The sequence below is a fragment of the Myotis myotis genome, unplaced genomic scaffold (genome assembly GCF_014108235.1).
Source record: "Myotis myotis isolate mMyoMyo1 unplaced genomic scaffold, mMyoMyo1.p scaffold_m19_p_20, whole genome shotgun sequence".
Lineage (NCBI taxonomy): Eukaryota > Metazoa > Chordata > Mammalia > Chiroptera > Vespertilionidae > Myotis > Myotis myotis.
Window position 1 is genome coordinate 7,934,393 of NW_023416325.1, and position 63,028 is coordinate 7,997,420.

The 63,028-nt window shown below is 41.8% G+C and overlaps 1 protein-coding gene across 5 annotated transcripts; it reads left to right on the forward strand.

Annotated features, from left to right (window-relative positions):
- Positions 1-364: 364 nt before the first annotated feature.
- On the forward strand, positions 365-39,986 carry ZBTB44 (zinc finger and BTB domain containing 44). Of its 5 annotated transcripts, none has more exons than XM_036353523.1 (6): positions 365-866; positions 22,127-23,200; positions 32,433-32,517; positions 33,679-33,791; positions 35,244-35,544; positions 38,027-39,986. In XM_036353523.1, exons 2-6 carry the CDS (start codon positions 22,183-22,185, stop codon positions 38,307-38,309), a joined length of 1,800 nt encoding a protein of 599 aa, XP_036209416.1. In that variant the 5' UTR covers positions 365-866; positions 22,127-22,182; the 3' UTR covers positions 38,310-39,986. The 5 variants fall into 5 exon arrangements, with proteins under 5 accessions (XP_036209416.1, XP_036209417.1, XP_036209413.1 ...); XM_036353524.1 differs by having other exon boundaries at positions 366-866; positions 33,682-33,791; XM_036353520.1 differs by having other exon boundaries at positions 368-866; positions 33,628-33,791.
- Positions 39,987-63,028: the final 23,042 nt, after the last annotated feature.

Below are 63,028 nucleotides of genomic sequence, written 5' to 3' on the forward strand. Positions count from 1 at the left end.
AGAAATGCTTCTGTCAGTGCACGCGGGGAGCGGGCTGAGAGGGCAGCTGGAGGAAGACAAACTGGGCAGCCAGGGCGCATGCAGCAGGTCATGTAAACTGCACGTGTGCACACACGCCACGGTGAGCAACGTCGATGTCGAAACTCCAAGTGTGTAAGCAGCCGAGTCACCCACAGTTCAGGTCTCGGCAACCGCGAGCCGCTCCTTCTGCGCTTGCGCCAAAACTGTGCCCCGCCCTGGCCCCGCCCCCGCAGCGCCCCGCCCCGCCCCCGCGCCCGTTCGCCCCGCCCACTTCCCCCTCCCCTTTCCAGCCCTGCCGCCCGCGCAGAGCATTGTGGGACACAAACAAAGTGCCCCCAAACAGGCTGGAGTGAGCGGAGCGGCAACGGCGGCGGCGCCGTCCCGCACGCGCGCGCGGCGGCGGCTCCCTCCCAACCTCCCTTCCCCTCCCCTCGTTCCCCTTCCCCTTCCCTCCCCCCACGCCCGGAAAACGCGAGCCGTCGCCGCGCTGCCTCCACCGCCGCCTGCCTTCGGCCAACCGCCCCCAACGGCCGTCCCCTCGCTCCTCCCCTTGGGGCTCCTCCGAGCGCCACGGGCGCCTGCCTCCCGCCGCTCCGCACGCTCCCCGCTCGCGGGCACGTTGCTGCTGCGAGGCGCCATGCCCCGGCCGCGGGCTGCTCGCGGGCCTAGCCGCGGCGGCCCGAGATAGGGGCCCCTCGTCTCCCGGGGGAGGAGAGAGGCTCGAGCCGCGCGCTCCGCCCCCTCCCCCCGGGCTGTCGCCGCCGCCGCCGCCGCCACCGCCTCGCCGCCCCAGCTGGCGGGTAGGAGGAGCACCAGGCCTCGGGGCCCCGCACCGCCGCCCGCAGGTAATGGGGAGGGGAGGGGAGGCGAGGGCGAACCTCGGCCCGCCGCCGCTGCTCGTCGCCTGCGCCCTCGAGGGCTCCTGCTCAGGGGCTGACAACTGCGCGTCCCCCATCTGGGCGCTGGACGGAAAGGAAAGCCTGGGTCTGGTCACCCCCATCTGCGCGGGAGACACCCCACAGGGTCCCCCCCACCCACCCACCCAATGGCATTTAATCCTTCGGGGAGGAGACGGGCCGATCTTCCCGGGCGCTGCACGCCCATTGCCCGGCACCCTAACCCCGGAGGAGGCTGGGGTGTGACCTCCTCTCACCTGGGGGAGCCGGGGAGCCCCACACCTGACGGCCTTTTCCCTCTAACTCCCCTGCTGCGTTTTCTCTAGAGCTGGAGAGGGGAGGGATGGCCCGTCTTAAGATGAAAAAATGCAATCACCTCTTTTTCTTCTCTACCTGAGGCTCGCTCGGCAGCTGATCATTTTTGCTGGTCTAACGAGGACAGGGGGTTACCTAGAGGGAAATGATAAGTCCCTGAGAAGAGAGGCAATTACGTCTGAGTTATAGGCATCTTAACCAGACCACAGCCCACTCACTCATTGTGCCCCTTATTGGAACTTATAAAAACGAAGGCAAAAATTTAAAGTTTTTTTTTTTCCAACATAAAGGTAAGATCAATAGATCTGTTGCGGTTAGGGGGGACAAAAATTAATCTCTTAAATTACACTTATTTTCTGACCAGGCTGATACCAAAAGCAAACTTCGACAGGTGGATGACAAATGGTTTGCATAGGTAGAGATTTTTATGGTTTTCCTACGGCTGTTGACGGTTTCCGTTGGAATGATTGGATTAAACGCACATATTTTTTTAAATCTTCATCTCCCCCATTACTTCACATCAGCTGCCAATGGATAGTTAGTGTTACTTAGTGTAGTTTCTTACGGAATGTGAAAATAATGAATGCTTTCCTATAGTCTTGTAATTTAGGATGATTGCATTCATTCATTATGAAAACCAGATTAACTTATTTCATGCAGCGCTGGGAGGCATTTTGCATATGGGATCTTATTTGATTCTCAGAACGACCTAACAATTTAGGTATTGTTACTTGAGTTTTATAGATGAGACAAACGTAAGTGATATTAAGTAACTTTGCTTTAGGCCACACAGCTAGTTAAGTAACAGAGGTGAGATTTGTGGCCAGATATAATTCCAGTGTCGGTGTATTTTCTACTGTATTTCTCAGATAAGTACACTTCTTAAAAACTTGATAATGAAAAATTTCAGTCTTAAGGAAAAAATACAATGAACACTCAACTACCTGGATTGATATTGTATCAATATCAATTGATACAATTGATTCTCCCTTTTTGTATGTCTCTGTGTGTGCTACCATTTGAGAACAAGTTGCAAACATCATGACATGCAAATATTTCAGTATGCATGTCCTAAAAATAGACACCTTCTCCTACTAACCCCAATTATCAACATATATAAATTTCCTTATTATGCCACAGTCCCTTGAGTAACCCCCTTTACCCCATAGCTATATTCAGTCAAGATTCACGCATTGCATTTGGTGATTATGCCTTTTATTTTCATTTATCTTTATTTTGGAGAGTATTACAGATGTCCTCCATTTCACCCCGTTGCTCCTCTCCTCCCCACTCCCACTCGATTATGCCTTTTTTTAAAAGGCGGTACCCATCGCCTTTTTTCTCCTGACAGTTGACCAAACTGTTTTAGAGAATGCTCCCACATTCAGACTCAGCCGTGGGCAAACTACGGCCTGCAGGCCGGATCCGGCCTGTTTGAAATGAATAAAACTAAAAAAAAAAAAAAGACCGTACCCTTTTATGTAATAATGTTTACTTTGAATTTATGCTACTTCACACAAACACTCCATCCATGCTTTTGTTCTGGCCCTCCGGTCCAGTTTAAGAACCCATTGTGGCCCTCGAGTCAAAAAGTTTGCCCTCCCCTGTTCAGACTTGTCTGTTGCCTCATACTATCATTTCATTTATTCCTCTAGCCCCCTGAATTTTCTGTTACTGGAAGTTAGGTCTAAAGAAAAGCTTGATTAGCTTAAAGTTAAGCTTCCTCTGGCAGCAGTATTTAATAGGTGATGCTGTGCACTTTCTATTGCATCTAGAGGAGGTACATCGTATCAGTTTGCCATGCTTATCAGTGATGCTAAATGCGACCACTTGATTAAAGTGGCGACTACAGATCTGTTACAAAGGTGTAGTTTGCCTGTTTGTGATTTGTATGTAATCCTGAGGTAGTACTTAGCACTGCTTTTGGTAAGAGTGAGGGTATCTATTTCCTTTAGGAAGTCCACTGGGAAAATGGACAGCGCTTGTGCTTTGGACCCATTCACTTTCCTTCTGTCTTTAATCTTAGTAAAAAATAGACTGCGAAGACACAAGTAATGAAAAAAAAAAAGGCCACAAATAAGAGCATAGGTCTGTATGCAGCTATACCCTTTGTGGTAGGTTGAATGGATTAAATATGATGATGATGATGATGATGATGATGGATGGACTACTAGTAAATAGGATGATGATGATGATTACTAACTTTTGTTGAACCCGTACAAAAAGCCAGCACTGTGCTAAATAAACATTTTTTATACATCATCTCATTTAAATTTCACATTGAAAAATAAATAAGTAAATCTCATATTGACCCGTTAATATGCTGCTAGTATCTTTGTTAGCATGTAAGGAGCATGCTCAATATCCAGGTTTCAATCTCAAGCCTGTTGGTCTTCAGGGTTGGAGCTTAACTACTTTGCTATAGCTGACAACTAAGTATAACACGTGATAAAAGTGAATATAAATCTCATTCACCATGACTGGTTTTTGTCCTGTAGCAACACTGAAGATTGCCTGCCCGAGAGCCCCACGTGCTTGTCATGTCTATTTTATCAGACCTTGCTTCAAAAACTGCATTTAGATAGCACTTTAATAGGCATTTAAAGAGTAGATAAAACATCAGAAATCGAGATGGATTGATGGATGGATAGATATATGATAAAGTTTAGGCATTAACTTGTAAAATTATTTAAATTTGCTGTATCTGAAAGTTTGCATAATAAAATGTTAGAGTGATTAAAAATATATTCTTCATTGACAGTTGTATAAAAACCAATAACATGTTATATCCTCTATGTTTACAGTGGTCTTCTTAAACTTTTAGTAAGTGTTCCTGGACTTGAAAAGATACAACTGTTTTGTCACTGAAAATGGTCAAGCATCAAAGACTATTGTAAAGGGGTTTTCTTTATTAGTTAGAGGGTTCTTAATTAGTTAGGTTCCTTCCAACTATAATTTTAAAATATTTTTATAAATATTACATATATTGTGTTTCCCTGTCATTTTATGGTATTTTGTAGACTGCTATTGAGCATGCTCTTTATATAAGTTTAATTGGCTGTTTTTACTTTAAATCTACCACATTCATGACTGAAATAGTTTTTCATGTACTTCAGAATGATTGCTTGAAATTTATCTCCTGTTAAGCCAAAGATACATTAGTTTTTCTTTGTTTTTTTTATTTTTAAATTTGTTGGGGTGACATTGGTTTTCTTTGTTCTTTATATTAGAAGTACTTCACCCCATTTTAGGGAGTGAGATGGAAATCTCTATTTTCTTAGTCACCAGATCTAAAATAATGATTATATATGTGCCTTTAAAAATACAAAGATACATTATATTTATATTACACTCCTGCTTGAAGGGCACATTGAGTATTGCATTAATTTCTTCACTAACATTATTATTAGTGCCAAGGGTGACCTTAGCCAGCACATTTTTACATAACTGATCCAGGAATAAATCACTGACATATCATAATCATATTTCACATTGATAATTCTGTCTGATAAGAGTGAAAATTGGTGGATGAAACTTAATAATAACTTACTCTTCTTGAAGAACATCTTCCTTGTCTCCACATTGAATGTTTTTCCATTTTAATAATTTTCTTGTATAGCTTTTAAAAATACCTTAAGCCCTGACCAGTTTGGCTCAGTGGATAGAGCGTCGGCCTGCAGACTCAAGGGTCCCAGGTTCGATTCCAGTCAAGGGCATGTACCTTGGTTGCGGGCACATCCCCATTAGTGGGTGTGCAGGAGGCAGCTGATAGATGTTTCTCTCTCATCGATATTTCTCTCTCTCTATCCCTCTCCCTTCCTCTCTGTAAAAAAATCAATAACATATATATATTTTTAAAAATGCCTTAAAATTACAAGTGTTGGATACCCGGTCAGTTTGTAATTTTGATAGTCTAAATTGCTGTCTTTCTACAGGCTTTAAATGGTCTATTTATTTTGACGTGATTTGCTGTTCATTTGGTTTTGACAGGTTTGATGCATTCAGCATAACTATAAGCATCTTGGGTTTAACATATAACCAAGACCATGAATCTCTGGATTTTGTAGAACTTCTGAAAGTAACTTTAGATAATTTATTTTTAAAATGGTTTTCTCTTTAATTCAGTTCTTACCCTGCTAAGTATTTGATCCTAGCCTACTCTTAGTAAGCAAACATATTCAATACTACCCATTATTCTGTATTTTATTTGTGCTCTTTGATAAAATTAGGAAATTCTTTGGTCACAACAAAAAAAACAAAAGGGTTTTCAGAGACACAGACATGCTTTACTTCTGTTTTATTTTTCTCTTTTACTGGTGGTTACTGGTTGTGTGTGTATTTTCATCCACTTTTACCTTTTTCTCATTTTTAACGTGTTGACTCTGGGTTTTACTTTTTCCTTGGCTCTTTGCTTTGGATTTTCCAACACTGCTCATTTTCTTTTTGTGGCTTTCCATTACTGTATGAGGACAGTTTCTTTTGTCTTTGGTGTATTTTATGTGCAATATAAAACTATACAAACATACTTCTATGAGAATTATTTCTGTTTATAGGAATCACTGCCTCTCTCTGATTTTAATATGTAAAAAGTAATTTTTAAAAAATGCCTGGTACATATAAAGTACTATGTAAGTACTATACTTTTTTGGAAATTGGTTCAAAGTCACTGACAGTTTATTGAGATAGAACTTAAAAACCATAGATTATTGCCACTACCAATTTGTGGTCTTCAGTTTCAATTGGGTTTTCAGTGCCTCCATCCTTCATTTCCTTTTCTCCACACATATTTCTCATGTTTCATTTCTCAAAATTCTACTTTATTTTCAACCATCTACCTCTGCCTATAATTTCAAAGAGCAATAAAAGGCAACACTATCAGACAAGAACTCGTATTGCTTCTTACCACCCATCTTTAAACCTAACTGTAACTATACCCTTCCTTTTCTCTTTTCCCTGTCATGGATCTCCTGTTTAAGGCCAGGTCATTCACTGTGCACTGAATCCAATTCCTTTCTGCCTGCCCAGAGAGCTATGCTGTTATCACCTGTTGTGTCTTTTACATTTTCTTCTTCTCTGAATCTTTCCAACAACAAAACGTTCTCTGTAACTTTACCCCAATTTAAAAAGCACTTATGGTTGAGGGGAATTGTCTATTTTCTCCCCATTTTATAAAAATACCAGCATCCTCCCTTAAGCCCTTATTTCCCTCCAGCTAACCTCTTGCTCTATCTTTAGAACCAAACTTTAAGATTGAGTTGTCTATACTCACAATTTTCACTTCCTCATTTCTGCAGACTCTTTGTCTATTGCAATCACAATCTAGCATCAAATTCAGCTACCTCTTCCTTTGTGCTATTATAAGGTCATCAGTGACTCCTGTGGCTAAATTAAATAGATTTTGGTCTATATCTCATTTGACCTTTCAGCAGCATTTGACACTGTCAACCACTCCTCTTTGGTTTTGAAACATTCTACTGGGTCATTCTGTATATCTTTCCCAGGTTTCCCTTATGTTGCCCCACTCCTCTGCCCCTTTTTTCCTTGATCAGTCTAGCTGAAGGTTTATCAATTTTGCTTATCTCTCAAGAGAAACAAGTTTTGGCTTTACTTTTTTTTCTGTGGCTTGTCTATTTTCTATTTCATTTATGTTTGTACTTAATCTCCTTCTGTTTATTTTATTTTATTTTTTTTAACTATATTTTATTGATTTTTTCACAGAGAGAAAGGGAGAGAGACAGAGAGTTAGAAACATCGATGAGAGAGAAACATCGATCAGCTGCCTCCTGCACACCCCCCACCGGGGATGTGCCCGCAACCCAGGTACATGCCCTTGACCGGAATCGAACCTGGGACCTTTCAGTCCGCAGGCCGACGCTCTATCCACTGAGCCAGACCGGTTTCGGCTATTTTAGGTTTCTCTTGCTTTTTTCTAGTTTTGTTTTTTTTTTTAAGATAAAAGAGTAGACCACTACTTGTTGTTGTTCTAATAAAATTTGATTTGTGAAAACAGGAGGTAGATTGGGCCATTGCTATTTTCTTATTGTGAAATAAAAATTTACCACCTTAACCATTTTTTAAACGTGTTTTTATTGTTTTCAGAGAGGAAGAAAGAGGGAGAGATAGAAACATCAGTGATGAGAGAGAATCATTGATTGGCTGCCTCCTGAATGTCCCCTACTGGGGATCGAGCCGCAACCTGGGCATGTGCCCTTGGCCTGAATCGAACCTGGGACCCTTTAGTCTGCAGGCTGATGCTCTAGCAACTGAGCCAGACTGGCTAGGACTTAACCATTCTCAAGTGTACAGTTCAGTGGCATAAAGTACGTTCCCTTTGTTAAGTAATTATCACCACCATCCATCTTTAGAACTCTTTTCATCTTGCAAAACTGAACTCTTTTCATCTTGCAAAAGTATACTTTACCCATTAAGCAATAATCAGTCTCCCTTTCCCCAAGCCCCTGACAACCACCTTCCTACTTTCTGTCTATGAGTTTGAGTACCCTAGAGGTGTCATATAATTAGAATCAGACAATATTTATCTTTTCATGTCTGGCTTATTTCAACATGTTCTCAAGATTCATGCCTATCACAGTGCATATCAAAATTTACTTTTAAGGCTAAACAATATTCCATTGTATGTATATATCACATTTTGTTTATCCATTTACCAGTGGCTATTGTGAGTAATGTTCCTGTGTACATTTGTGTAGAAGTAGACATTCATGTGCCTACTTTCAATTCTTTGGTATTTATACCCAGAAATAGAATTGCTGGATCATGTTATTGGTTTCATTGAGTAATTGTTTAACTGATTTTTCTTAACCTCGAGGTAAATCTCAGTCTCTCTTCTCAAAGCTCTAAACTAGAAAGAACTTTATGTAGTAAAATGGGTGAAATCTTTATTTGATTAGAAAATAGCTAGTTATAAAAGTAAATTTTTTTTATAACTCAGATATAGTAACCCATTTGGAAATTCTTCCTGAAAACTTAATAAACTCTTAAGGCGAACCCTTGGGAAATAAACCACCATCAAATAAAGATCGCATACACTTTTGTTAGTGTTCAGAGTATGTAAAACATGTTCTCAAAAATGAATACTCAAGTGAATCCATTCTAAAAACTTGAGAGATATTTGTTCTTTTTTAGATTGACAGCAGTGAACAAATTTTAAAATATTTGGCACTATAATATTTGATTGCTGCAGCTGGGATTTCCTGTACTATGTTGAATAAGAATGGTGAAAGTGGACATCCCTGACTTCCTGTTTTTAAGGGAAAAAACTTTTAGTTATTCCCATTGAGTATGATGTTTAGTGAGGGTTTGTCATATATGGTTTTTACTATGTTGAGGTATGTCCCCTCTACTCCCACTTTGCTGAGAGTTTTTTATCATAAACTAGAGGTCCAGTGCACAAAATTCATGCACTGGAAGGGTCCCTGGCAGCTCCTGGCAGGGGCCTCCCTCCCTTCCCCTACTGGCCCCGCCCCCTGGTCTAACTCCCAGACAACTCTCAGTCAACGGGACATTTGCATGCTGTGCTTTTATTATATAGGATGGGTGCTGGATTTTGTTAATTGTTTTTTCTGCATCTATTGGTATCATATGATTTTTATCTTTCATTTTGTTTATGTGTTGTATCACGTTAGAAAATGTAGTGTTTTTAAAAAATATGTTAACATGTAATGGGCTTATTTTCTAATAAAATCAGTTTTTACAGTTTTAAATTTTAATTCATAATATGGTAACTCTTAGTAGATATAGGCGACATAAACAAACGCTGCTTGAGATTCTCAGTATAAAGGGGTCCTGAGACTAAAGGGTTTGAAATCTTGCCATCTAGTGTTGAAGCATCTCAAACCACATACTCAAAAGTTTTTCCATTTCACCAGTCATGTTTCCTTGACACTTGCTGATTACCTTCATATGTTGCAGGATTTGTTGTGGGTATTTCAGAATCATGTGTACTATTCAATGATTTTTTAAAATATATTTTTATTGATTTCAGAGAGGAAGGAAGAGGTAGAGAGAGATAGAAACATCAATGATGAGAATCATTGATTGCTGCCTCCTGCACGCCCCCCCCACCCCCCTCCACTGGGAATCGAGCCCACAACCCGGGCATGTGCCCTTGACCAGAATCGAACCTGGAACCTTTCAGTTCACAAGCCTTCCACTGAGCCAAATCAGCTAGGGCCTATTCAATGATTTATTCCATTCATGGGAGCAACATGCTTTCTCAGTCTTTATTAATATATTTAGCTCTGCATTTTATTTTAACTATAATTACATATGGTTTTACACTTGCAGCGTTCTTACGGTTTTTGTGCTTATTGATTATGCTGAATTTAGTAATATCTATAACCACCTCATAACTAAGCACAGAGAGAGCAAACTCTAGTGAAGATTGGAGAGCAAAGACTAAATGACCTCGGAAAACCATTGTCATCTCTTGAAAGTGGACCAGTCTCTTGTCTGGAGAAGGACTTTGATTTGTCAGTAAACATTCATATGTAGGGAAGTATCAAATTTTTCTAAATTTGGCTGGGAAGGGAGAGTAGCTGAGGGAAGATTTCCAGGCTTTGAAAGGAGGTGGAAGGTGGGGAATCAAAAATGAGTACCAAATTTTAAGCTCTGGGGCGCTGGGTAGTTGAAAGCCATTAATAGAATTAGAAATTTTGCAGTGGAGTATCAGTTGAGGAGAAGGTATTTGAGTTAATTTTCAGATGTTTAATTTGAAAGATAGCAAACATTCAGATGGAATTGTCTAGCACTCCAGCTAGTCATTAGAGGCCCAGAATTACAGTTCAGGAAGGATGATGGGGTTAGAGATTCTAGATGAATGTAGCCAGAGGTGATGATAGAGTCAGAGATCTGTCAATAAGAATACTTCATCTATTCCTCATTACTGTATCATGTTCTTCTGTATATACCATATGCTAGGCATTGGGCACGTTCCATATACAGACTCTTCTTCCTGGCTTATATGGCTGACTTAAATTTTTTTGATTTTATGATGGTGTGAATGTAATACGCATTCAGTAGAAATCGTACTTTGAATTTTGATTGTGCTAGTGATAGGCAGTATGATACTCATGGTTTGTTTTCCTAGGTTTTCTGGCCTAATAGTAATTTCTTTTTTTCAAACATCATTTTGTTGTAAAATTTTCCTGACTTTCTGTCAGTTTGACAATTTAGAAATGTGTTTACTATAGCAAGTCATAACTTTCCCAACCCAAATCTGTTTATTTTTATTTGAATAAAAGCAACTTGTCATTTTCAGGATAGTTTATTACTAGTTTGAATAGACATTCTAGAAATAATACAACTTTTATTGTAATAAGAGGAATTGTTCCTATATGGAAACAAAATTGTATTCACACTATTATCAAATCAGTGGAAAGACTGTTTGTTGCAATTTAGTAAGAGTACTGGCTCCAGATCCTATTTTTAACTAATTCTTGAACAAAAGCGGTGGACTCCAAGAATCAAATAACCTGGGCTCTCCTCCCATCTTCCATGAAGTTATTGACTTGGTTAGCTTTTCTTGGCTCTTTATAGTACAGTATCTAGTACCTGATAAATGATGCACTAAACATCTCTTAAACTATAAAATTCAAGTCCTTTCATTCTGTTTCTGAGGGATTTTTCCAATTGCAGAAAACATTGCCTCTTTATAGTCTTTTCTTCTATCCTTTATCTCTTTAACCTCCAAGAGAGTGTTCAAGCTATGAATAGTAATATCTATTGTATACGAGAATGAACACTCAGTCCCAGAGGCATACCTCACAGTCTGACATACAGTTCCTCTGGAGATACTTAATACAGTATTGGCTATCGACACAATGTTTTCCCATAGTTGTCTGTATCTTCACAGACTGGTAATTCCCAGAGTTCTGTAGGAGGAAGTCCTGGTCTTGAGCAGCTTTAGTCAGGGCCCTCAAAGGAGCATATCTTTCCAGGGGTTTTGTGATTGGTGTCTTTTATCAGTTGTGAGTTAAAGCTAGAGCTTAAAAAGTGGGGCTTCCATAGCTTAATTGCCGCAACTTATTTTAAAGAACCATTACTAATGTACAGGACCATTAATAGTTGTGGCAATTATGAATCATTGAAGTATTTGTCATTGTTAGTTACTTCAGTTTCATTTTATTCATGAGTACATTTATAATGAGAAGGATGAGTAAGCAAAGTGTGAATTGTACATTCATATTGTCTATGAGCAAGAATGATAGGATGAAAAAATTTACAGTAACAATATACAATGTAATTCTGTAAAATTACATATTTGCTGCCTTTTAAATATTATCTGTGGAGTAGAGAATCGGAAGAAAAAATAATCAAGATTCCTTTTCAGTATCAAAGCCTAATTTTTTTTAAGTGAAATTGGATGCATTTGTTTTCTTTATATAAAAACTAGAGGCCTGGTGCATGAAATTTGTGCGGGGGCGTGGGGGGGGGGCGGGGGGCTCAGCCCGGCCTGCACCCTCTCCAATCCAGGACATCCCTCTCACAATCTGGGACCGCTGGCTCCTAACCACTTGCCTGCCTCTCTGATCACCCCTAACCACCTCTGCCTGCCGGCCTGATTGCCTCCTAACTGTTCCCCTGCTGGCCTGATCGCCCCCTAACTGCTCCCCTGCCCACTTGATTACCCCTAACTGGCTCAGCCTCTGTCATCACAGAACGTCCAGAAGGTTGTTCGGTCTAATTAGCATATTATGCTTTTATTTGTATAGATAGATGAAAATTTTTGATATGTTTAAATGGATTAATTTATTTCTTATACACTTTGTAAAATCCTTTAGGGAACATCGTGCCTAAATTAAGTCTGTGGTGATGTTTGCATTTGTTCCTTGTAGTTCTTTTGAGTGTTGTCAAAATCTGGCCGTGCCAGTGAAAAAGTTTTGGAAATAGGTAATGGTGCTGGCTGCACAACAGTGTGAATGTACTTAATGCCCCTGAACTGTACACTTAAAAATGGTTAGGAAGGCAAACTTTATGTGATATATATTTATACAATTTTGTTTTAAAATCTGCCTTGCCCATGTAGGTATATCACACATATGAACATCATCTGTTGTGTGTCAGGGTAAATTAATTAAAATACTGATGACAGTTGCCAACATAGAAAAGAGAAATATGAACAGTTTGAAGTGGTAACCACCTATAATCAAGATGATATTGCAAAACATTAGAATTTTATGATTGTGATGGCCTCCATCAAATGATTAAGTATTAGAAGTCAATGGAACTAAATGGCCTCCAATACTTCTCTCTACCTGGAGATTCTTTGAACTTGTTAGTAAACCTTGCTTTTATTAGTTAAATAAAGGATTGAAAACTGGGAACAACCCAGCCTGGCTGGCGTGGCTCAGTGGTTGAGCATCAACCTATGAACCAGGAGGTCCCAGGTTCGATTCCCTGTCAGGGCCTGGGTTGTGGGCTTGATCCCCAGTGTGGGGTATGCGTGCAGGAGGCAGCCAGTCAATGATTCTCTCTCATCATTGGTGTTTTTTGTTTGTTTGTTTGTTTTAATATATTTTATTGATTTTTTACAGAGAGGAAGGGAGAGGGATAGAGAGTTAGAAACATCGATGAGAGAGAAACATTGACCAGCTGCCTCCTGCACACCTCCCACTGGGGATGTGCCCGCAACCAAGATACATACCCTTGACCGGAATCGAACCTGGGACCTTTCAGTCTATAGGCCAACGTTCTGTCCACTGAGCCAAACCGGTTAGGGCATCATTGGTGTTTCTATCTCTCCCTCTCCCTTTCTCTCTGAAATTAAAAAAATATATATTTTTAAAAAAAGAAACAGCCCTAACCGGTTTGGCTCAGTGGATAGAGCATCGGCCTGCGGACTCAAGGGTCCGAGGTTCGATTCCGGTCAAGGGCATGTACCTTGGTTGCGGGCACATCCCCAGTGGGAGTGTGCAGGAGGCAGCTGATCGATGTTTCTCTCTCATCGATGTTTCTAACTCTTTATCCCTCTCCCTTCCTCTCTGTAAAACATCAATAAAATATATTTAAAAAAGAAAGAAACAACCCAAATGTCAACAACAGATGAATAAACAAAATAGAATACAATGGAAGCCTATTGTGTAGTCTTTTAAAAAGAATAAAATTCTGCCTTGGCCGGTTGGTTGGAGTGTTGTTCCATACACCAAAAGTTTGTGGGTTCCATTCAATAAGGAACTGCCATTTGACCCAGTGATCCTGATTTTTTAAATTTAAATTTCCTATAGTTCATTGCTACTATATAAAAATACAATTGACTTCTTTATGGTAGCCTGTATCCTATCACTTACTAGCTCTAGGAGGGTGTTGTTTTTAAGATTCTTTGGGTGTAGATAATCATTTCTAAGTAGGAACAGTTCATATATTTTTTCCTTTCCAATATATATATCCACCTTTTGTTTTCCCCCCCTTTTTTTTCCTGATCTTAAGGGGAAAGCATCCAGTGTTCAACCAGTAAGTATGTTACTAATATTTTGTTGAGGCTTTCACAACTGTGTTCACAAAGGATATTGTTGTGTAGTTTTCTCTTTTGTACTGATTTGTCTGGCTTTGATATCCGAGTACTGTTGGCCTCATAAGATGAGAAGTGTTCTTTTATTTTCTGGAAGAGATTATATGGTTGTTGTTGGGGAGAATTCTATAATGAAACCGTCTAGGTAAGGGGTCCTCAAACTATGGCCCGCGGGCCACATGCAAATACAAATATTGTATTTGTTCCCGTTTTGTTTTTTTTAACTCCAAAATAAGATATGTGCAGTGTGCATAGGAATTTGTTCATAGTTTTTTTCTAAACTATAGTCCGGCCCTCCAACTGTCTGAGGGACAGTGAACTGGCCCCCTGTTTAAAAAGTTTGAGGACCCCTGGTCTAGGTCTTGAAGATTTCTTCTTTAAAGGATTTTAGTTATGAATTCAGTTTTTGTAATAGTTATAGGATTATTCATTCAGGTTATGTATTTCATCTTGGTTGAATTTTGTGTGTGCTTATCCTAAGAATTGGTCCATTTTATCTTTATTGTCAACTTTATGTGTGTATAGTTATTTGTAGTATTCTCATTATGCTTTTTTAAAAAAATATATTTTTTTATTGATTTCAGAGAGGAAGAGAAAAGGAGAGAGAGATAGAGACATCAATGATGAGAGAGAACAATTGATCGGCTGCCTCCTGCACACCCCACACTGGGGATCAAGCCTGCAACCCAAGCATATGCCCTGACCAGGAATCGAACTGTGACCTCCTGATTCATAGGTTGACACTCAACCACTGAGCTACACTGGCTGGGCTTGTTATGCTTTTTATATCGGTAATGTGTTAAAGAAAAAACACACAACAATCATAAATTTTGAAAAGATCTGGTTGGTCTTATTCAGCAATTCATGAATCTGGCAGCATCCAGTCTAGAGATAGAGTGGAGCTCTCAAAGAGTCACATAAAGTGAGAGGCTTATAGACCAGAGTAGGAGCAAGGAAGTTACACTGGGCATTTGCTGATTGGGTAGGGCAGGGTTACTTTCCTTATATGGAGAGAAGCGATGTCTTGCAGTCCAGTTAGGTAACTTGTACTGAGCAAGCAAGTGCTGACTGTTTGGCGTAGGCCTTTCTTTTCTTGGAGAGCCAATCATAGAAACCTAGTTAAGTTCCAGTTTGTTGAACTTACCATAAGTGACTCCATCTTGATCCTAGTCTGGACACTTCCACAATTGATAATACCCTCTCATTCCTGTTGTCAGTTTTTCTTCAATCTTGCTAGAGCTTTATCAGTTTTATTAGTCTTTTTAAAGGCCAAACGTTTGGGGTTTTTTCTGTTTTTATTTTCAATTTTATCTTTCTGTTTTTATTCCTTCTACTTGGTTTGGTTTTTTGTTCTTTTCTAGCTTTTTGTGTTAATCCTCACAGGAGGGAGAGGGGGAGAGAGAGACAGACAGGCATCGATTGGTTGGCTCCTACATGCACCCCAGGCAGAGCCAGGAATCTAGACCCTGACCCTTCGGTTCACAGACTGGCACTCTAACCAGTGAGCACACTGGCTAGGGCTTTTCCAGCCTCTTAAGGTAGAAGCTCTAGATTACTGATTTGAGACCTTACTCATTTTGTGATACAAGTGTGTTTTTTTTTTTTAATATATTTTTATTGATTTCAGAGAGGAAGGGAGAGGGAGAGAGAGATAGAAACATCAATGATGAGAGAAAATCATTGATTGACTGCCTCTCACACGCCCCACACGGGATCCGGCCCACAACCCGGGCATATGCCCTGACCGGAATCAAACCAGTGACCTCTTGGTTCCTGGGTCAATGCTCAACCGCTGAGTCACACCCGGCTGGGCTGATACAAGTTCTTAATGGTGTAAATTTCCCTCTAAGGGGGTTTTGCATTCAATTCTAATGTAGGAGGAAGGGTTCCCACAACAAAAAGCAATTCTTTGACACCAGTTGGGTGTTTTACAGTCTAACTGAATTCTGACACTATCTGAAGATAGCATCAGCCTCTTAAGTTAAGGGGTTAGTCCAGCCATGGGCAAACTACGGCCCCCCGGATCCGGCCTGTTTGAAATGAATAAAACAAACAAAAAAAGACCGTAACCTTTTATGTAATGATGTTTACTTTGGATTTATATTAGTTCACACAAACACTCCATCCATGCTTTTGTTCCGGCCCTCCGGTCCAGTTTAAGAACCCATTGTGGCCCTCGAGTCAAAAAGTTTGCCCACCCCTGGGTTAGTCCTACAAGACTGCTGCCCCCTCACCCTTACTGATCCATAGGTCACAAGTTCAGGTTTATCACCTGATCTTCTTATGGACCAGCTATAGATTGAAGGTTCCAACAGCTCCCTCCTTGGGTTTAATTAATTCGCTAGAGCAGCCCATAGAACTCAAGGAAACTTTCTACTTACTAGATTACACACACACACACACACACACACACATATATATGCATATGGCTGATGTGCTAAGTGTTCGTCCAGCTGGTCGCTATGACACGCACTGTCCATGAGGGGGTAAATACTCAAACCAGGAGCTGCCATGATGCACACTGGCCATTTACAGAGAAACAGCACCATGGACCTGGCACCCGGAAAGCAACATTTGGCTTCCCCCAAGTGGGACACAGGCCCCACCACCACCCCAGAGCGACAGCCCACCAAATCGCAGGCAACGCTACCAAGACCCCATGGTGCAAAATGCAACCCAGCCTGGAAGTGGTCTCTGTGGACGCCGGGTAATGATGCCACGTAGCAATGCCCGGCTTCCTCTCCCTAGCAACTAGCCTCCTTGGAGTTTCTTCAACCCAAGAACCCAACTTGCTTTATAGCCAGGTGGAAACATTTTATACTTTAATCAAATGTCTGTGAAGTGTTTTCCTATGCTTCATCTCAATTGATCCTCACAGAAGTCCTGGAGTAGGTAGATAAGATACTCGGTGGAATCCTATTTTCTTTTCATTAGCCGGAAAACAGAGATTTAGAAAGTTTAGAAACTTGACCTGACTGAAAAGAAGTAAGAAATGGTGGACCTTGAAAATGACCAGGTTTTCTCACTGCGCAGAATATAGTCAAACACTGCTGCAGTTAAATATTTTACCCTTTGTTCTCCCTGTGTGATCTATAGTAATAAAAACACAATATGCTAATTAGATCGGACTTCCAGACATCCTTTCTGATGAAGCCGTGGAGACAGGGGCCGAGGCAGAGGCAGTTAGGAGTGATCAGGCAGGCAGACAGAGTGGTTAGGGGCAATCAGGCAGGCAGGCAGGGAACAGTTAGGAGCCAGCGGTCTCTGATTGTAAGAGGGATATCCGACTGCCAGCTTAAGTCTGATCCCTGACCGGCTGTCAGACATCCCCCGAGGGGTCCAGATAGCGAGAGGGTGCAGGCCAGGCTGAGGGACTCCCCTCCGTGCACACATTTTGTGCACCGGGCTCTAGTCTACAATAATAACCTGCTTCGTGTTGATCTTTACTGCTTTGTTGCTGACAGTTACCTGAAAGAGAAGTTGGGATGCTTCACTGGGCTGGAAAAAGTTCAGTTAAATCAGAAAGCAGGTCTAATTAAGCAAGTTTATTCTATATATATATATATATATATATATATATATATATATATATATATATATATAAAAGGCTAAGTTGACTCTCGCATACTCTATACATATAAAGCTCTCACTGGCGCCAATTGCACGCATATGTTTCCATCTGTCATTGTCAACTATGAATTTGGTTGACACTTCTATTATAGAGAAAGGGCAAATAGCGATATTAAAATATTTCTTCTAATTAATTTCCTTTCGATGTGAATGGATCCGTGCACCATGCCACTGGTTTATTATAAAAGACTATAACTCAGGAGCAGCCAGATTGAAGAGATGCATAGGACAAAATATGGGGAAAGGGCATGAAGTTTCAATGTCTTTTCCAAGTGTGCTGCTCTCCCCAAATCTCCAAATGTTGAACTATCCAGAAGGTCCGTGAACTCTATCCTTTGAGGGTTTTATGGAAGCTTGGTTACATAGGCATGATTGACTCAGCCTTCATTCTCTCCCACATCCCCAGAGGTGAGAATGGAAGTTTCAACATTCAGGTTATATGGTTGGTACTCTTGTCAACCAGCCCCCATCCTATACTAGTAGATGTTCCTTCCAAGAGTCAATTAATTGACATTACAGAGACATCTTTGCTGCTGTCATCACTTAGGAAATTCCAGAGGACTTAGGAGCTCTATGCCAGAAATAGGGATAAAGATCAAATATATTTATTATAAATCACAGTATCACACCCTCTAAACACTTATGTTAGTTGCATCCCATAAATTTTGACATGTTTTTGTTCAGTTTAACATTTTCTAACTTCTCTTGAGTCTTGCTCTGTGATCCATGTATTATTTAAAATTTCCAAGTGTTGAGGGATTTTTTAATCTTTCTGTTACTGATTTTTGTTTGTTTCATTCCATTTAGGATCAGAGTCCATACTTTGAAAACAATATGTATTCTGTCAGTGACTAGAATTCTATATAATAAATGCCTAATATGCAAATTGCCCCCTTAACTGGGAGTTCGACCAGGGGGCAGGGCCGGCTGGCCAGCCAACCACCTACGGCCCCTCCCCCCAATCAGCCCCAATCGGGGCGGGTTGGCAGGACCCCACCCATGCACAAATTTGTGCACCGGGCCTTTAGTATTCTATAAATGTCAATTTTATTCAGTTGGTTGATGGTGTTTAGTTCTGTAGCTTTCTTAATCTTCTGTCTACTAGTTCCATTGATAGCTGAAACAGGAGTGTTGAAGTCTCCAAATAAAAATTGGGACTTGCCTATTTCTTTTATTTCTGTCACTTTGCTTTGTGTGTTTTGAAGCTCACTTAAAGAGTATATACATTTAGAATTGTTTTAATTCTGGATGAATTGAACACTACCATCTTTCTTTTGATTTGTATTTGAATGGTGTGTTTTATTCAGCCTTTTCCTTTTAAACTACCTAAAATATATTTGAAATCAGTTTCTTGTAGGCAGTAGTTTATTTGGGTTGTGGTCTCTCACTCTCTCAATCCACTCTGACATTGTCTGTTTTAGTTGGTGTGTTTAGGCCTTTTACATTGAATGTAACAAATCATTACAGTTTAGAGGTAAGGCTCTCTTCTTTCATTTATTCCCCCAGTTATAGAACCTTGAGCACAACACACTGAGAATACTGGGACCTTAATCATATTTGTCCCAGCTTATGAAATGAATCCATTTCAGACAAGTGACCACAAAACAAATAGCTCCTAATCTTTTTCCAAAACAACATCGTGTATAGAACTTCAGAGCAACAGGTACTCTCAAGAACAGTAGTAGTTGTGTTAAGCATGTGTACTATTCCATAAGTAATTTGGAATCAAAGGGGGGGGTGGAAGGCAACTATTTCTGAATTCATCCCAAGTTTTGCCACAATGTATGATATTTTGGTATTTCCAAATTATATTAGTCTGTAATTTTTTTATTATAGAATGTATAATGAGACTAAGTTTCCATAGCTATGTGTTGGGAAACTCATGTAATAAATACATGGCATATAAGGCATTTTCCCATCTAACTTCATCTTTCTCTTATTCCATGCCTCCAGTGATATCAGACTTTGTACCATAGCCGTATAACTATTGTATTGAACAAGTTTGACTTATGCAAGATCCTCAGAACCCATTTTATTTTTGTCTTTCACTTCAATGTCAATTCCACTGTCCACTTGTTTATTCTGCAGAGTTCTCCCTCCAACTCTTTGAAGGGCAAGTCTTAATAACTTTGCTGATCGCTTTCAGGAAATAACATTATTTTCAAGAACTTTATTCAGAGTTAAAGCGTTCCCTCCTTGCCCACCTCAGGCCCCCTACCAGCTGAGGGAGGAAAGGAGAGGGGGGGAGAGGGAGAGGAGAGGGAGAGAGAAACATTGATATGAGAGAGATACATCAGTTGGTTGCCTCCTGCTTGCCCTTCATTGGGGATCAAGCCAGCAGTCTGAATATGTCCCCTGACCAGGATTCAGACTGGCAACCTCTTGGTTCATGGTTTATGCACAACCACCGAGCCACACTGCAGCCACTAAAACCCTAATATGCTGATACCTTTTTTATTTAGATATAACTTACAAAAGCATTCCCCCAAATTGCTTTGTTTTGCATTTATTACAGTACCAACTATTTTTTGTAGTTACTTAACTTAGATACAGTAATTGGCGTACATAGCCGTATGTGTTTGCATTGGAAAAGTACTGTGTTTTAAGAGTCAGAAGATCCAGATCCAGATTTGGTTGTCATTTGTTAGTCACTTAACTTATCTGAGCGTTAGTTTTATCCTTGACAAAGGGCTAATATAAGCCTCCCCGATTTCACACAGAAGGTATAAAAAGTGGTTAGGGGGAGGTACTATAAAAACTGAAGCATAATTAGATTGCTATATTAAAGGTATTTGAGGATTTTAGTTATTTATGTTTTTAGTAAATAAATGTAAAATATGATATTGGCAAACCAGTTGTCCTTTTATTTTAAGGAAAATCCAGTCAGTTGATTGATTACTAAACTTTTTTTTACATAAATTTACTTCTGAAAAGGTTTTATTGTATTAGTTACCTAAATAACAATAATAACTGCTTTTATTTGTTGAGCATTCACAAAGGGCTAAATACTGGGCAGTTACTACATACATTGTTTCACTTAGTTCTCATAGCCATTGAGGAATTGTTGAGGACAGAATCTAGGCCTATCACATTCTAAAACCTCCCGGTGAAGAGCGAAGGCCTGGGTTCCGGGCACAGGAGGAAAACTGGTGCCAGCAGCCAGAGGAAGGGGCCCCCAGACTGCGAGAGGGCACAAGGCTGGGCTGAGGGACCCACCCGAGTGCACAAATTTTTGTGCATCGAGCCTCTAGTCCTATATGATAAAAGCCTAATATGCAAATTGACCAAATGGGGGAACAGCTGGTCACTATGATGTGCACTGACCACCAGGGGGCAGACACTCAGCGCAGGAGCTGCCCCTAGCCCACAGGCCCCAGGCCAGCCAAGGCAGGTGCCAGCAGGGGCCCCCTGATCACCGGCCAGGCCTAGGGACCCTACCTGTGCCTGAATTTCATGCATTGGGCATCTAGTTACATAATAATACAGGAATAAATGCATCTTTAACACATTGTATGCGGGAAACGTATTTATACGTTCTACCAGTGTAGTAGAGCACAGGACACGTATTAATACGTTTTTTTATAGACTAGCGGTAGAATGCGGGTAACATATAAATACGTAAAGTTATCGTAATTTTACTGAACGTTGCCATTTGCGCAAAAAATTAGCAAAAATGGCCCGCACCACCTGTTAGCGTGCGATAAAAACTACCCGCAAACAATGTGTTAAGAATTAGTGTTTTTAAACTTTTGGCTAAATACCCAGAAGTGAGCAGTATTACTGGGTCATACGGAAGTTCTGTTCTCAATTTTTTGAGGAACTTCCACACTGTTTCCCATAATGGCTGTACCAATTTAAATTTCCACCAGCAGTATGTGAGGGTTCCCTTTTCTCCCCATCCTCTTCAATACTTGCTGTTTTGTGTTTTTTTGTAATAATAGCTGTTCTAATAGCTGTGACATAGTATCTCATTGTAGTTTTGATTTGCCTTTCCCTAATAAGTAATGATGTTGAACATCTTTCCATAGATCTGTTGGCCATCTGTATGTCTTTGGAAAAGTGTTCAGGTCATCTTTTTAAATCAGATTTTGTTGTTTAGTGGTATGCGTTTTGTCTATTTTGGATATTAGTCCCTTATTGGAAGTATCATTTGCAAATAATCTTCTCTCATTCGGTTGACTGCCTTTCTGTTTTGTTGATGGCTTCTTTTGCTGTGCATTCTTTAGTTTGATGTAGTTCCATTTATTTATGTTTGCTTTTTGTTCCCCTTGCCTTTGGAGTCCAGTTCACAAAAACATCTCTGAGACCAACATCCATAAGCTTAGTGCTTATGTTTCATTTTGTGCATTTTATTGTCAGGCCCTACATTCAGATCTTTAATTCATTTTGAGTTAATTTTTGTGTACAGTGTAAGATCATAGTCTAGTTTGATTCTTTTGCACATGGCTGTCCAATGTTTCCAACGTCATTTATTGAAGAGATTTTTCCTTTATTGCCTATTCTTGGCTTCTTAGTTGAAAATTCGTTGCCCATATATGTGTGGAGGAATGTTTAATATATTCTCTACCTTGAACTTTCTCACTGCCATCTTTTAGCTTTTTGATTTAGCATAGTGGCTACATGAAAACTATCTAAATTACCTATTATGATTATAGGTAATTATCATAAATAGTTAATTATCATAGTTAATTGACTACTGAACTATCAATTAATGCTTATTTTATGTATTTTTTAGGTCATTCCTGGTTCATTTGCATCCTTGAAGAGCATCTGTAGAAGAGGAAGGAAAAGATGGGTGTGAAAACATTTACTCATAGCTCTTCTTCCCACAGTCAGGAAATGCTTGGAAAGCTAAACATGCTGCGAAATGATGGACATTTCTGTGACATCACTATTCGTGTCCAGGACAAAATCTTCCGGGCACATAAGGTGGTACTAGCAGCTTGCAGTGATTTTTTTCGCACTAAACTTGTAGGCCAAGCAGAGGATGAGGACAAGAATGTGTTGGATTTACATCATGTTACAGTGACTGGTTTTATCCCCCTTCTAGAATATGCTTACACAGCCACTCTGTCAATTAACACAGAAAATATCATCGATGTGCTGGCTGCAGCCAGCTATATGCAAATGTTCAGCGTTGCGAGCACCTGCTCAGAGTTCATGAAATCAAGCATTTTATGGAATACACCCAACAGCCAACCGGAAAAGGGTCTCGATGCTGGACAAGAAAATAACTCTAATTGCAATTTCACTTCTCGAGATGGAAGCCTTTCACCCGTGTCGTCAGAGTGCAGCGTGGTAGAAAGAACCATTCCCGTCTGCAGAGAATCCCGGAGAAAGCGCAAAAGCTACATCGTTATGTCTCCCGAAAGTCCTGTCAAGTGCAGCACACAGACAAGCTCCCCCCAGATACTGAATTCTTCAGCTTCCTACTCAGAAAATAGAAGTCAACCAGTTGACTCTTCTCTAGCTTTTCCCTGGACTTTTCCTTTTGGGATTGATCGGAGGATTCAGCCTGACAAGGTTAAGCAGGCAGAAAACACCCGGACTTTAGAACTACCTGGCCCATCTGAGACCGACAGAAGAATGGCTGATTTTGTGACTTGTGAGAGCACAAAAACGACCTTGCCTCTGGGTACCGAAGAAGATGTCCGGGTGAAAGTAGAAAGGTTAAGTGATGAGGAGGTGCATGAGGAAGTACCCCAGCCCGTCAGTGCATCTCAGAGTTCACTGAGTGACCAGCAAACAGTGCCAGGAAGTGAACAAGTCCAAGAGGACCTTCTGATTAGTCCACAGTCTTCCTCAATAGGTACAGTGTTTTCTGTTTCTCATGTTGCTATAATCAAATCAGTTCAAGCATTTTTAAGTACTTACTAGATTAAAGTTTTGTTCTGGGTCATATAGGAAATACTGGGAAGAATAAAGCATAACTGGATTTTTTTTTTAGATGTGGCCACTAGTACTATAATTTTTTTAATAAGTTACGCATTGGGAAAGAAAAATAGTTGAACAATGCCTGATGGGACAAAGATACATACAGGTACATATGAAAGAATTATGAATTACCTCCAATGCAAAAAAAAAAAACCCAGTTTTTAAAAAGTCCAGTTAGTGTTTTATTCTTTATTAAAATATTTACTGAAAATTTAATGAAATTGGGGTCACCACAACATGAGGAACTGTATTAAAGGGTCATGGCATTAGGAAGGTTGAGAACCACTGCTCTAGTAGAAAAAAATAGGAGGTAAAATAAAATGAGTGGTTTAGAGCATGTTGTGAAGAGCTTTGCACACTGGTTTCAGTTAGGATTGCATTCAATGGCTTAAACCAAACAGGATTTTATTTTTTATCGCATAAAATGTTAGGAAATGGGAAGTCCAACCCTTGCCGGTGTGGCTCAGCAGTTAGATTTTACCTGTGGGTTTTTTTGTTAAGATTTTTAAAATTGATTTTTAGAGAGAGAGGAGAGAGAAAAAAACATCAATGTGAAAGTGAAACATCAATCTGCTGCCTGCTGCACATTCCGTATTGGGGATCAAGCCTGCAATCCCGGGCTTGTTGAATTGGCAACCTTTTAATGCATGGAATAAGCCCAACCAACTGAGCCACACCCGCCACGGCAGATTTTTACCTGTTCTTTTTAAGTTCTCTTTATTACCATTTGCCCACCAAAAGGCTATAAAATCTAACACCCCCAGTTTAGGGCAAACAGAAGCACTAAATATAGCAACTGGAAAAAATAAGTTTGGGTTGGGTTTTGCTACTCAGAAAGGTAACTATCAATATCTGGTAGAGTTCAAGAAAAAATTTTATAAGTGAGAAGGACTTTGTGATATTGTTTCATTATTTATCTTGAAATAATTATCTGTAGCACCAATGACAGACATATAAATAGTTCTAGATAATCCAGTTTATTATCTTAACAAAGAAATTCAGTTTTAACTTACAGGTCCTAGAGAGGATTTATCTTACTACCATCAAGGCTTTGGCAGTACATGGAGGTTAAGTGTGTTTATAAGTGCTTTGATAATTATAGTTTTAATTTTTTTTATTTTTCTTGAAGTTTGTGGATAAAGACAGTGTAGAGTCTTGAGTAAAAGATAAAGCTTAAGGAGTTTTGTTTTTGTTTTTAGCAATATCAGTGTAATGTGTGGTTGTGCTACTGGAGAAATAGGTTGGGATTTCCCTAGTCAGGAATACAGAATCTAGTAACTTTTTTCCTGCCATTACAACATAGATCTTTAGCATAAGAAAGCCTCCATACACCCTAGAAATAAATAAATAATAAGCAAACAAACTCATGGCTTCATTGGAGGTAAAGGTGTCCCCTAATGCTTGGTTCCTATCCTTGGTGCCTTCTGTCATTGACAGGGAGGCCATACATTGGAAACATCCACTGCATCAACCCCTTAAAATCCCTACCTCAGTGTTGGTCCAGTGTTGATGATGCATCTCAGATGAACACTCTTGTTCCTGTCAGAACCGCCCCCCCTCCCAGATGACCTCCTGAAAATTATCCTTGGGGAAATTGAGTCAGTTGAAAGATAGTATAACACTTAATGTTACAGTGAGAAAACACGAAAGAAGCAGATGTTGGCCTGGAAGAGGTGCAGTTTTAGATTGAGATGACTCAGGAGAACTGCAATGGCCCATAAGATTATGCTTGTGCCTGCCTACGTGCCCGGGTTGCGGGCTCGATCCCCAGTAGGGAGTGTGTAGGAGGCAGCTGATAAATGATTCTCTCTCATCATTGATGTTTATATCCCTCTCTCCCTCTCCCTCCCTCCTTTTGAAATCGATAAAAACATGTATTTTTTAAAAATAACCCTTATGCCCTGGCCAGTGTTGCTGAGTGGTAGAGCATTGGCCCATACACCAAAGGGTATTGGGTTTGATTCCTGCATTGCAGGTTCTTTCCTTACCCCCAGGGCGAGTGTGTGGGAGACAACCAATCGATGTGTCACATCGGTGATCCTCTCTCCTTCTCTCACTCTCCTTCTCCCTCTCCCTCTCCCCCTCTTCCTCTCCTTTTCCTTCTCCCTCATCCTTTTCCCTCCCACCCTCCCTTCTACTCTCTAAAAATCAATGGAAAGGGTATCAACAACAACAACAAAAAGAATAATACTTGTGTAAATTTCTATTTCCAGTGCTTGGCTAAAGATCAGTTGTCACTGATCAGGGACCAGACAAAACCTCCTGCCTGCTTGTGGGCATATGACCCCAAATAAGCAAAGTAGTTGTCAGGACTAAGACAAAATTGAAGAAGTCTTTATAAGGCTCTTTAAAAAACAAAACAAAAACTTTTTGGTTAATATGTTTTTATTGATTTTAGGGAGGAAGGAAGAAAGAAAAAAACAAACATCCATCAGCTGCCTCCTGCACGCCCCCTGCTGGGGATAGATCCCACAGACCAGGTGTGTGCCCTGACCAGGAGTCAAACTGGTGACCTTTCAGTGTATGGGACGACTCTCAACCAACTGAGCCACCAGCCAGGGCATAAGATTCTTTTCTAAACATCTTCATTAAAATACATCTTACAGCCTTAGCTGGTTTGGCTCAATGGATAGAGCGTCGGCCTGCAGACCAAAAGGTCCCAGGTTCAATTCCGGTCAAGTGCATGTACTTGATTGCAGGCTCCTCCCCAGCCCGGGCTCTGGTCAGGGCGTATGCAGGAGGCAACCAATTGATGTGTTTCTCTCACATAGATGTTTCTCTCTGTCTTTCCCTCTCTCTTCCACTCTCTCTAACAATCAGTGGAAAAATATCCTCAGGTGAGGATTTTAAAAAAACCCACAACTTAATATTATAAAATTCACCCATTTAAAGTGTATCCTATAGTAGTTTTAAGTACATTCACAGAGTTGTGCAACCATTCTCACAATCTAAGTTTATAATGTTTTCATCACCCTAAAAAGAAACCATGTGCCCCTGTACAGCAGCTCACTTCTGTCCCACAGCCAGCTTTAGGCAACCACTAGTATACTCTCTATAAATTTGCCTATTCTGGGTATTTCATATAAATGCAGTCATGCAATGTGTGGTCTTTTCTAAGTGGCTTCTGTTAATTTCCATCATATTTTCAGATTTGTCAGCATCATACCTCTCAAACTTTTGAAATGTTTTCACTAATATGGACCTAAAACAAGAGAGCTTATGAACTCAGTCTCCAGGCCCAGTTCAGATGGACTAATTGGGCCTGCGTCCATCCTTTCATTTTAATCTATTCCTCTTGGAAACAAGAGTCAACACAATAGGGAGACATCATAGGAGCAGGTATTAGGAGGTTGGGAAACAGTTCCACCAGGGAACAATGACAAATCTGATTGGATAGCCAAAATATTCCCAAAAGGCTTTTTCTAGGAAAACAAAATATACCCAGTACTTCAGTTAAATATTTGAGCTCAATTAGGCCTGAATTTACCTCCCAGCCAAGGGCAGGTTATACCTCAAAAGGAATTTTATTTTTTAATGTTTTTACTTTATTTTTATTGCTTATACTATTACAGATGTCCCTATCTCTCTGGCCATCACCGCACTATTGTCTGTCTATGGATTATGTATATATGTTATTTGGCTAATCCTCTCACTTTCTTTTATCCAGACACCCCCTCCCCCTTTCTGCCCTCCCCTGTGAGGGATTTTAGATGTGCACTCTGTTATTGAGGTTCCCGTGCAAGGCAACAAGAATTTCAGCTCAGTCTCCACAGGTCCTCCATTTCTGCCAATGCCCCGTCGCAGAGTGCACCAGGAGCGCACCTGTAATTAAACAAGTTGAGTTCATTACTTGAGTTCACGCACCATGGGACTTTAGGGTTCAGTCAGCAGATGTTAGAAAGGACTTACTGGATTTGGGCTTGAGTTAGGTGATTTAGGTAAGATTAAGAAAGTGTGTTTTCTCAGGACTGGTAATGTCAGAAAGCAGAGATAACTCTATGATTATCTTAACAAATGTCTAGGAATACAGACCAGAGTGAACCTAAAACAGCAATAGCTTATGTTGGGTATTTTTGTGATTACACATTGACATTGTTTTTGTGTGTGCTTAAACAGAGTTATGTGTTTTGTTTCAGACCATGTGACCTGGTCTGATGCAGGTGTTCTGGGAGATTGTTTTATGTCCAACAGGAAAACACCACCTGCCTGGGACCACCAGGCCCACTGTCCATGTCCGGCCAGTTCCTAAATATTAAGGGCTGCTTTTTCTCTTCCTCGAGTATGAAATGAAATATTGTATTTAAAGCATTTAGAACAGTGGCTGGAATGTGGTAAATGCTCAGTAGTGGATGGCCACTGTGATTATTTTTCACCACCAGAAAAGAGTTTTTGTAAGGAGTCAGTTTATGCAGCAGAAGCTATATAAACAGCACTCCCTATTGGTGGAAGAGAGTAGCATCTATCTCGATGAGGTAGCCCTTATCATATAAAGCTGATTGTTTCTATAAATCAGCTTTACTGTTTCATTAAGGTGAGAAGGATCTGTTCAGAATTCTTAGCCCCAGTTAAGAGAGCAGAATCCACAGAGTGTAGAAAGGGAACTTCATTTTAATAATTTAAGAAACATCACTATCACCTCAAGAAAGTAATATTGAATGGATATCCTACTCTTACATCAGTTCAAATAAAATTCCAATTCATATGATTACTTCTCATTGGTAAAAACCATCAGCATCTCAGGAAAAAGAGTTTACAAGATTTATTTTTTCCAATAGTTGCATGTGATACAACACTGTTACAGTGTCTACACTATGGATGGAATTCTAAAAGTATATTTTGTTAAACTCTTAATTTAGTTTGGAGTGTTTTGTGTTTGTTTGTTTTAGCTTTTGGCTCATTGAATAGCCATGGGAGAGAGGAGAGTGCCCTTTGCTCACTATCAGTCAAATTGGGGATCTAGAGGCCACACATTAGATGATATTTTAGAATGTGGAAATTGCCTTGTTTTAAGGGAGACCATCTGCAAGACGTATCTTGTGCTCCATTTTAGTTCTTTTTCACCAGCTTTTTAAGGCAATTCTTGACAATGTGAGAATTAATCCAAAGGGTAGTGGTTTTTATTTTCACCTCTCCAAGACCCCACTCCCGCCTGTGTAGCTTGCCTGGTGGTGAGAAGCAAATGTCTAGATCAATCTTCCTAGCCTGCCCTAATCATATCTCCAGGCCTTTTTTGCAAGTCTTTGCCTGTAAGATTTCATATTGCCTGTATTCTGAATAACTGCAGAATTGTGTGTGTGTGTGTGTGTGTGTGTGTGTGTGTGTGTGTGTCTCCATGGTGACCAGGTCCAAATATTGGGATTTTTTTCAGTTTTTATCCTAGGACAGATTGAAATGTTAGTCTTTAGTTCCTTCTCTTTAAAGGAAAAGTGAAAATGGTATGATATTGACAAGTGAACAGGTTTTTCTAAACGAAATGAAGCATTATCTGACCCCTAAACCCACACCTGGATCAACAACAAATCAGAAGGACCAGGAATAAGTTGGATAAGTAGGCATATTGGGCAGGGGACCATAAATGTCTTCGACAGTAAGGGAAAGAGTAAAAGGAAAGACAGGCATAGAATGCTAAGCACACAACAGTAAGGGTGATAGAGGGCGGGCAGGAACAGTGAGGGCACAGTTGGGGTTGAATATAAATGCATGCAGTCTTTTTCAAAAACCTCTATCAGTGTGTTAGAACATTGTGTAGTAATTGGTGTTCTTGATAATTTTTGTGAGTCTACTCTCACACTAAAAACAGTATGATTTTTTAAAGGTGCTTTACAAATATTTGAAAAGATGCTTAATTTTAGAGGAGAGGTAAGTAGATACCAGAGCACTAAGACCAGCTTTCCCCTAAGACGAGTGGGGAATGTCTGGCCCGTGGGCCATATAAGGCCCTTGAAATCATTTGGTCTGGCCCTGCCAAGGCATTAGGGGCAAGTTAATTAAATGTTTGACCAAATATAGCAGGCTGAATTTTAAGCTGATACTTTTGTATGGCCTGCAAATGATGTTATAAATATCCGAATGGTCCTTGGCAGAAAGAGGTTCCCCACCAAAACACAAATCAACTCAACTCAAGACCCAGAGGATATGAAAGCTGTGAAATCTTAGAGCAGTTGCTCTACACATTAAGTAGGAACCCCAAAGTTCTATACCAGTAGAACTAATCCTGCGTCCCTTCCTCCAGGGGACTGTGTTGGCATTGTGCAGACTAGAAGATAAAAAGCAAAAAGGGGGCCGTGGCCACCACCAAGACCTCTTGCAAATTTGCCTCTCCGTGAATGTGGTTTAGGTAGTGCCCCCAGGAACCAAACACAAGGAAATGTAAAGCTTCTCTGAAAAGGGACTTACTCATCCTAACTTCAGCAACTCAGTTCCTTGCAAACCATTTTCAAGGGTGATAACTACGTCAGAAACAACCAGGGCACACAAGGAAACACGGCAGACGGAGAACCGGCAGGAAAAAGCAGGCAGCAGAGATAAATTGGCATGGTTTTCATAAAGAGACATAAAACAAACATGCTTACTATGTTTAACAAAAGAAGCAAGCTTGAACAATGATTGCAGAGAACAGTAAACTAAAAAGTAATACAGCAGATTTGTGGGGGAGGACTTCTAGAAAAGAAAAAGTCAACATTTTGGCAGCAGATTGGACTTAGCAAAAAAGAGAATTGGTGAATCGGAAGTTAAATTAAGAGAGACTATTAGAGTTCTCCAGAGAAACAGAACCAAGAGGACAGATACAGAGACATAGGGTTTTATTAGGAGGGATTCACTGACTGGTTATGGAGGATGAGAAGTCTCACAGTTTGACCTCTACTGGCTGGAGGCCCAGGTAAGCTGGTGGTGTAGTTCCAGTACAGACACAAAGGCCCGAGAACCGGGAGAGCTGATGTCCAAGGGCAGGAGAAGATGGACATCCCAGCTCAAGCAAAGAGCAGATTTGCCCTCCTTGACCCTTTTGTTCTGCTGGTCAAGGGATGGGATGATTACCCCCTTGCATTGGTGAGGATGATTCTTACTCAGTCTACGGATTCAAATGCTAATCTCTTCCAGAAACATCCTCACAGACACACCCAGAAATAATGTTTTACCAGCTCTCTGGGCATCCCTTAGCCCAGTCACGTGGACATAAAAATTAACCATCATAGAGCAGTGGTAGAGACAGCAGTGGAGAAGGTAAGGGTTATGGACAGTACAAACGTAGGTTTGATGGAATCCTAGAAGGAGAAAAGAGATTGGCTGAGAATTTTCCAGAATTGATGAAAGACACCAGCAAATCCCAATAAAAATAATAAAAGAAGCAAAGCTGGACACATTATAGAGACAATGGAGGGAGGGTGGTGACAGTACTTTCAGAAGAATGTCTGACTTTTTAATAACATCAGAAGCCAGGGACTCTTACCTTGCTGTCCATATCCTTTTTTATTTTTAGGGATCTGTAGCTTTTCTTGCAGATGGTTAATGCTAAAAAATTAAAAAAATAGGTAATGAATATCATATAACTTTTAAATTTCACTTATCTGTGACAACATGGATAAGTCCACAATATTGAAGAAAATAAGACACAAGAATACATACAATGTGACTCAATTTATATAAGTTTACAATCAGACAACACTGAACTATACTATTTATGGTGAGAGTGACAGACTTTTCTTAAAGGGCACTGGTAGTATTTTTAGACTTAGCTGCCACGTGGTTTCTATTGCAGCCTCAATGACTCCACTCTGCCATTGTGGTGATGGGACATGGTAGATGATGGCACATGGCTGTCTTCCTGCAAAAATGACCCCCCGGTTATGGGTACCTGGATTTGAGATGAAATCACAAGGAAGAGGGTCAAGAAAAAGGAAGGAAATGGTAACCATTAAAGTCAGGATCCTGGTTGCCTCCTGGAAGGAAGGGCTTGCCAGGGAAGAGTAAATGGGGACTGCTAGGCTGCTGGCAGTGGTCTAGGGGGACTTGTGTGGAGACTGCACAGGTGCTCACTTTGTAGCTAATTTTTAATTCTGTGTAAAAGTTGTATGTACAGTAAGTTGTATGTCACAATAACGTTTTTAGTGCCATTAAGTTTATATATTTTTTTAATATATTTCAGAGAGAAAAGGGAGGGGAGAGAGATAGAAACATCAATGATAAGAATCATTAATTGGCTGCCTCGTACACGTCCCCCACTGGCCAAGCCACAATAAAATTAAAAAAAATAAAAATTGTCGCCCATCCAGTATGGTTGTGGTTGAGCTTCAACCCATGAACCAGAAGGTCATGGTTCAATTCCCAGTCAGGGCACATGCCCGGAGTGGCTGGCTTGATCCCCAGTAGGGGGCATGCAGGAGACAACTGATCGATGTTTCTCTCTCTCCTCCTCCCTTCCCCTCTCTCAAATCAGTACCTTAACCAATAAAGAAATCAAAGATTAAAAAAAAAAAAAAAGTGGTTCCTTAAGTGATTGTTATAACATTTAATTTTGCGTGAATTTTTGCTTAGTTTACATTTGAATTGCTGTTTTCTAACATTTATATCAAAGAAATGGTCCTAAAGGTTTAAAGTAATATAAGGCTATTATCTTAGCTGTGATTTCTTTTTAAATCACATTAACATTTAAAGTATTATGGAATGCTTTTTAAAAAATATATATTTTATTGATTTTTTTACAGAGAGGAAGGGAGAAGAAGAGGGATAGAAAGTTAGAAACATCGATGAGAGAGAAACATCAATTCAGCTGCTTCCTGCACACTCCCTACTGGGGATGTGCCCACAACCAAGGTACATGCCTTTGACCAGAATTGAACCTGGGACCCTTCAGTCCGTAGGCCAACGCTCTTTCCACTGAGCCAAACCAGTCAGGGCTATAGGACACTTTATTAATTCAGGATATGCACGTACATTACTTCAGCGGTCACCAACCTTTCGGACCTCATGGACCACCAGGGGTCTGGAGACCACCGGTTGGCGACCGCTGCATTAGTCTGTTTTTAACGACTTAAAGTTTCAGCTTGCAATTAATGTCTTGGCTTATTTTCACTACAGTATTGACACCTGTCTTCTTTTATTTTCAGGCTCGGTAGATGAAGGTGTCACCGAAGGGTTACCTACGCTTCAAAGCACTTCCAGCACCAATGCTCACGCAGATGACGATGATCGGTTAGTACTAACATAGTAGGTTGTTTTCTTTTAAGGACTGTGCTTGCAACTCTTAAGTCTTTTATCTGGGATTATACAGTAAGTTTATTGGGACCTCATTTTGGTATATTTTTCAGAGTAACAAGGTAGCTTTATCACATCATAAATCAAACCACCTGTACAGCAGTTTTTAGTATTTTTAAAACTGCCCGGTCCCATCTCTTTAAATAGTATCTGTATCGGGTTTGGCAAACTATGGACCAGAGGCCAGTTCCAGTCCACCAGCCTTTGCAAATCAGGTTTTATTGGAACATAGCCACACTGTTTGTTTATATAGTGTCTGTGGACGGCAGAGTTGAGTGATTGAAACATCATGTGGTGTGCAGAGCCAGAAATATTTACTGTCTAACCTGCTACAGAAAATAGTTGTCAAACCCTCATCTACATACCCATTATTCCCAAGTTACTTTCAGATTGACCCTCCTTGCTCGATGTTTCCACATAGATGAGTAAGGGGCATCTCAGACTTAACCGTGGCCAGGACAGAACTCAAGACTTCTAGCTCCACTCAGACAGCTTCACTGTTCCCCTAACTTCTCAAGCAGACTCTCCGGGAAGTGTACTTGTTCTTCCCCTCACTCCCCATACTCCATCCTTAAACCAGTCCTCACATCTCTGCCTCCAAAACATCCCTCACAGGACTTTATTCCGAAGGTAACTGAACCTTTGCAGGAGTTTAAAAGGTGGCTGATTGAATCTGAGAAATCATTGTGAAACAGTGAGAAGGATAGATAGATTAGAGGCCTGTGGGCTAACGAGAGGGAGCTATTAATTCAGCCTTGTGTTGATGAGGGCCTAAGTTAAAGCAGCAGTAGGAAGGAAAGAATTAGAAAGATTAAAGATCCTTGAAGGAAAAGTGTTTATGGTGTGTTCTATGGCTGTATATCCTTGCTTGAGATACTGGCCATTCTGGACATTTTTCATATTGCCCCAAATGAAACTTGTCATCTAACAGTGAAACTGTTCCAAAATCTTTAAGTGCTTTGTCTTTTATTCACTTAAATGTTGTGCAGAAATGTTTATTCAACTTAAAAATCAGAGCCTGGTTGCCTTCTTTGGTCTGTTTTTTAGATTGGAAAATGTTCAGTATCCCTACCAACTCTACATTGCTCCTTCTACCAGCAGTACAGAACGGCCCAGCCCAAATGGTCCGGACAGACCTTTTCAATGTCCAACTTGTGGGGTGCGATTCACCCGAATTCAGAACCTAAAACAGCACATGCTCATCCACTCAGGTAACGTCACCTTCCCTACTGTGGCAAGCATGAGTACTCTAAAACATTTTATTTTGGAATCCCAGTTAAAAATAGCAAACAGGTGGTTTTTAGTTTAAAAATGTATAGGTATCTCTGGGAAGTCAAATGAGAACAGATAAGCCCAGGTCTCTTATTGAAATAGCACAGTGTCAGAAGCTGTAGTATGTTTTCCACAGGCATAGCATTAGGGTTAAAGCTTAGCGCAGTGTGTGTGTAACGTCAGAAATGCTGGGTGTGTTGGTGTGTCTGTATATGTGAGGTTTAGAAGCACAAATACAGATTATAAAGCAAATGGCATTAAAAGGGTGTAAGTGTTCTTTGTACTGTTTTCTCTGTAATTTTGAAATTTGAAATAAAGTGATTTTTTTAATATTTAATAATTTAATTTTAATTCTGCAATCCTGAATTTCTCTGTGCCTTGTCTAGTTAGCTTTGTAGTCCTTTTTTAGTGTGAAAGAGATTTTGGATAAATGATGTGTAAAACAGATTTGAAACTTAAGTTCAGTGATCACAGAAAGGCAGCAGAATTCTTGGAGGCAAAACCTCTGATAAGCTTGAAATCTTTTTTAAAAAAATATATTGATTTTTTACAGAGGAAGGAAGAGGGATAGAGAGTTAGAAACATCGATCAGCTGCCTCCTGCACACTCCCTACTGGGGATGTGCCCGCAACCAAGGTACATGCCCTTGACCGGAATCGAACCTGGGACCCTTCAGTCTGCAGGCCGACGCTCTATTCACTGAGCCAAACCGGCTAGGGCAAGCCTGAAATCTTTGCTGTCGTTTTCAGCTGTGCCGTCTCATGTTCCTCTTCTTTAGAAACATCCAACAGTCCTGTGACTAATACCAGTTTCCTGTGACTGTTAAATCAACAGATTATATTTTGAAGGCTTTGAAATTTTTTTGCCAAAACTGTGATAATGACCTATCACTATTACATTAAATACCTAAAACCCAAGTCATCGCGTGATAGTTCTATCATGGTCATTAATTATGTTCAGAAAAGTTAGATTTTTCTTCTACTCATTTCTCTCAGAGATGAGGAATGAAGAGTAGGTACTAATCTTTTTCACATAGTTTCATTATAACACTCACTAATGAAATGAAACAAATGTTATAGGGGACTTGGGTTATAGTTAAATACTGTAGTTAAATTGTTTTGAAGTTTGTAAAATAGATGATTTTGAAGGGTGTTCAGATAACAATTTGAGTGTATATTACCTAGTTTACTCCACCCCTCTTGCCTTTTTTTTTTTTTTAAGTAGCAACTTCAGATATTCTGTACCTTTCCTAAGATAAATAGCAATTCATTTTTGCTGGTGATTTTTGTCTTCTCAAATTATCTCTTGCTACAGAATGATAACTCAGAAATTTTTGAGGTTGATAAACTTCCAGTTAATTTAGTTTTCAAATATTTTATTTTATTTTATAGGAATTAAACCATTTCAGTGTGACCGCTGTGGAAAAAAGTTCACCAGGGCTTACTCGCTAAAGATGCATCGCCTAAAGCATGAAGGTAAACGCTGTTTCCGGTGCCAGATATGTGGTGCCACTTTCACTTCCTTCGGGGAATATAAGCATCACATGAGGGTTTCCCGGCACATTATCCGCAAGCCTCGGATTTACGAGTGCAAAACATGTGGCGCCATGTTCACCAACTCTGGAAATTTAATCGTGCACCTGAGGAGTCTGAACCATGAAGCGTCAGAGCTAGCAAACTACTTCCAGAGCAGGTGAGGTGCACAGCGAGACCCCCAGGAACACTGCTTTCTGACCTCTCTTCCTGCTTCTAGGGCAGCCTGCTCTGTCTTTATCAGGCTGCCAGGTAACCACGCACATTCCTTCTAAAATCCAATCCATACTCCAATCTGATTGGATAAAATTTTGCTGAATCTTCTAAGTATAGACAATTAAAAATATTTCTGAAATTAGGAATCTTTTTCTATAGGAATAGGCTAATCTTCTTGATTTTTTGTTTTGTTTTTAAGGTTTTAAATATGTTTTTATTGATTACTGAGAGGAAGGGAGAGAGAGAAACATCAGTGATGAGAGAGTCATTGACTGGCAGTCTCCTGCACACCTCCTACTGGGGATTGAGGCCACAGCCTGGTGCCCTGACCTAGAATCACACTGATCTCCTGGTTCATAGGTCAGTGCTTAACCACTGAGCAACACTGGCCGGCTCCTGTTGAGTTTTTGTTTTTGGTGTTTTTTTGTTGTGTTTTGTTTTGAGATATATACAGAATAAAATTATAAGGTTAAAGTAATTCTATAGTGGATCTTAAATGGACCTTATTGGAAATTTGCCTTGTCAGATGATACTTAGTGATGTTAATTCTTGAGCATTTCTCTTTTTTAGTTCTATATATAGAAGAGAAATTGCAGTAGCATTTATAATGGATATGATTATTTAGATCAAGTGGTTTTCCTTTTTTCCTTTCAGCTTAAAACATCATGCTTTTAATAATAATTTATGATGGAATTGCCTTTCTGATTTATAGGGTATCTGAGGAAATTAGGTTCTAGCTTTGCCACAAACTGCTGTCCTGATGGAGTATGTCACTTTCCCGATGAAGGGGCTTGAAAGTTAGAAAAGAATAAAATGTGAGCTGGGAAGGTGATTTCTAAGGTCCCCTCTAGATACAAAATTCTGTTGTCTACTTTTAATACATCTGTAGGCAAGCTCAATTTCTTATAAAATGAATCTTAAACCACTCATTTTCTAAATATTACTTATCAATAAATTCCAAATATTCCTACATAGATTTTGTTCTCTTCAAATCAGACATTCACTTTGTTTAATGTAATTATTTCTAACAGCATCTAATGGTCATATCATTGAACCTCGATTATACATGTCACAGTAAACATTGTTTGGGACTAAAATAGCGTCCATTAACCACTCCTCTGTCCTTCATGTCGCGTGTCTGACACCTGAAAGTGCTGTACCTATGAGCAGATTTTAATTTTTTTATAATTGAATTGTCCAGTATTAATAACTATTAAGTGTACAAGTTGACATTTTAGTATTATGAAGCAATAAAGATTTAAATAAAACATCCAAGATAAGACTTATTTCATAGTATTTGTTTTAACTACAAAAATACTTACAGTAGAAAATTTAATAAATATTTATAAAAGTATGGAATATAAGAAATTAAGACCTTTTCTGATCTCACCACTCAGAAATAATATTTACTGTTAAAATTTTGGTATATTTTACATTCAAAAATTAAGTACTTGTCATATCAATAGACTATTAAGTACTTTCAATATTAATAAACTCAATAGTCTTTGAGGATTAAAATATAACTAATCTCATAGCATTCTGATTCAAATGTACAAATGTAATGTATTAGTTTTTACATGCCAGATGTAACAACAGGATACACATAAGTTAGTTTTTTTATATTTCTCTATATAGATTTCATATAAGGTCATTTATATATAAGGATACTTACCTTCAGGAAGTAATAAAACTACCTTTTTTTTTTTTAGAGGGGAAGAGAGAAACAGCGATTTGTTGTTCCACTTATTTATGCATTCATTGGTTGATTCTTGTATGTGCCCTGACTGTAGGTTGAACCCGCAACCTTGGCGTATCAGGACAATGCTCTAACCGACTGAGCTACCTGGCCAGGGCTCATATACTTTTTAATAAGTATATAGTCCAAGAAAGGTTAAGCATAAATTTACCCAAATGATCTTTGCTTAATAGAAACTGTCTACATAAAACGAGAGAGGTGACATTGAATCTTACTTATCTATTGGTGGTAGTGAGAGTTGATATACTTTGGTTTTAATAGAGTGCTTAGGTTCATATTTAGGACAATTTAAAAGTTAAATTACTAATTTTTGTTGTTAATCCTCAGCTGAGGATATTTTTCCATTGATTTTTAGAGGTTGGAAAGGAAGGTGAGAGACAGAGAAACATCAATTGGTTGCCTTCTGCACGCACCCCAAACAGGGCCCATTATCAAGCCTGCAACCGAGATCCGAGCCCTTGACCAGAATCAAACCTGGGACCCTTCAGTCCACAGGCTGATGATCTACCCACTGAACCGAACTGGCTAGGACTAAAATCTTAAATATAATCTTCCTTTAAGAATTGGAGAAATAAAACATCCTGATCTTGTTTTATAGACTAGGTCTTTTTATTGTCTTGTTTACTACAGGTTTGAGAATTAACTCCCTGTTTCATCCTTTGCCTCTTAGTGATTTCCTAGTACCGGACTACTTAAACCACGAGCAAGAAGAGGCCCTTGTTCAGTATGACCTTGGAGAACACAGTTTTGAAAGCAACTCCTCTGTTCAGATGCCTGTGATTTCACAGGTCTCCTCGACCCAGAATTGTGAAAGCACTTTTCCCCTGGGGTCTCTCGCCGGGCTGGCAGAAAAGGAGGAAGAAGTGACAGAGCAGCCCAAGACCAGCGCTTGTGCCGAGGCCACTGGAGAGGACCCCCCCAAATCAGAGCTGTCTTCTATAACTATTGAGTAATTCCATGGTTTGGCTTCATTTTGGTTTTTTGGGAAGTGCCTGTGCTTGGTCTTGTACATTTAAATTTAATTTAATTTTTTAAAAAAGGTTTTGGGGAAGAGTTTTCCTTTTTACTTTGTGAACTCTGCAATTCATGACTGGGAGACTGCTTCTGTAAGTACACAGTAACATGGTGTCGGAATATAATACATTGTTGACTGTAGGGAGAACCAATTGACTTAAAACATGTAGTCGTTTCTCCTTGCATTGTTGTTAGTAGACTAACAACAGATCATTAGGTAACGAACCGGGTGAATGTTGACCTTCCCGAGATGAAAGGGCACACCAGAAACATACTAAAGGAATGTGACAGATGGCCTGGATAGATGTTTACCCCTGTACACCGGACGTTGTACAGTATTTTGTAAAGCCTTTTGCTTCTGGAAGTATTTATGGTAAGCTAGCTTAAAAATTATTAGGGTAAATACTCTTTTTTTTTTTTCACTTTAGAGAGAAAGAAGAGATAGAAGCATCAATGGTGAGAGAGAATCATCTATCAGCTGCCTCCTGTATGCCCCACACTGGGGATGGAGCCTGCAACCCGGGCATGTGCCCTGACCAGGAATCAAACTGTGACCTCCTGGTTCATAGGTCAACGCTCAACCACTGTGCCATGTTGCCTGGGCAGTTTTTTTAAGTTTTGTCCTTTCTATTCTGATATTTCATGGTGAAAATTTGATATTGGAATAGGCATTCTTCGAATCTTTATAGAACTAGTCCTCCAAATAATCTTACCTTTCTTCTACAAAAGAAGGCAAAAACCATGATTGAGAATAGTCCAGCTATGCATGAAGTGACCAGGAATGGAGAATGTAGTACGTAAATTCCAATTTCATAGGAGCTCTTTATAATACTACTTTTCTAGCTGAAGTTGTCCAGCTGGTCTTTGAATGTTAATGTCTAACTAGTTAGGTCACTGCCTAAATTAGTGTCCTCTTTCCCCACCCACAATACTTTCTCTTGCATATGCGGCCATGATACTATATAAAGGAAAAATATTGGAGATATTCTATATTTTATATGTAGGTTTATGTATTGTTGGGGATGTTTTTATTGTGCTGTTTTAGACAAAATAAAAATTATATTAAGACTATGTTCTTAACCCAGCTAAGATTGTTTACAAAAATTCCATATGGCAGTGATACGTTATCCTTGTCCCAAAATATTTTTAGACATTGCCAAGTTTATTAAAATCAGTTAGTGTAGTTTTTACACTATGTAAGCAATAATGTAAAAGATGAGGATAGTCTATAGAATGATGGTCTGTGACTCAGAAATCTGGGTGGAAACAGTTGTTAAAACTAAAGAAAAACTAAAAATCTTAAATTAATGTCACCTTTTTGCTGCTAACTAATGAAACTTTCTGATTTATAGTTGAATTTATATGATACTCTAGGCTGGAGTATACTTTTCATCTAGTACCAGTTAAAGCATCACTTACCTTGATCTGGAATATTCATGAGTTTATGAACAATGAACTTTGAGTAACTATGTATATACCCAAAGTTTAATAATTATGAAAGCACCTGATTAGATCATTAAAAGGGGGATTAAAATACAGTTTCTTATTCAGCAAACAAGATTTGAATTTTGTCCAGGTGCTAGACCTTAATAATAAAACATATTTTTTAAGTTTTAGTGATTTGTTTCTTTTTTTTTTAATTTGCTAATTTTGTAATTTATTTCATCCCCCCACAAATGTAAAGGAAGGAAAAGTAAACTCTGAAGTGTTTTAAGGCTAATTTTCTTTTAGTCCTTTCCGTATTTTTCTGTCTTTAACTTGTTTCCAACTCCTAATCTCATTCATGAACTCGTTCTTACCCCTTTGCTCTCAAATGTGTGCATGTTACCTTCAGGAAAGTCAGCATAGACAGGTTATGATGGGCTCACACTGACGCTTCTTGACTAACAGGGTTGAATTGCTTCCTGCCGCAGACACGTAGTAACAGTCCTGCTGTGTCCCAGCTGGAAAGGCCCGCGATTCTTACTTCCAGTGTCATATACTTGGGAAACTGTTATGCCTGCCAGTAGGTAAATGTCACAGTTAATTTTTTAATCTTACCTGAACGAGACAAACAGTAGGTAAAATTATGACCAGAAGTTGGTGCCCTCGGTTCTAAGAGTTATTTTTAAACGAAAGGAAAAGAAATGGGATTAAATAAATGTGTGGGAATCTTGTTGGTAGGAGGTGTTTTGGCACACCTGCCTGAGAACTCTGCCCTAACAGAGCTGGCACCGCGTGGGCAGTTCTAAGGTAGTCTGTGTTCTCAGAATGCGGAATGACCACCGTCGGCTCTTCTTCCCCAGATGGAAACTTTAGATTTTCATTGGCAATTAATTTCACAGCTTGCCAATTTTTTGAAAAATTAAGAGTATAATACTGTGAAAATGCATACTTAGTTACTTGTCTTCTTCCCAAATCTTAGCAATATGGTTAACTAACTAGAATTTAACATAAAACGATATAAACAAAGGCCTTCTCTCTTTCAGGGAGGCTCACGTTTTTCTTGACAGCACAGTTTAAGGATATTTGGCTTATAGTTTCCTTTCGAGGGATAATTGTACATAGTGGTAATTGGGTTTATTTAAGATTCATGCAAGTGAGGGATGTTTGGATATGTAATTTTTACCAGAATATATATGGAAAACATTGCAAACAGATGAAAGCCAGTTACATTATCTCAGTCATTAGAAACTGTCAGTATAATTAAACATTAAAGAGTCCAGTTTAGAATACTTAAACATACCTGTCTTTTTTAAGGCCCAAGAGGGTAACTGATATTTAAAGGGCTTAAATTTTAGGATATGGAATAAATTGCCTTTTTAAAACCAAGTATTTTATACAAGAAACACATGTATTTTCCATGTTTAAGTTACCACATACGTGTGATATAGTTTAGAAATGAGAAAGATGTTTGCAGTGGTGCACTGGCCGTTAAGTTCCTGCAGTCGCGCTCCATTTCTAACAGCGGACACATCGGGCGTGTCAGTGATTATACTAATTCAGAAACAGGTGAATATTGGGTTTTATTTAATATTTTTGGAATTTTAAGTTTTCTGTAAAGGGAAGCAGAAGGAGTTTGTCACCCGCAAATATATTTAAATTGATTTTTCTTCATTTGAATTTCAAGTCATCTTAATTTTTATTTCAAGTAATTAGTTATACATTTAGTTACATTGTCAGTTTTTAAAGTTCTTGATTTCAGTGAGACAAAGTGTACTAAGATGTTTAAATAGCCTCATGCCGTCCTATATTTCAGCAAGCACTCTGGCTTACAGTAATTTGGTTCCTTGTTATGACATAATGCCCTTTGGCTTTCAAAACAAAAAAGCTTCCATTTCGCTCAAGTGTTTTACCAAAGCGGTGGACTAGCCAGCACATGTGACGTATTTATTATTGCTAACACTGTTACCTGCAGACTACTGAGTCAGTCTCTCCTGATGTGGACACCGTTCCCTGGGAGCCTTTGAAAGCTGTATTGCTCTTTCAGTATTTTATTTCTTATTTTGTATTCTTGTACTTACCTTAATCTAAATAGAGGCCAGTTGTCTGGTTTAGTGGCTTTTATTTTGAAGACTCTCAGATCGTGTGTTCATCTCTTCAGTTTTGTAGTCCCTGGGGAAAAAACAACATTACTGTGTGGTGATGTATACTGAGGAGTACATGGGGAGAATTAGTACTTGATGAATGAACAATCCTAAAATTGTAGTATTTAACTGAAAAGTTTGAGATTTGAGGAATTGAAGAGAATGAGAAACTTTCATGCAGCACTTAAGTATTTCCACTCATCTGGGAAAGGTGAAGTTATAACTGAAATATACGTCCAAGTGAGGGATCGTAGTTTTCTAGGTGGTAATATTAATTGGGGGGAGGCCTCCAAGTTCGCTTTGAAAGGACCCAAAGTTGCTAAAAGGTAATGTGGTTTTTCCACTGTGTGTTATTGACATAAGATGCTTTATTTATAATATATTTATGTTTTGAAAGTTACTAAAAGAATATATAGAAGCATGATTTTTTTTTCTGAAGCAGTGAAACAAAATTGGGGGAATCTCCATTATAGTAAACACGTCTGTGAGGAATAGTTATAGCTGAACATAGTCCTACAGGCTTTACGTTAAAATCATCAAACTCGTAAGTAACTCCTTATTTTGCTTGGACCCATTTTTATCTTTGGGTTGTCTTACCATATGGATAGCCCTCAGCAAGACAAATTTGCAAAGAGCAATAATGGTTCAGATTAAACAATGAAGTGAAAGTGAGCCAGCTTTCAGGTTCAGTTAAGGAACTGACACCTGGATAGTTCATTTTTAGAATTATAAGAAATTTAAATCTGTCAGCTTTTGGGAGAAGACTTGGTGACATCATAGGTGTACTTTTATGATTAGAAAAAGTAACAGATCCATGCATTTCTGCCTTTACAAATAGCCTCTGCGCACTGGAAGGCGATGGCACAGGACTCAGTTGGCAGTATCTGAGCAATGGGCCTGCCTGAGAGTCTGAGTTGAGCAACCTCCCTCTGCATAGGCCCTGGGCAGTTCCAGCCAATGCCAGGGTTCCTGTTTACATGACCGTTTACAAAGAACGAGGAGTTCAGACCATTGATAGAGAACAAAAACATATTTAAAATTTTTTAAACTCATTTTCCCCCCCAAGATTTTTAGAGAGAGAGGAAGGGAAAGGGATAGAAACCTCAGTGAGAGAGAAACATCATTGATTGGCTGTCTCCTGCATGCCCCCCACTGGGGATCAAGCCTGCAACTTGGGCATGTGTCCTGACTGGGAATGAACCGGTGACCTCTTGGCTCCTGGGTTGACGCGCAACCGCTGAGCCACACCATGGGGGGGGGGGGGGATTTAAATTTTAGTTTGAAGTGCCTCTTTCTAAAATCAATTTTTTATTGCCTTTCTCTTCTCAGTTGAACAATTTTTCTGATTAGCTTAAAACACTGAGCTCAATTGTGATGATTCATTGATAAAATTGCTGCCTGATGGTTTAGGGGGCTACAGTTTCATAATTTCTTTTAAATTGTCCTTTTCCCAAATGCCACCTAACCATATCCAGGTTTCATTATTCAGTTACGTTTAAAAAAATCTCATTGTAAATGAATGTTACGTCACCAAACACAGTCTGTCTCCTGCTGAGGGAAGTCCTGTTCTCCAGGGACCCTCGTCTCCCCACCCTTCTCCCCTGGGTGTCGGTGGGGCTGGTCATTCAGAGACGGGGAGCATTCAGGCAGCTTCTCCAAGAGCTTTCTCTGAGTCAGCTGGTGTTGCAGGCGGCAGATGCCGAGTCAAGGCCCTCACGCTGACAGGAGTCCAGCACGTTGTTGGGAGTTGCGCTGCTCTTCGTCTTTCAGGTGCCTGAAGTGAGTGCCATCGGGTATTTATTTGGAAGGAGTCCAATCCTTAGACTTGTTCCTTGTACAGAGTGATGGCTTCTAATGCCTAGATTTCAAGGTATTTTCAAGAAATAACAGTCCTAAAAGGGTGGAATTTGGTTTCAATCCAAGTCCCAGGAGTAGTTGATTTTTCTGTTGTTTTCCTGGTGCTCCTGCATCAGTGGAGAGCGCTGCCTCTGTGTAAGGCACCCTATGGCACCTTAGTCCGACCGGAGGATAGTGTATGGCTTCTTCGAGTCTCTACTATCTTTTCAAAAGCCATTTTATAAAGAGTCTATTAGCCTATTTTAATATTTAAATATATATATATTTGTGAGAGATACTTTTAGAACAGACTTGGTTCTTTTACTTTAAAATTCCTGTATTCCCATTTTTAACAGTAAATTTAAACTTTCCAGGATCAGGACATGTGTTTTTCCATAGCGACAAAATGAGAAAGTCAGACTGAGACAACAGATCATAATTCCGTGGTAGAAGAAGTCGATGTCTGGTTAAAGGGGACAGATATGAAGGAAAAAATTGTTTTGATGTAACAGATGAATTTCTTAAATAAAATCGTGGGTTTATTTCTGTAATTTCATATTTGCTGCTACCTTAGCTCAATATTTTACAGAGCGAACATGTAAGTCTGGCTCCATTTAAAACTGGAGGACTTTGTAGTACCACCAGCCCAGCAGGAAGCTGCCCCACAGGGCATCTGCTTTCCTATAGCCCGGCATCAAGGAGGCTGGGGAGACCTGCTAGTTACAGCATTATGGTTCTTTGTGGGGCACTGGCATTTGTGAAACCCTTGGAGGAGGGTAGTGCCGGGGAGGAAATGTGAATTAAATTATGTAGATGGTGTTTGTCTTCTACCCCCTCCTACAACCAGCGCAGCTCTCTCCACTGCGCCAGCCCCCCACCCCGTTCACCAGCTCTGTATCCAGTCATCTCGTTCAAGTATGGCTTTTCTCGGTGACAGTGGCCATCACTTACAAGTTCCTCAGCATGTTTGACTTTCAACAATAACAACAATGGTTTGGGATTTTATTTCCTAAAAATGTACGCAGTGTCAGAACTTCACATTTTGTATATTAGTCTCTGGTTATTAGTATTTTACAGGAACCATAGTTCTTGGTGATGACATATATATATATATATTTTTGTGACTTTTTTGTAAACTAAGTGCCGTTTGAACATTACAATCATTTTTAGAGTTATTGTAATCAATGTGAATATTGTTTTTTCAAATCTGTTCTGAGCCTATAGTGTTTGCTTTGTGCACATGTGTATTGTATATATTCTGTATAGTTACACTGTACTGAAATACTAGCCTGTTTGATATAAGGAAAGTATGTATTGAGTACCATTTTTGCTAGCTTGGTTGTTCAATCTTTTTTAAAAAGGTTTAAACTTTTTTTAAAAAAAAAAATCTTTAAACTGGCCTTTATTACAATGGTCACAAATAAAGTTTGAAGGGATAGGCAAGGAAAAATTACATTTGAGTGTCTGAATAGAAACATAAGACTAAGATGTGGGTTTTTCCTCATTAAAATATCTTAATGCTTTATGGAATAAAACTTCCTACTGTTGTTATTTAATGTTGGCCGGAAGGAAGAATTGGTAGCATCGGTTAAGGTCAAGTAGATACGAAAAGTCATCAGAATAATGCACTACCTAGGTCAGCATCCATGAGTGTGCAGACCGGAGAGCATTGCACTGGACAGCAGCTGTCAGCTTCCTGGGCATAAGGAAGAGCTGCAAGTGCAAAGATTGCACTCACCCCACCCCCACGATCGACGGGGCCATAGAGAAGGGAGAGAGGCATCAAGTCCCACAGCCATGGAACCCGCTCTTTGCAAAGCTACTTCCTGAGTGGTGGGCTGCATCTTGAGAAGTTACTCTTTATTGATCAGAAACCCATTGGTGACTTTTCAATAATGTCTTACGAGCAGGGAGTAGAAAATAGAGGGAAAGCAGCTCATTGCACAGGTAGCGAGCCTGTGAGAGCCTCAAGGAAAGACTTTCTAACTTTACATTCATCTAGAGGTGGGTTTTCACAATAATACTTCAGTCCAAGAAAGTCATTCCATTGGCCCAAAGCTACCAGGGTCCCATTAGAGTTAAGTTCAGGGAGGAATGGGGTAAAGTGTCAGAAGCACTCGCCTTCGTTCAGTGTGTGTGACAATGCTGGTCTTCCAACCCATTCACACTCTTGGGCCCCTCAGTGTAAATAAATGCAAGGTATATAATTTAAAGTGATTACACCCTGGAGTTGGATTTGCATATGAATTACATTCTAGAAAAAAACTTCCAGAGAATGATGCTAAAGGTAATAACCAAAGATACCAATGTCCGTGACTAATAGGGTTAAAATGAATAGTTTGGGCATTATCTCTTGAACAGGAACATTTGTTCTAAATACTAAACTGAGGAAGTTAAAATCTACAAATATACTAAGAATTTAAGTGGAGGGAACTTACTTATAAATATCAAATTCCAAAAGTTAATCTAATTCATGTTTATATGGATAAATTGTTATACAGGTGGGAAAACTAAGATAGGGCATTTCAGCCTAGATAGAAATTTCTTTCCAGCAAACTGATATAGAACTAGAGTCTGAACAGCTCTACAGACAAAGGGAAGGCTGTTTTACTGGTGTCTGAAATTCTGATTGGTTGGCTTGAATTTTCCTACAAAAGATACCTGACGTTTGTGTACCTACCCATTTATAGGTAAGCAGACGAGTTCTGGCAGAGGCCCTGGGTGGGACTCGCACAGGATCCCACGCCCTTCTCACCCTATGATGGGTAGGAAGGACAGCTGACATTTCTGGTTGCCTTTGTCTGAAAGTCAGTTAATGAGTCTGGCCAGAGAACCTGGAAAATTAGGTGTAGCAACGTGGGACATGCACACGGACACACCCCAGGAAAGGCCTCAAACGGACTGCCTCTGATGAATCTTGCCATCTGGAGACCGTTGGAAAAGTTGCTTTAATAAAAATATTTTCGCAACCAAATACATCCTATAGTGCATTAAAACAAGGGGCTGTGGCAGGTGCGTGCTGTCTGGTATCAACAGTGTACACGGGCCCTGACCGGTTTGGCTCAGTGCATAGAGCGTCAGCCTGTGGACTGAAGGATCCCAGGTTCGATTCCAGTCAAGGGCATGTACCTTGGTTGCGGGCACATCCCCAGTAGGAGGTGTGCAGGAGGCAGCTGGTCGATGTTTCTCTCTCATCGATGTTTCCAACTATCCCTCTCCCTTCCTCTCTGTAAAAATCAAAATATATTTTTAAAAACAGTGCACACGGTAGGACTTGTGCACATGCTAACTTTTGTCTGAGAACATATTTTTATTGGGGTGACACTAGTTAATGTACTTTTCAAGCATACAATTTATACTACATCTGTATATTGTGTGTTCACCACCCCAAATCAAGTCACCTTCCATCACCATTTATCCCTTTACTCTCTTCTACTTCCTCCCCCAGCCTCATTACCCCCTCCCCCTTTCCCGCTGGTAATCACCATACCGTTTTCTGTGTCTAGTTGGTGTTTTTGTTGTTGTTGTTGCTTAATCCCTTCACCTTTTTCATCCAGTCCGCCCGCCCCCCCCCCCCCCACACACACACCTGTCAGTCTGCTAAGAACAGAATTCCTTATTGAATGCAAATGAATCTACCTGCAAGATTCATAAAATTCCTTTTCGGGTGTTTTACAGTTTCTAAAGTGCTAGCACTTTTAGTGATATGGCCCTCAAAGCCCCAGCGAGAGAAGGAGGGAGAGGAGTAAATGCATGGTCCACATAGGGTCCTTCCTACCCATCATGGAAGGGAGGCAGGTTCTCTTGGCCTTTAGGCCGCAGGCAAGGATAGAGCCGCTGGCCTTGCCGCTGAGCCCTTCCATGGGCTCAAGATTCCCCCGGCACAGCGGTGGGAAGAGAAGCCAGGACCTTCTATCCTCCGGGTCTGGTGTGATTCTTCCTGGGCACTAGCAATTGGAGAGACGCCTGAGAGAAGCGGGTGGTGCTGGCGGAAATGTGGATTAAATAATGCAGATGAATTGGTGGTGGGTTAACAATGGTGGCAGAGTAACTGGATGCTGCACAGACATGCTCCCAGCAACAAACTGGTATTACAGCTAAAATACAGAAAAACTTACTGAATAATTAAGGGAAAACTCTCAGGAAAGAACCCTGATACCCAAGGATTGAAAGTGGAGACTGGTAGGAGGGGCGGAGGCGAGAAAGGGCTGGCCGGGCACACAGACAGCAACTGAAGTCCCAGAGAGAGATCTCAGCTGTGGGTATCGCCACTGAGAACTCTGGGATCTAATCCCCAAGCTGGACCACCCAGCAGAGAGCACCAAAACTGAAGAGGGTACCCACATAACATCGCTGTGAAAAGCAGCGGGGTGCTATCTGCCAGAGTAACAGCTGAAAATTCAGGCACCCTCTTAAAGGGCCAACACAAAATTCTCTGTGGAGCCACCCACCTTGTGCTCCCGCAGAAGGAGGGTGAAGTGGACTGGAGCTGTGAGAGCAGAAGCCAGGACTAGGGGGGACTCGGAGGGATAGAGCTCAGAAGGTGGACACCAAGTTTCCTGGGCTGAGTCATTCCCTCACACAGTGGAGGGCATCTTTCCCACACAGACATCTGCCTTGCCTGCAGGGAAGACCGTCGACACACCCTATTGCAGCGGTTCTCAACCTGTGGGTCGCGACCCCTTTGGCGGTCCAACGACCCTTTCACAGGGGTCACCTGAGACCATCCTGCATATCAGATATTTACATTATGATTCATAACAGTAGCAACATGACAGTTATGAAGTAGCAACGAAAATAATTTTATGGTTGGGTCACAACATGAGGAACTGTATTTAAAGGGCCAGAAGGTTGAGAACCACTGCCCTATTGGAAAACACCTTGCTCTGAGGCCACTTAGATTAAAAATAACAGTTACCCTCCAGGCAGAAGCAACTGCCCACCCTGCTGAAAAAAACTCCCACCACATCTGAGGACAATTGCCTGGGAGCAATTCAAGTCAGAATCCTATCAGTCTGTAGGCAGAGGTGGTTTCTGGAGGCTTTGAGTCTGCCTGATCTAGTTAGAAACAGCTGTTAACACTGTCCTGCATTAGAGATTGAGAGGTGTAGAGGATCTACCTAACACATAGTCAGAAAGCCAAAATGAGGAGACAACCCCCAAATGAAAGAACTAGAGAATTCTCCAGAAGAGATAAATTTATCTGAAACAGTTCAGAGTAGTGATGGTAAAAATGCTCAACAGCATGAAAAAAGATATAGTAACTGAAAAAAGAACAGTCTGAGATAAAGAATGACATAACACAAAGAACATATTGGGAGGAATACACAGCAAAAGCTGAGAATCATATCAGTGAATTAGAAGACAGACTTGAAAATATCACTCAGTGAATTAGAATACAGAGTTGAAAGAAAAAACAAAAAAACAGGAGGACAGTTTAAGGGAGCTGTGGGACAACGTGAAACATAACAATATTAGAATAGCAGGTGTGTCAGAAGAGGCAGAAAGGGAGAAAGGCATAGAGAAGAAATAATGGCAGGAAACTTCCCCTAACCTGGTAAAGGAAAAAGTCACACAAGTTCAGGAGGCACAGAGAACCCCAAACAAGAAGAATCAAACAGGCCCATGCCCAGACACATCATAATTAAAATGCCAAAAATTAAACACAAAGAGTCTTAAAGGCAGCAAGAGAAAAGAAAACTGTTAACTACAAGGGAGCTCCCATAGGGCTGACACCTGATTTCTCATCAGAAACTCTACAGGCCAGAAGGGAATGGAAAGCAAGAATCTGAAACCAAGATTACTATATCCAGCAAGGCTATCATTCGAAACAGATGGTCAAATAAAGAGCTTCCCAGACCAAAAAAAAAAAAAAGCTAAAGGAGTACATCACCACCAAGCCAGCATTACAAGAAATGCTAAAGGGATTGCTGTAATGAGAAGAAGAAACAGAGAAACCTAGCCATTCACAATTAAAATGGCAATAAATAAGTTTCTATCAATAATAACCCTAAATGTAAATGGACTAAATGCTCCAATCAAAAGGAGTAGGGTAGTTGAATGGATACAATAACACGACCCAACTATATGCTGTCTAAAAGAGACCCACCTAAATACAAAAAACACACACAAGATGAGAGTGAAGGGATGGAAAAAAATATCCCATGCAAATGGAAAAGAAAAAAAAAGCTGGGGTAGCAATACTCATATCCGACAAAATAGACTTTAAAATGAAGGCCATCACAAGAGACAACAAAGGTCAGTACATAATACTAAAGGGATAGATCCAACAAGAGGATATAACCCTGGTAAACATATATTCACCCAACATAAGAGCACCTAAATATATTTTTAAAACTTCTAGAGGACTTTAATGGAGAGAACGACAACAATACAGTCATAGTAGGGGACGTTAACACCCCTCTGACTTCCCTGGATAGATCTTTCAGACAAAAAAACTTAACAAGGAAATGGAGACTCTAAAGCAGTGGCTCTCAACCTTCTGGCCCTTTAAATACAGTTCCTCATGTTGTGATTCAACCATGAAATTATTTTCATTGCTACTTCATAACTGTAATGTTGCTGCTGTTATGAATTGTAATGTAAATATCTGATATGCAGGATGGTCTTAGGCGACCCCTGTAAAAGGGTCGTTCGACCCCCAAAGGCAGGGGGTCCTCAAACTTTTTAAACAGGGGGCCAGTTCACTTTCCCTCAGACCGTTGGAGGGCTGGACTATAGTTTAAAAAAAAACTATGAACAAATTCCTATGCACACTGCACATATCTTATTTTGAAGTAAAAAAACAAAACGGGAACAAATACATTATTTTTCCCGCGGGCCGTAGTTTGAGGACCCCTGCCCAAAGGGGTCGCGACCCACAGGTTGAAAACCGCTGCTCTAAAGGGACACACTGGATCAGATGGATTTAATTGACATTTATAGAACAATTCATCCCAATGCGGAATATACATTCTTCTCAAGGGCACATGGATCATTTACAAAGATAGACCACATGTTAGGACACAAAACAAGTCTCTACAAGTTCAAGAAGATTGAAATCATATCAAGCATCTTCTCAGATCACAGTGGAATGAAATTAGAAGTCAACTACAATAAAAATATTCAAATACATGGAGGCTAAATAGCGTGTTATTAAACAATGAGTTGGTTACCTACAAGATCAAGAAATAAATAAAAAACTTCCTGGAAACAAATGAAAATGAACACACAACAACCTAAAATCTCTGGGACAGCAAAAGCAGTTCTGAGAGGGAAGTTCATAGCACTATAGGCATACCTCAAAAAACAAGAAAAATCAGCAATAAACTATTTAACCCTACAACTTGAACTAAAAAGAGAACAAGTAAAGCCCAGAGTAAGTGGAAGGAAATAATAAAGATTAGAGCAGAAATAACATAGAGTTTAAAAAACAATACAAAAAATTGATAAGCCATTAGCCATACTCATCAAGAAACAAAGAGAGAGGACCCAAATAAATAAAATCAGAAACGAAAATGGAGGAGTAACCACTGACACCACAGGAATACAAAGGATTGTCAGAAAATACTATGAACAACTATATGCCAATAAGCTGGACAATGTGGATGAAAGAGACAAATTCCTAGAAAGATACAATCTCCCAAAACTGAATCAGGAAGAATATAAAATAAAACTGAATAGGCCAATAACCAGTAATGAAATAAAAGCAGTAATCAAAAACTCCCATCAAACAAAAGCCCAGGTCTGGACGGCTTCACAGGGGAGTTTTACCAAACATTCAAAGAACTAACACCTATATTCCTCAAACTATTTCAGAAAATCCAAGAGGAAGGAACACTTCCAAACTCCTTTTATGAGGCCAGCATTATCCTAATTCCAAAACCAGATAAGACACTACAAATAAAGAGAGTTACAGGCCAATATCCCTGATGAACATAGATGCTAAAATCCTCAAAATATTAGCAAATCACATCCAGCAATATATTAAAAAGATCATACACCATGATCAAATGGGATTTATTCCAGGGATGCAAGGCTGGTACAATATTCGCAAATCAATAAATGTGATACATCACATAAACAAATTGAAAGACAAAAATCACATGATCATACCAATAGATGCAGAAAAAGCATTTGACAAAATCCAATACCCATTTTTGATAAAAACTCTCAGCAAAAACTAAAACCATTTCCCTTAAGAACAGGAACAAGACAGGGATTCCCACTTTCACTACTCCTGTCTGACAAAGTACTGGAAGTGCTAGCCATAGTGATCAGACAAGAAGAAGAAATAAAAGGTATCCAAATTATTAAAGAAGAAGTAAAACCGTCACTATTTGCAGATGATATGATATTGTACGTAGAAAACCCCAAAGACTCCACCAAAAAACTACTAGACTTAATAAATTAATTTGGTAATGTAGCAGGATACAAAATTAACACCCAGAAATCTATGGCTTTTTTATTCAGCAATAATGAACTCACAGAAAGAGAAACAAACAAACAAAAATCCAATTTACCATTGCAACACACAAAAAAATAAGATACTCAGGAATAAGCTTAACTAAGGAGGTAAAACCTGTACTTGGAAAACTACAGGATGTTGAAAAAAGAGATAGAGGAAGACATAAACAAATGGAAGAATATACCGTGTTCATGGATTGGTAGAATCAATATCATTAAAATGTCCATACTACCCAAAGCAATCTATAGATTCAATTCAACCCCCATTAAGATACCAACAGAATATTTCACAGACCTAAAACAAACTCTCCAAAAATTCATATGGAATAAAAAAAAGACCCCGATTAGCAGCAGCAATCCTGAGAAAGGAGAACAAAGTTGGAGGGGTCACAATACCAGATATCAAGCTATATTACAAAGCCACGGTTCTCAAAATTGCCTGGCACTGGCACAAGAAAAGACATACAGACCAATGGAACAGAACAGAGAACCCAGAAGTCGACCCAAGCCTTTTTGCTCAATTAATATTTCACAAAGGAGGCAACAGCATACAATGAAGTCAAGATAGTCTCTTCAAAAAATGATGTTGGGAAAATTGAACAGATACATGCAAAAAAAAAATGAAACTAGACCACCAATTTACACCATACACAAAAATAAACTCAAAATGGATAAAGAACTTAAATGGAAGATGAGAAACCATAAAAATCTTAGAAGAAGCCATAGGCAGCAAAATATCAGACATATGTCGTAGCAATATCTTTACTGGTACAGTTCCTAAAGCAATGGAAACTAAGGAGAAAATAAGACTATATTAAAATAAAAAGCTTCTGCACAGCAAAAGAAACCATCAATAAAACAACAAGAAAGCCCACTGCATGGGAGAATATTTGCCAATGTTATCTCTGATAAGGGTTTAATCTCCACAATTTACAGGGAACTCATACAACTCAAAGGGAAGATAAACAATCCATCAAAAAATGGGCAAAGGACCTAAATAGACACTTTCAAAAGAGGACAGAACAGAAGGCCAAGAGACATATGAAAACATGCTCAAAGTCACTAATCATTGGAGAGATGCAAATCAAAACAACAATGAGGTACCATCTCACACCTGTCAGAATGGCTATCATCAACAAATCAACAAACGACAAGTGCTGGTGAGGATGCAGAGAAAAAGGAACCCTCGTGCACTGCTGGTGGGAATGCAGACTGGTGCAACCATTGTGGAAAACAGTATTGAGTTTCCTCAAAAAATTAAAAACAGCTCCCATTTGACCCAGTAATCCTACTTCTAGGAATATATCCCAAGAAATCAGAAACACCAATCAGAAAGGATATATGCACCCCTATGTTCATAGCAGCACAATTTACAATAGCTAAGATTTGGAAACAGCCTAAGTGCCATCAGCAGATGAGTGTATTCAAAAACTGTGGTACATCTATGCAACGGAATACTACGCTGCTGTAAAAAAGAAGAAATTCTTACCATTTGCAACAGCATGGATGGACCTGGAGAGCATTATACTAAGCAAAATAAGTCATTCAGAGAAAAATACCACATCATCTCACTCATTTGTGGAATATAATGAACAACATAAACTGATGAACAAAAATATTTTAGAATAGAAGTAATCTTGTTATTTGCAGATTTCTAACATTTCCTACAACTTTTGTGACATGATACTATGTTAGTACAGTTTTAGTAATATTATATTTAAAATCTTTTTTTTCTTGGAAAAAAATATAATAATGCAGACGAGTGGTTTTGTCTTTTATGCCAGGATCTAGTTCTATAGAGTAAGGGTTACCCTACAATGTAAAAAAATTGCATATGGCCTTGCTCTAAAGATGTGGACTGGTCATGTGCTCTTACCTAGTTACCTCCACTTGGTTCTCTTGATAACATTTTGAATACTCTCCCCCTCCTACTGCTGGTCACTGAATTCAAACCTGTGTTTCTGGCCTAACAAAACCAGCTCCCTCGCTGCCCTGCCCTCTACAGCTGGGCCCCTCTAGTCTGCCCCTCCCATGCTGCCAGTCAGCTCTCCACCCAGGCCTCTGCCCTTCCTAATTCTTTTTTTTTTTTTTTAATATATTTTATTGATTTTTTACAGAGAGGAAGGGAGAGGGATAGAGTTAGAAACATCGATGAGAGAGAAACATCGATCAGCTGCCTCCTGCACACCTCCTACTGGGGATGTGTCCACAACCAAGGTACACGCCCTTGACCGGAATCGAACCTGGGACCCTTCAGTCCGCAGGGCGATGCTCTATCCACTGAGCCAAACCATTTAGGGCTGCCCTTCCTAATTCTGCCTGCTCCCTCCCCGAGGCCCTCCCAGCCTGCTCTGCCTGCTCTCACAGTTGCATCCACACAGGTGAGGCATCACCACAGGAACCCACCCCTCAGTCCCCACTCCCCCCCCCCACCCCCGTTTGGGCTTAAGGTCCCTCCTATCGGTTCTCATGCAGATTTTGTTGAGCTCCAAACCAGTTCTCAGTCACTGTCTTGTAAGTCTGCCTCCTGAGAATTCAATGAATTGCATGCGAAAGGCAACGTGCGCAGTAACCAAGTTTGCTCCTGCTCGGGCTCTCCCTCGCCTGACAGCTCCTGGCATCAGGGACTGTCTTACTGTGTCTCCCCCACAGTGCCTGGCACACAGAACTCCAAACTCCAGAGTGAGTGGACATTGCCGAGCAGTGGTCATCGGCTGTTTCCCATAATGCTCAGGGACTTACCCAGGGACCTTAGGACAGAACATACAAAACTCTCATCATGTCATCCCATGATTTGCCTCAACTCTTGCTTCCTGTATATCCGAGTCTTACTCATTTTTAAATGAGGGTCGGAAATACCAGGCTATGTGGGGTTATGAATGAGCATTAACTTTAATCCTCAGAACAACCGCCATCACCTGGCCACATTTCCCCCAAATTTCCCTCTGGAAGTCTGGTCCTGCCCTGTTCTTCCTTTCATCTGGTTCCCCACCAGGCTGGGGTTTCCTATTAGGTTCCGATAGCATCCTATACTTCTTTTTAAAAATATATATATTTTATTGATATTTTTTACAGAGAGGAAGGGAGAGGGATAGAGAGTTAGAAATATCGATGAGAGAGAAACATCAATCAGCTGCCTCCTGCACACCCCCTACTGGGGATGTGCCCACAACCAAGGTACATGCCCTTGACCAGAATCGAACTTGGGACCCTTCAGTCCACAGGCTGACGCTCTATCCACTGAGCCAACCAGTCAGGGCAGCATCCTATACTTCTATTACATTGGTATCGATTATTTAGCATCAGCTGGACCAAACTCCATTCGATTAAGTTCCATTAGGGCAAGCTGTCCTCAGACCCAAGCTCCTTGAATGAATCAATCATCTCTGACCTTAGGAGCTTATGGTTTCTGAATAAAAAAGAATTGTAGAAATAAAACTAATATAGAAATAACTGCCACGGAAGAACATGATTTATGGAGGGCCAGGGGGGAAGGGGAGCGTGACCCCTGGCCTGCCTGGAGCAGGGGTCCACGGGCAGAGACAGGGGGAGGGAGGCGGCCACACCAGGAGCAGCACTGAGCACAGGGCAGAGGGACCAGGGGATGAAGGAGCTTAATTTGCTGGATTCTTGGGGGGAGGCACGGAGGGCCATGTGAGAGTCGGCTGGACCCAGATCGGAGGGGGCCTGAAGAAGAGGAGTGGAGTTTGGTGGGACACAACCATCGCCCACGTTCAGGCAGAGGAACAACTCCATCAGCGCTCGCTCTAGGGAGACTGAGAACAAGTGTAGAGACTGGAGAGAAAGCATGGGACTGAGCTGAGCTCTCCTCCCAGTGGTTCAGTGGTTCAGGCAAGAGCCCGAAGCAGAGCCAGGGGGCGGGTGAGAGGTGAGCCTGCCACCCCAAGACCCGGTCTCCTGTCTGAGCAGCGGACAGTGTCTGCTCTACAGGGCCTATCGGTGCTACTCACTTGACCTCATCAAATCCTTAGGCAACGTCCCTTTGTGTTTGAGGAGAAAACTGTGTCCTGGGGAAAACAGGGTAAGAAGTGGGCAAGTGTGAGCCAGGTTCCAGAGCTGAGCTCACAGGTAGGCTGAGGAGAGGCAACCTCAGTCATGCAAATACACTTGCTTGGCTGGGTGGCCCTTCCTAGCAGCTCTCAGCTTCTACCAAGCAGGGTGGTGGGGGTGGAAGTTCCAAGGACATTTCTCACGTCCTAACGCCCTGCTTACCATCCCTCCCGCCTCAACGAGCAGCTGCAGGTTTGGATTTTTTGGGAAAGCCAAGCTCCTTCTCCCTATCCAGATCTTTGGCTGATGGGAGTTGAAAATGCCATTTCAAACACCTGCACGCGTCCATCCCCAGGCGCTCCCTTTTCCGCGGGGGGTGACCACACGTCTACATACATGTGCACCGAGCCCAGAGCTGCACACGCACCGTCAGCACGGAACCGGCCTTCAGCCAGGAAACGCGAGTGGCGTTGGTGGGGCAGTTTCTTTTCCCCACGAACGTCCCGGCAGGTGAGCAGATACGCGTCAGCTGCCCTGGAAAGTGTGACTGAGTGGCTTTTAAAGAAACAGAGCGGGGAAGGCCCGTGCAAGGGCTGAGGTTTCCACAGGAAACTGTGCATATTCGTGGAAAAACGAAGCACGAGTCACCCTAAGTGCCCAGTGTGTGCCGGGTACATCACGCATAACCTCTCTCCAGAGCCAGGCTTTCCCATCATCCCTGCGTCCCACGTCACACGTGGTACCTGTGAGAATTCAGGTCCTAGGAGAGGATGGGCCAGAGTAGCCTTGGGGGAGACGGTAACTTCCCCTCGCACATTGTAAGTGCCCCCACACATACAAATATACATACGCATATACCTATTCACATAGATCCACACACAGCCCTTCCTCTGTATCCGCGGGGATGGGTCCCAGGCCCCCCTTGGATGCTCACTAAAATGTATTTGCATATAACCTACGCACATCCTTCCACAAACTTTAAAACAGCTCTATAAAATACCTGATACCATGGTAAACGCTACGTCAATCGTTGTGCCGTGTTGTTTAGCGAATAATGACAAGAAAAAAGCCCGTCCATCTTCAGTACGGGTGCAAACAAACACCCAACCACCGCCGGCTACCTACACCGTACACGTCAGCAACAGCGTAACACTTTAGGGTATTTTTGACCGAGGTTGGTTGAACCTACCCATGCAGAACCCGTGGATTCGGAGGGCTATGTCTGTACACACACACAACTTCTCTCAATGAAAAGCAGGAACGTCTGAAGAAATGTGTGCTCTCTCCTTTGGTTGGAGGGCACCCCTGTAGCTCAGAGCACCCCCCACCCCCGTCACTGCAGTCCTACTGTGTAGCCCAGGCCGCCCAAGAGCCCGCTCCCTGCCCGCCACCAGATCCTCCCTGTGGGGTGGGCCTGAGCTCCACCCCTGGATACCTGGGAGCAGAGCCTGCCATGTTCAGTGGATGAGGGGCCGCTGTCCCCCTCCTCACACTCCTCTCCCCGCTGTCAGCAACGCCCGCCATCCCGGAGCCGGACTAAATGCCTGGCTCCGTTCACAGGCGCCAGGTGCGGGCGTTTGCCCCGATTTGCGGATTCTCACCTGGACGCTCTCGCCCACGGCCATGGGTCATTGCGGGAACATCAGCTCCCGTGTGGGTGGGTTTTCCAGTTCTGCACCAGGAAGTGAAGGAGGGTGGTGGGTGGAGGTGGAAGGGATGAGCAGAGCCAAGAACCAAGGAAAAATCGAGCAATTCCCCAGTTTTGCCCAGCAACCTCCCCACCCCCACGTCCATCCTGTCTCCAATGAGAATCCGATGCCTCGTCAAGGCCCAGCCAGCCCAACACTCAGCACGTGAGCGCCTACACCTGGAGCGGGCCTCCGCCTGCTTCTCCCCACCCACCATTCCTAGCAGCCTGTGCCACCATCTGAATAAGTTGTAGAACCTGTTTTCAATGTAGACCTGCACGTTTGGTCCCGGTTTCCCGGGAACTGGAACGCAGTCCCGTGAACAACCTAGGTACAGAGCAGAAGAGGTTCGCCAGGCCCGAGGAGGAGGGAAAGCCCCGGGGAGGTCCAGGCTGAATGTAATTCAGACTCAGTCCGAGAGAATGTCAATCTAGGGGACAGGAACCCCTGGTAACAAAAATGTTCACCTTTCCAGAGCCCCAAAACTCATCTTTTTTCTTTTTAGTTATTATTTTTAATATGTTTTTATTGATTTTAGAGGGGGTGGGGAGGGAGAGGGAGAGAGAGAGAAACACCAATGTGAGAGTGCAACCTTGATCAGCTGCCTCCTGCACGCCCTCCACTGGGGATCAGGCCTGCAACCGGGCATGTGCCCTGACCAGGAATCGAACCAGCGACCTCTTGGTGCATAGGACGACACTCAACCTACTGGGCCACACTGGCCAAGGCCCAAAACTCATCTTTTAATAGCTGGGCATTCTTTGTATGAAACATCAGCCCTACTCCCTGCCTTTTTAAGGTTCTCATCTTCCCTCCTGTGACAGATGGCACCGGACGGAGGGCACTGTGTGTGGGGTCAGGACACTTGGAGTCCAGCCCCTGAGCAAGCCACTTAACTTCCCGACGCCTCACTCCCCTCCTGGAGCTATCCCAGGATCCTCGCTGTGCCCCGGTGCCCAGCACAGTTGGAAGTCCGTAAATGAGGAGGGGTGAGCCCTAACCGGTTTGGCTCAGTGGATAGAGCATCAGCCTTCGGACTCAAGGGTCCCAGGTTCGATTCAGGTCAAGGGCATGTACCTTGGTTGCGGGCACATCCCCAGTGGGGGTTGTGCAGGAGGTGGCTGATGGATATTTCTCTCTCATCAATGTTTCTAACTCTCTATTCCTCTCCCTTCCTCTCTGTAAAAAATCAATAAAATATATTTTTTAAAAAATGAGGAGGGGTGAGCGTGCAGGCAGCATGCGGGGTCAGAACGAGGGCAGTCTGTTTATCAGCTCAGAGTTGATCTCAAAAAGTATAATGTGAGTCTCAATAGACTTCCCGCCTCCATCAGTTTCATTCTCCATCATGAAGAAACGCCTCATTGTGAGCTGTTTAGGGAGACTGTGATGGGAACTTGGCTAGGAACTGACAGTGGAGAAAGCCCAAGTGGTTACGTTATTTAACCTCGGAGATAAGAGCTTTAGGGATGTGAATGTTCAGATATGAAATGGGATGAAGTCCACGCTCTGGAACGAGGGTCTGCTGGCTTCTGGGGGCCTCCACACTTCGAAGAAAAGAGAAGTAAATGCTGGTTCCCCTCGTGGTGACCACGGCCAGGAAGATCCTGGCCTCGCAGACCTGTCCCAGCCCAGGACTCTGCAGGGGTCCTGCGCGCACAGCCCCGCTATCCTCTCCAGGGCACATGGTGAGGCCGGCTCCACGCAGGCTGACTTCTCCCCTGGGTGCCGCAGCCCCCTGCCCCGCTGCCTGTGCCCACACCTCGGGCGAGGGGCCAGGAACCTGCCGCTTCCACACGAAGGAACACGGCTTCTTCCTCTGTGCGCCCAGGACTCACCATAAACTGGGTGGGAGGGGGCCGTGGAGAGGGGCGAGCTACCCCAAACTTCCCCGTGGACACCGGCTGCTTAGTTCATGAATGAGACGCAGTGTGTGAGCGCCCCCTACTGCTCGCACCTAGAATTGAGCCCCAGGGCAGGGACTCAAAATAATCTTTCTTTGCCTTTAAATCCAAACTTACAAAATACGTTTGTAAACCAAATTAAAAGGCTTTCGTTTAAAATACATACTCAATGAAACAGCTCAAGCTGTTAGCCACTCACTCATTTTTTAAAAATATTTTTTTTATTGATTTCAGAGAGGAAGGGAGAGGGAGAGAGAAGTAGAAACATCAATGATGAGGGAGAATCATTGATTGGCTGCCTTCTGCACACCCCCTACTGGGGAATTGCCCGCAACCCCGCATGTGCCCTTGACTGGAATCGAACTCAAGACCCTTCAGTCCGCAGGCCGACGCTCTATCCACTGAGCCAAACCAGCTAGGGCCACTCACTCATTTTTCAAAAGCCTTCGGACTAGAACAGAGCGGACTTGTCTTTTCAGCTCTGATGCTACATCCCCCTGGGTCCCAGCGAACAGCCTGGTCACTGGGGGGTGAGACAGAGGCCTCCTGCCCACGGGCTCCCTTTGGGGATCTTCTCCGGGTCTGGGAATCTGAGCGGAGGGGACGCCTCCAGGCTCCGCAGGACTCTCCTCCTTTTCCATGCACTGCTCCAGGCCAAGGTGGCCCCATCTCTGTTGGCCCCTGTTCCCTTCGCCTCCAGCTTCGCCCCCAGCCAGCCAGCGGTCAGCAGACATGGATGGCGGAGGGAGGAAGGCGAGGGGCAGCGCTGACCCTTCGGGTCCAGGTCAGAACGTGTTGTCCCTCTGCTCACCGCCAAGATCTCCCGTCCACACTGGCCCGGGCAGAGGAACAGGAGGAAGACGGTTGGCCCCTGAGGAAGGGAAATGCCTGGGGCAGCCAGGGGCAGCCAAGGAAATGGGGGAGGGAACGATTTTTGAAATGCTGAAGGAGCCATTTCGGAGGCCAGCTAGTGGAAGTGCATTTTGGCCTTTTCCTCGTGGCCTGAGCCAGTGAGTTTATTCCAGGCAGGAGAGGGCCTGGCCCAGCATCCCAGGGCCCCCGGGGGCTTCCAGAGGCAGCACAGGACTCGGTGCAGCAGCTGGTTTGCATCCTTCCTTCTCTTACGAAGGAATCTTGGGCAAGGCACCTGGCTACCCTGCTGGGTGTTGCTGGTTATGCATCACGGAGGAGCCGATGACCCCCCAGGGTCCCACCAGCGCAGACACCCAGTGGGAGACAGGGAGATAACCCAGAACACCATCGGGCAGAGGCACAGACAGAGGAGTGCAGCGAGTTCCTGCCGCTACAAGCCTGTCTGTGCTCTCGCAGCGTTCGGGAGGGGACCCACATACCTCCAGCGCAGGTCGGGAGTTCTTTCTCCTGTGGAGTTGAATGCGGCATTCTTCCAGGTCTAAAAGGGCGCCTCGAGCGGCTGTCATCCCAGGAAATACTTCCCACTGAGCAACTGGAGGATCGTGGGAAAGTCCCTGCCCATCTGAAAAGGCCCCTCTCCCTGCACTCAGCCCAGGCAGGCAGGCCCTGTGACCTCAGGCCCTGTGACCTCACACGGACTAAGGGACTAGGAATGTGAACTCTCCCCAGCCCTGGACCTGCTTTCTTCTTTCTTTCTTTTCAATTGATTTTTATTTAATTTATATTTTTATTGATTTCAGAGAGGAAGGGAGAGATAGAAACATCAATGATGAAGATCATTGATTGGCTGCCTCCTGCATGCCCCACACTGGAAATTGATTGAGCCTGAAACCCAGGCATGTTCCCTGACCAGGAATCGAACCTGCCACCTTTTAGTGTATAGGATGATGCTGCAACCAACTGAGCTACCCAGCTGGGACCGGGACCTGCTTCTAGGTGTCCGCCTGGTCCGGGCCTGATGAGCCGTAGCAGCCCCACATCCTACATCGATTGCCCTTCCCCATCACAAGTGGCACAGAGGGCCCATGACAAAGACTCCTCATCCTTTCCTCTGGGTTCTGTAAATAAGTTTGTCACCAGGTCTCCCTACCAGTCACATGTTCCAAACACATATTTTCATTTTTCAAGCTGTTTCTGGGCATTTTTTCCTGTCCTATCAGGTATACGGACAGCACTTAGATTATGAAATTCAAAAGTGTCTGATGCCTTTGATTCTGTGGACTGTTTTCTGAAGGTACTGCTGTGTGAAGCAATCGAGAGGCACCCGACCAGTGTGGCTCAGTGGTTGAGCATCGACCTATGAACCAGGAGGTCATGGTTCCATTCCTGGTCAGGGCACATGCCCAGGTTGCAGGCTCGATCCCCAATAGAGGGCGTGAAGGAGACAGCCCATCAATGATTCTCTCATCATTGATGCTTCTATCTCGCTCTCCCTCTCTCTCTGACATCAATAAAAAAAAAAAAATTAAGAGGTCAAGAGACTTACTGGACCTGGTTCCTACCCCTCTCACACACACAACCCCCACCCTCCCCCCGACACACACTCCACCGTGTCCTTGTAGCTCTTTGGAAAAAGCACAGGCCGAGGGTGCAAGAATGCCCTTTTTGAGTTAAAGGAGTCCACATGCAGTTCCAGGGGAGGGGTCTGGCTCAGAGACTGTTATTCTCCATCTCAGGGGTGTGGGCAGGGAAATGGTGACGCGTCCAAGGTGAAGGACACATGCAGTGGAGTAAGCACAGCGCCAGGGAAAAGGGAAAGTGTGGTCGGCATCCCAGGAAAATACACACACCCTGCCACGGGGAGCGGCTGTGGAAGAAACAGACAGTGGAATGGGTCCTTTTCCTCCTCCTCTTCCGAGGGGAAACAGCTCTGGGCGTGACTTCAGGGAACAATGAGGGGAGGGGCGAGGACAGAAGGGAGCCTCGGAGCTGCCCACACAGGACGCTGGAACTGGGGAACAGGGAATGGGGGGAAAGCAGGAAGGGGTAATGGAACTCCTTGAAGCCCTAAGGGTTAGGGCTTCTTGTCATCTGTGGAGGCAGAATAGGCCACAAGGCGACCAGCGTGATGTGCCAACGCTGCTCTGAGGATCGGAGCTGCTCTTTCTTCTGCATCTTTCCTGGAAAATGGGTGGGGCACCTGAACACAAAGGTGCTATAGACAGGCCTCCCCTTGTGCTCAGCTCACTCCTGCTCTCCCCGATATGCTGCTACAGCTCCCTCTCCTCTCCTGGCCCTGGCACGGCTCAAAAGG

Excerpts from the sequence above, each read along its gene's own strand:
- ZBTB44 (XM_036353520.1), top strand. The coding sequence starts at position 22,183 with ATGGGTGTGAAAACATTTACTCATAGCTCTTCTTCCCACAGTCAGGAA. Across the intron at positions 32,518-33,627 it reads CACGCAGATGACGATGATCG|ATTGGAAAATGTTCAGTATC; the intron begins GTTAGTACTAAC and ends TCTGTTTTTTAG. Across the intron at positions 33,792-35,243 it reads GCACATGCTCATCCACTCAG|GAATTAAACCATTTCAGTGT; the intron begins GTAACGTCACCT and ends TTTATTTTATAG.